General features: G+C 41.5%; 4 protein-coding genes and 1 pseudogene across 5 annotated transcripts; 1 reads left to right on the forward strand and 4 right to left on the reverse strand.

The window, feature by feature from the left end:
- Window positions 1-1,328: 1,328 nt before the first annotated feature.
- Window positions 1,329-3,536, reverse strand: LOC121761151 (probable xyloglucan 6-xylosyltransferase 5). Its single transcript, XM_042156750.1, has 2 exons — window positions 1,890-3,536; window positions 1,329-1,646 (listed from the first exon to the last, which is right to left on the reverse strand). The coding sequence occupies exon 1, from the start codon at window positions 3,274-3,276 to the stop codon at window positions 1,927-1,929; it is 1,350 nt and encodes a 449-aa protein (XP_042012684.1). The 5' UTR covers window positions 3,277-3,536; the 3' UTR covers window positions 1,329-1,646; window positions 1,890-1,926.
- A 1,282-nt stretch (window positions 3,537-4,818) lies between these two features.
- Window positions 4,819-8,276, reverse strand: LOC121760166 (annotated as a pseudogene).
- A 6,167-nt stretch (window positions 8,277-14,443) lies between these two features.
- On the forward strand, window positions 14,444-16,939 carry LOC121762441 (pentatricopeptide repeat-containing protein At5g61400-like). Its single transcript, XM_042158321.1, has one exon. The coding sequence runs from the start codon at window positions 14,673-14,675 to the stop codon at window positions 16,629-16,631; it is 1,959 nt and encodes a 652-aa protein (XP_042014255.1). The 5' UTR covers window positions 14,444-14,672; the 3' UTR covers window positions 16,632-16,939.
- Window positions 16,914-20,583, reverse strand: LOC121762442 (ribulose-phosphate 3-epimerase, chloroplastic-like). Its single transcript, XM_042158322.1, has 10 exons — window positions 20,215-20,583; window positions 19,596-19,710; window positions 19,304-19,444; window positions 19,107-19,220; window positions 18,711-18,789; window positions 18,132-18,241; window positions 17,997-18,053; window positions 17,282-17,351; window positions 17,093-17,188; window positions 16,914-16,995 (listed from the first exon to the last, which is right to left on the reverse strand). The coding sequence occupies exons 1-9, from the start codon at window positions 20,316-20,318 to the stop codon at window positions 17,139-17,141; spliced, it is 840 nt and encodes a 279-aa protein (XP_042014256.1). The 5' UTR covers window positions 20,319-20,583; the 3' UTR covers window positions 16,914-16,995; window positions 17,093-17,138.
- Window positions 20,584-28,422: 7,839 nt separating this feature from the next.
- On the reverse strand, window positions 28,423-29,999 carry LOC121762946 (NAC domain-containing protein 100-like). Of its 2 annotated transcripts, XM_042158975.1 has the most exons (4): window positions 29,903-29,986; window positions 29,559-29,787; window positions 29,201-29,469; window positions 28,423-29,107 (listed from the first exon to the last, which is right to left on the reverse strand). In XM_042158975.1, exons 2-4 carry the CDS (start codon window positions 29,743-29,745, stop codon window positions 28,607-28,609), a joined length of 957 nt encoding a protein of 318 aa, XP_042014909.1. In that variant the 5' UTR covers window positions 29,746-29,787; window positions 29,903-29,986; the 3' UTR covers window positions 28,423-28,606. The 2 variants fall into 2 exon arrangements, with proteins under 2 accessions (XP_042014909.1, XP_042014908.1); XM_042158974.1 differs by having other exon boundaries at window positions 29,559-29,999.
- Window positions 30,000-72,089: the final 42,090 nt, after the last annotated feature.

Raw genomic sequence — 72,089 nt, forward strand, 5'->3', positions numbered from 1 at the left:
CCTTCTGCGCCTGCTTGATCAGCTTAGCCTTGTTGTCTTTGGTCAAGCGGCATTCCTGCACAATTAACACTTGCTTTGCGCGATAAAACTGATCAAGTAGCATACATTTTACTCTTAAACCGATACATGAAATAGGCCTTATCAGTAAAGTAATAAAGAAGAATTAGCAAAGTACGAGAGATGGAGAGAAAAAATTATAAAGTAAAAGAGAAGAAGAGAAAAAGTACTCTCTTCGTTCCATGTTAATAGACATATCTTTTCGACACGGAGATTAAGAAATAGATATTTAATATATGAAGTTGGGTGTATAAAGTAATAGAGATGAAGAGAGAATAAAGTAAGAGAAATAAAAAAGTATGAGAGAGTGTATTGCTTTTTACCAAATATAGAAATGACTCTATTGTGTTGGAACGTCACACAAAGGAATATAACTCTATTAACATGGAACGGATGGAGTAGTAAGTAGTCTTAGTGGATTGTGTGGTCCACTTCCTAAAATAGAAAATTTCTATTTTAACAAACGGACCAAAATAGAAATATTTTCTATTTTTAAGGGACGAGAGTAGTATAATGTAAAGAAAAATGAGTTAGTAGAATGTTGGATTTATTACCAAAATTAATAAAAGTGAAATGGAATCATTAATAAAGGATGGACTAAAATGAAAAATTGGGAGATGACACTACTCCTTCCGTCTCATTATAAGCGAGACATATTCCTTTTTAGGGCGTCTACTATAAGTGACACATTTCTTTTTATAGAAAAAAAAACAACCCTCTATCTCTTTCCCTATTTTTTTCTCATTTGATTTTTTATCTCTATTTTTTTCTCAGTACTACTTAATTATTTTTTTATTTAATCACTAAATACCACTATCTAAGGTTAATAATATGTGCCCAAAAATTATTTGTGTGGTGTGTAATGGGAGGTGGGGTATCATTTACGGATTGAGATCCCCTGCTGCGCAAAATGCCACGGCAGGGGGTGCTGTGGTGATCAACACCATTCATTTTGGGAATGAAAAATAATAATACAAGTATGGGAATTTAATTTGTGGTGTGGATCATCACAGCACCCGTGCTGGCATTTTGCACAGCTGGGGATCTCAATCCATCATTTACTCCTCATTGAATGATTGTATCCTTTTTCTTTTTTTTTAATCTTTATCTAATTGTCATTGTCTAACCGTACAAAGAAAAGTGATAGTACGAGGAAGAAACTTCTCTTTACCAATAAAATATTTGAGGGTTCTCCTTCTTCAAGATTAACATGTCCAGAAATTATCAACAAATAGTTGTCACTTGTCACACATAAAGTGAAGACTGAAGAGTGAAGACCAAATAACATTTAATATATCAAATCTTATCAAGTCCAGCTAACAGAATATATGAGAAGAATGTACATCAGACACGGAGATCATATAAAGATTTGTGCCTGTTATATGTAGTAGTAAAAGTTTCATCTTTATATCATGTAGTATTTCATAATAATGTTAGTAATAGTGAAGCCAACCTTTTATCGCACTACCTATTAGGCTATAATATAACTAATGAAAAAGGCTAAAACTAAAGAACCTCCAATGTTTTCTTGGTTTACATGTCCAAGTCCAATATGAACCGATCCACTCCTTGTGGATGGAAGCAGTAAACTGCAAGACAATATGCAAGTATGCAACTCAGTCAATCATACAGAACAATAATCTTGAACAGTTCCGCAATGTACAGTATTCCATAAAATTAATAGTTGAATGAAATCCAGATCAAGTACAAAAAAACACTTCCAAGATCAGTAAATATAACCAACCTAATCAAGCAAGTAAACAATGATCCAAAGGAAATTGAAACAGAGAATGCCATCAAACTCAAAAGCCAAAAGCCAAGTAGATAGCTACCTGCAAGATGTTCACAAAGGTGACGGTGTGTAGCTATCTAGCTCTGAGGTTCAGCAGTGTGGCGAGCTGCATGCCGAATATCAAACTGATCTACATTCACCAAAGGAGCAACAGTTTCATTCCTGATCCTCTTAATATTTGGGCTCACCAACCCCCTATGCCTAAACCCATACAAGTTCAAAACTTGATTATCCGCAAAGTTAAAAGCTCTCTCCATACTCTTCAAACACCTCTCCACCGGATAATCCCCATAGCTACCGCAGGGCTTGCACCCCACAAAATGTGTCACAAACGGCCACCTCGCATCTCCCAATCCCGGGTGGTACTTCTCAATCACCTCCTCGTACTGATCCACCAACCCCTCCCAAAACCCGTGCAAGTAAAAGCTGTTCTCCACATACACCTTGCTCATCCACCGCTCCTTCTGCGAAAGGAACAGGTATATCAAAGCAGACTGATCATCCGCCTCAAACGCCGGCCGCCCCTTGAGACTGGCGGTCAGGATCTTCCCAGCCTCCTCGCGCAACGGACCCTTGGGCCCCATTGGCGCCCACGCATCCAACAAATCCAACGACCACTGGCAGTTCCGGAACAGGAAACTGCCCGTGTTTAACGCAATCCACGACTTCTGATCGAATAGCAAATCAGGGTAGCCATGGATGACCATGTTGTAATCCTTATACTTGGAAACCGGAATCTCAAACACCATGTCTGTGAACAGAGCATCACTATCCATCCACCAAATCCACTCCACCTCCGGATGCGACAGCATCAGGCGGCGGAGCAGCGGCAATTTAGCCCAATACCCTGCCATTTCCTTATCTAAATGAGCCATGTTATACAAAATCTCAATTCCATGAATCCTGCAGTAATCAATCTTGTTTTTCAGAGCCTTCAATAGATAATGATCACCAATTGCATTGTCACAAGGAGCCGGCTGCGAGCCAGTCACTAGCAAAATCCTAGGTTTTCCCTTAACAAAATTCGGAAATTGGGGGTTTTTCTCAAGCCATACCTTACGATCTTCGTCCCAATTGCTGATCCTCGGCCCCAAACTGAAAGTATCATTCAGGCTCAGAAACCGCTCCGGCCCCTCGTCCGGGTCGCTCGGATCCTTATCGGATCGGATCTCCGCCAGAATCCGATTGGTTTCCTCAATCAGATGCTGATTCTCCGCGTCGGCTTCGGAGGTAACGAGGCTCCCGATCCCAATTGTACCGCGAAGGACCAGAATCGTGACGAAGCTGCAGAGGATAGTGATCTTAATGTTGTGGAGCGTCTTATTGATCTGCCGCCCACGCAGCAGCAGAGGCGCGCCCCGCCCCCGCGCCCCTCCGTGGGTCATCGGAAGCCGTTTCTGAGCGGGGAATGCTCCCCCCGATCCCATCAACTCGGATTGGAGTGAGAAATTGGCAGGGTTTAATGATGAGTAGGAATGTAGGCTTACTGATTCAGAAAATTGACATGCACGCAACCAAAATCAGTCTTCCTTTCACACACTCCTCTCTCTGTATATAATAATAATAATATAAAAAGTGTGAAGAATGTGGAGAAGAGGAAGAATGTCGCAGGCGGTGCGATTCTTCTTTTCCGTTTTTATTTGCTTCTTCGATTAATTAAATGGGAGGATTGGAATTGTTGAATGGAAATTTGAGGGGTCAGTTTGGAATAGAATAGTAATTATGGGAATTAAAAGAATGACGACGAAGAGGAACAATGCAGGCGACAAGGTGGCTGGCTGCTTTATGGAATGGATTTCAAGAGCCATGTTTTTGTTTCTTTTTTATTACTATTAATTAATTTACTGACTCTTCTTCTTAATTATTCATTAATTGCACTCTTTCGTGGATTTTCTTTGCCCACCATTCTCTGTCAAATCCCGAATTCTTTTCTTTCTAAATTATAGAGGCAATCTCCAATAATTTGGGGGGATTCTATACATTTTATTGATTTTGAATTAATTACTAATATCGTTTATAATGTTCTTTAGATTTGTTATGCAAAGACCAGTGATTTAGAGAATCACTGGTATAATGGCAGACATTCTTGAACAACTCATCTTCCTTAAATGGCAACTAATATATTTCAGTTGCACAAAAGCAATCGATATGTGAGGAAATTGAAAAAGTATGAATTTAAAATAACTATATTTGGTAAGCTACCCGAGATTTTAAATATCATACTGTATAATAATCAGCAATATCGTGTGTAATATACATTGATATGAACGTGTTTTCGATGGATAAAATTGTGTTTTAGATAGTGTGCCAAGGCGTGTGATATGGAATTGCGTTAGTATACATTACTACTATCACTATAAGATTGGCATATGAAGGTAATATTGGAAACTATCACTAAATAATAAAGGTAATATTGAAACATTCTTCGTTTTTTAATTAGTGTCTGTAACTGCAAATGACACATTTAAAAATAAATGCATATCTTTTACAATCTTATGTAGTCATAATAAATGCATATAAATAATTTATTACCATTGGGAAATTATTAGTAGTACATGTTAAAAATAGAAAAATATCATAATTATATTCTCAATTAAGGAAATTTGACATTTATATATAGGGGTAAATTGCTAAAAGTACCAAATTTAGTCAATTTTCAATCAATCTCACAATTTTAAAAAAGTACTCCTGCCTATCAAATCGTAATTTGACATTTTATTCAGTTGTATAATACCCAAAAAATTCTGGCATATTGGGTGTCTTTATTATCTTTTTAAATGCTTTGTGACTATTGTAATTTTTTATAGTATATTTTTTCTTTCCCAAAATTTTACGTAATTCTTGACATGTATTATTCCAACTTTTTAATAATATGAGTGACTTTTCAAATGGATTAATTTGCATGGGTCAAATTCGGCTTAATTATTCAAATTTCTCTTGGTCAAATATCTCACCGTCATAATTTTCCATATTGGTATGTCAAATTTACTCAAAATCTGGCATCTTGCTCTTTCTGGAATAGATAAAATGTTATAAATGTAAGAAAGGCTACTCCTCATATCTTACTTCTAAGTTCTAACATTTATACCACTTGTAAGCAGTAGTCTTGATTTCCAACAAATAATTTGTCAGAAAAGTTAATGAGCATAACATGTCTTCATTTACAGCATCAGCCTTTAACTTATCATCAGCTTGGTGAACAATCAGCTTCTTTGCCACTAATCGGATGCCAGCATTTTGCTGAAAATCATAGGCAACCACACAGAAATGGGCATCATCAACGGTACCGGGATTGAACAGAGAATTCAGTTCAGCAACTTCGAATCTACTAAACGTAAGCTTGTGCACGGTTGAAGTTGATCTCTCCTTCTGGTATATCTCTGTTGTCCATCGGTTGATTTCGCCATCAGCTAAAGTGGGAAGGCTGTGTATTTACACAAGTAAATTTAGATCTCGAATTATATCAGTATCAATCACACAAGCAACATCATTCAGATAGCTTATACTATTTGAAAGTATCATTATTCTTTTCTTGATCCAGAAAGAAAGCATATAGGCCTAACAAGTTAAAAAAAAGGGGTAAAGTAAAATAGTGTAAATATATGAATGCGAATCAAAACATAGAATAACTAACTTACTGCAATCTGACAGTGGGAGAATTGAAGAAGCCTTGTTTCCTAGCTACCACATGATGCCACTCAGAGGAGCTACCAGAATCAGTGGAAAGCTTCTGGGCTAGCCTATGAGCTCCGTCTAGAATATTGCACAAATTCTGTGATGCATCCACAACAAAATTCAGACGTGGCCGACCTGCATGATCTACAAACTTCGTGCTGAACCCAAAGCGAACTTTCAGGCTTGCACATTTAAGTTGCAAAGGGGAGTTTTGGTGTAATATATGTATTCTTTGAGTTCCAGGGTAAGAGGGTGCAAGAGTAACAGATATTAAAGGTATTGAAACACCATCAGGCTCCAAGAAGTCATTACAGCTATACAAAGATCCATCCCCTACTGCAGTTGAAGACTCTTGAGATATTATGACAGCTTTCTCTTCTTCCTTATCGTCCTCCGGGAGAGGCTCCTCCGTTACAGCAAGCATCCCACCCAAGTCAAATGGACCAACACTTGCTGCATTGGGTTCAAGTGACCCATTCACTTCACCAGCCGTTTGTGTCATAAGCATATTCACTGAAGATGGAGATAATGTTGATGGAAATTCAATCTTCACTGGTGATAGAGTCGATTTTGATGGATATGCAAACTTGTCACTAGGTGATTGGATAAGTCCATCCTTCCCAATCTGCTCTGTGGATTTTTTTTCCATTACTTCGACTTCTTGTGATCGCATTGGGAGAAACCCAGCTGTTCTCAGTAAATATGTCTGGAAGGCTGGATTCCTGCAGTAAAGTGAAGAGCAAATGTCATAACTGATTCAACAATTCAATTAAACATTTGACAGCATAAGAAAAAAGAATAAAACAAGGTTATGGGTAGAGTAGATGAATTATTCAATAAGAGTTTGCCAAAGGGCAGCAAGTTTCTGTTTCAAGTAACAAAACTCTTGGTTTACGACTATGGTAATCGCCCTCTTGAACGAATAAAATAGTGCACTTTAGCCCTGGCATTATCTCATAAACAAGCTGGCATGGAACAGAATGTGCCTCCTGTAAGAATTCACTTCATAAAAGTAGAGGTTCATTTTTTGGAGGAAATTCCAGTTAGTAGTTGCAAGTTAAACACAGCAACATAATCAAGATTCTAGGTTTGTGGCCATATCTCCAAATGCCAGGATTATGAAGTCATTAACCACATGTTCTTGTATTATTGACATAACCATAAAATACAACCGTTCAACTATTACCATATTTCACCTTTCTACTCTTCAGAAGATTATGACATAATGCCATTGGAATTTGGATAATATCATTTTATGTGTAATAAAGATGCAGTAGGCCAGAGTGGTGTATTAAAAATAGGTGATAAAACTCAAATTCACCGAGCTCTCGACATTCCTCATAGAAGCTACAAATCAGAGAAATTACCAATAACAGAACTGCTGCACAGTACTTAAGGACTTCAAGATTCATGCGTACATCATCCAGGCTCCTGGAGAATAGCATCAAATTGTCAGTAAAGTAAAATTTCATGGATAGAAAGACAACACCACAAGCCTCTTGGATCTTGAAATTTCAAAAAACAAAAACGTGTCCAAAGTTTACTATTTGAGCATCTTAAATTACTAGTATTAGTTAACCATTGGGAAAATAAACTGCAATTAGTTGTATCTTCCTTATATAATTAAAAATGTCCTCATTCATAATCAAATGAGTAGATCAATACCAAGCATGCCACATATTTTAGTAAGACAATGTTGAAAAACATTTTCAGACAAATAAAAGTATTCTAAACTTGGGACGTCCAGATGTATAAAAACCGTGGATCTTAAAAGTAAAAGATAAGAACATAACATTGAAAACAAAGAGATGGCACTCACCTATGTGTTTGCTTCCCAATCCCAAAATAAGTTGCAAGACTTGCCATCTGAAAGCAAATCTCAGCATCATTACTCAATAAACATACGAAGCATCCTCAAAATCATCAAGCAGAGCAAGTCTAATTTTTTAGGAAGGCCAAAAAGAGCTTGACAAGCATAAAAGACGAGCAATGCTTGACTTTTCTACAGATAAGAATTAACCTGATGTGTATTTTAGAACTAGAGCTGTACCAAAAAAAACAAAGATTTCTGTTTTCCAATTGTGATGGAAGCATATAGAAAAAATCAACCTTCATATCACCGGCTCTTCTTCCAAACTTTCGCGTTAACAGTATCAGGGAATCAATAGTCCCTTTAGGCTCCGGCGCTGGCATGTTAATCTCCGCAAATGCCTCTCGTATGCGAGCACAATCAAAGCGCAATATGTTATGGCCAGCCCATATTCTTCCTGAGTGTAGAAATGTGGACCGGATTAACAACTTCATGAGTATAAACATGCAATTGCAGGTGGTGAAAACACAGATGAAACCCTAATTGCGTAGAAAGGGGAAAATTACCGTGCAGCAGGTCGTAAACGATGTCTGCAATGTGAGCGAAAGTGGGAGCAGAAATGACGGCGTCCTTGGTAATGCCGTTGCTGCGGACGGAGAGAGAAGTGATATGGGAGAGGTCGGCGGGTCGAACGAGGGTGGAGTAGCTCTGAAGCTCCACCAGCTTCCTGGGGCAAACGAGGATGGCTCCGAATTCCAATATGGCGAAGCCCTGGCCGGTTCGGGTGGGAACAGCTGTCTCCACGTCGAAGAAGGCTATCTCCGACCTTTCTTCCGCCATTTTTTCAGTAGTAATATGGATTGCTGAAGGTTAATAAATACAGTACGTCAATGGAAACTTGGTGACGAAGAATGATTATGGAGAGAGAATGAGTGTGAACAAATCACACGAAACAAGGATGCTTGTTGTGTTACTGTTTTCCCCCAACACAAGTACTAGAATAAGTTTATTCCCTCCATAGTCATCTATAGTCTCATTTTAACTCAACACGAATTTAATAAATTATTTAATTTTATGAAAATAATGTAAAAATAAGTTAGAGAAATATGAACCTCACTTTTATACATTGATTCTATACTGCAATATGAGTAAGGTGAATGGTGAATTCCATTATCTAAAATAGAAAAAAGCAAATGAGACTTTAAATTACGGACATAAGAGCATCCTCAATAGCGGATGTCCCGGCGGACGTCCGACCTGCGAGCCGGTCGTCCGCCTGGGATGTCCGCTGTTGCGGTGACACGACGGACATCCCGGCGGATGTCCCAATTTCTGTTTTTTTAATTATGTATTTTTTTTGAAATAAAATGATTGCATTTTTCTCGTATTCGTGTTGAAATTTTAAATCTGTAAATTGTATATTTGTGAATTTTTGTTATTGTTCTTGCCCGCCGGGATATCCACTATTGTGCAGCGAGATGTCCTTATGACGTGGCAGGAGGTGCTTTTGGGATGTCCGTCGGGACATCCGTCCCTATTGCGGATGCTCTAAGGGAGGGACATTATTTCACGAACGGAGGGAGTACTTTATTTGGAATTGAATTAATACATTAAATTTTATTTTCCCTAAGTCCCACAATAAGAATCACATTTTGTCATTTCGTTTCATCCCACACTAAGTGTCACATTTCACTTTTATCCACATTCCACTAACTAACTTCACTCACATTCTATTACAAAATCAATATAAAAAATGGATATCATATTCTAATAACTTTCCCAACCCACTATTCTTGGGGCGGTCCATAGTGGACTAGATGTCCGCCCCTGGGGCGGACGAGGAGATGGGGGCGGTAGGCGGCGGACGACGGATAGGCGACGGGAGGGCGAGGACGCGGCGGGTCTCCTTTGCGCCGCACCTATAGCCGCGCCTGCCATAGTTACCGGCGATCGGCGCGCCGGCTGTCAGACGACGAGTTTTAAATTTTTTTTATTTATTTACCTCTATAAATACCACTCTCCACCACCTATTTTTTCACCATTTTCACACAATCCCTTCATTCACTATCTACACTTTCACTCTCTAAAAATGCACGGTCGAGATGACGAATCACCCGGCTCACAGGAATCGGGATATGGCAGCAATCCTTCACAGCCGTCGACGGGCTATCCTTCACAGCCATCGGGAATTGGAACCTATGCTTCTCAGCCGTCGGGCTTTGGCGGGGCTCCGTCCCAGCCTTGGATTTGGAATCAATCTCCCCCGCCGTGGGCATCGAGTCCAAACCTTCCTCCATCTCAGTCGTGGAGGTCTTCTCCAACGCCCACACCTTTTCAGCGGAATCTGAGTCGCTCCGCATTTGAAGATTACAGAGTCCCCTTTCCAATCCAGCCAATCTCCGTTCACCGAAGCAGATCAAGACGCACTGGATACTATGATGGGTTTGCTCAGTTACGGCATCCCAGATATGCCGGCAGCACGGGTGGAAACGACCGTTCCGACCCGAGGCTCTGGCGGCAGTCGGGGCGCGGGTGGCAGTAGGGGCGGAGGCGGCAGTCGTGGCGCGGACAGCGTCGGTGGCGGCTTGGGCAGCGGCGCCGGCGGTGGCTCTGGCGGTAGCGGTGGCTCTGGCTCCAACCGGGGCAAGCTCTACACCAAACATGAGAGCATTGCCGTGGCGAGGGCGTGGGATGCTATCACATCGGACCCCGTGGTGGGCACCGATCAGCCCGAGGGGAGCTTTTGGAGGCGCGTCATGATGGCATACGGGGAATTCAAACCCGACGGCGCCGAGAAGCGCGACCCAGAACAGCTCCGAAAAAAGTGGGGTAGGATTCTGCGGGCTACCAACCGGTTCGTGTCCATATACCAGAACAACCTTCTCCACGCTGAGAGTGGCTGAAGCGAAACAGACGTGAAGGCCATATCGATGGGCCAATACAACACGGAAGGCTGGCCGAAGTTCACACTGTGGGAGGAGTATCTGGTCCTCGCGGATTGTCCGAAATTCAAGGCCATCGTGGCGCAAGAGGTCAACACAGCTCCTGGGCCGAAGCGTACAAGGCACAACCTACCGGGGACTACAACAGCGGAAGTGGCTTGCATAAGTTCGAGCAGCCCGACGAGCAAGTCGAAGAGCCAGCCGCTACACACACTAGGTGACGACTGCCCCCGGGACAACAGGCCTCTATCCGCAGCGCCATAGGGGCAAGAAGTGCCTCCCGCCTATCGGCAGCCGCGTCCGGATCTCACATCCCCCCGCCCGCCCCAATCCCACAGCACATGGTGCAACCCCACGAGGTCTTGAGAAATACCATAGATGTGCAGTTGATGCAACAACTGCAAGACGTATGCAGCAAATACGCAGCGGAATCTGACCCGTACGTCAGGAACGTCTACAAGAGGCTCATCACTCGGATTGAGAGTTGGCTGGAGTTGGTTGATGATGCTCCTAGGGAAACCGCGGCCGACAACAGCGAGGGGGGAGGAGGAGGAGAAGAAGAAGAAGAAGAAGAAGAAGAAGAAGAAGATGATGAGGAAGCCGACTCCGACACCGAGTAGACGGTGTCGGAGTTTTTAGTTGTATTTTATTTTAATTATTCGTTGTATAATTTTACCCGTTTGCAATACAACGAATATTCAACCCCAATTACCTCATTTTCTAATTATTTACACTGCGATGATTTTAATTATACCTGATTAAAACTAAAAACATTTTAAAATGAAAATTGATTATAAAATTTGGGGGCTATTGGAAGTGTCCACCATAGTGGCGGAAATTTTTTTTGGGGCTATGGACAAAAAAACTGGGGCTATGGACAAAAACTGGGGCGGGGCTATTGGGGTGTCGGCCTTATAGTGAACACCCTTAGAGCATCCACTATAGGCGGCCTTCCCCAATAGCCCCGCCCCCTTTTTTTGTCCACAGCCCCCATTTTTTGTCCATAGCCCCAATTTTTTCCTCCACTGCCCCACTATAGGCGGACACTTCTAATAGCCCCGAAATTTAATAACCAATTTTCATTTTAATTTTTTCGTTTCGTTTTTAAATCGGCTGAATTGAAATAATTATAAAACGAGGTAATTGAGACCGAATATTCGTTGTATTGACAAAGGTAAAATTATACAACGAACGTCAAAATAAAATACAAATAAAAACGCCACCACCGTCTAATCGGTGGAGTCGTTCGATTCCTCCGCCGATTCTCCGTCGCCTTCTACGTCTCCCTCGCTGCCGCCGGCCGCCGCTGCCCCAGGACCCTCATCAGCCAAGCACAAACGGTGCTGGATCCGACGTATGAGGTCGGAGTATATATTCTTGATGTACGGGTCGGTTGCGGCCTCGTATATACTGCAGGCATCATTCAATTCGTGCGCTAGCTGCACATATACGTTATCCCTCAAGACATCGCTGGCAAAAGGGGCCCTTGACGACGGTATAGGTGCGGGCTGCAGGGCGCGTGATCCAGACGCTGCCAACGATCGGCGGGAGGAACCGCCAGCTTCTCTAGCGCGTCGGATAGAGGCACGTTGTCCCAGAGGGCGGGCGCGCCTAGAGTGTGTAGCGGAGGGCTCTGCGGCTTGCTCTTCGTTTAGGTCGAACGATTGTGAGCCGCTGCCGCTGCTGTAGTTCCCGACAATGTTGTGTCTTGTCCGCTTCGGCGCCGGAGCCTGCTCTTGGGCACAGATGGCCTTGAATTTCGGGCAGTCCTGGAGAACTAGAAACTCCTCCCACATTGGTAACTTCGGATGGCCGAGTGTGTGGTATTGCTCCATCGAAAGTTCTTTCACGTCAGCCTCGCTTCGGCCATTCTCCACATGGAGCAGGTTGTTCTGGTATATATATGCCCACGAACCGCCGGGTGGCCGGCAGAATTCTGGACCACTTCTTGCGGAACTGTTCCCCGTCACGCGAGTTGGCGTCGCGAGGTTTGAACTCGTTGTACGCCTGCACGACGCGCTTCCAAAAGCTAAACTCGGTCTGATTGGTGCCCACTATGGGGTCTGATGTGGCGGCATCCCACGCCCTCGCCACAGCAACGGACTCCGCTTTGGTATAATGGATGGCCTTTTTTCCGGCTTGAACTGAGCCGCTGGCCGAACCGCCACCACCGGATCTGACGCCGCTGCCCGATCCGTCGGCTCCGCTGACATTGCCCGATCCGCCACCGCCACCGGGTTCGGACCCTCCGAACCTCGTCGCAACTGGCGTATCCGGTACGCCGGAGCTAAGTAGATTGAACATCGTATCCAGTGCGTCTTGATCTGCCTCAGTGAAAGGAGAGCTGCTGGACTGGAAAGGGATCTCCGGACGCGGATGGTGAAGGGCGTCGAGGTTGGGTCTCTAATCTCTAAATGCCGAGCGACTCAGATTCCTCGCCAAAGGTTGGGGCGTGGGAGAAGACCTCCACGGCTGAGATGGTGGAGGAGTTGGACTCGATGCCCATGGCGGGGGAGATTGATTCCAACTCCATGGCTGGGACAGAGAGCCGCCATATCACGGCGGCTGAGAAGGATAGCCGCCATATCCCGACGGCTGGGAAGGATTGCCGCCATATCCCGATTCGTGCGAGCTGGGGGATTCGTCGTCTCCACCGTGCATTTTTTGACAGTGAAAGTGTAGATAGTGAATGAAGGGAAAGTGTGTGAAAATGAAGGATGTGAAAGTGTGTAAAAATAGATGGTGGAGGAGTAGTATTTATAGGGTGATTTTCGAAAAAAAAAATTCAAATGGGGCGGACACCCATCGCCCGTCGCCCCACTATAGGATCGCCCGCCATCGCCCCGTCCTCGCCCCCTAGTCGCCGAAGCCTCTACCGCCCCAACCCCGCCCCCTTTTTTCTGTCCGCCCCGGGGCGGACGTCCGGTCCACTATAGACCGCCCCCTCCTCGCCCCGATTTTCCGTCCGCCCCCTTTGAGCCTATAGTGGATGCTCTTATAGAGTATCATATTTAGAATGATTACCGTCAATAATTGATGCCTGATGGCAGTATTAGTTTTTGCTTAAATCTAGAAATTGCTCTATACTCCGTATTAGTGATAGGTGATTGACAAAATCAAGAAAGCTCTCCTAATCAAGAAGTAATCGCTAATGACAATAATATAAGTGGAATATACATATACTCTAACCGAATAATGATATGTTACATACCTTATATGAGTATCACTCTCGTTTAACGCATGTTTAGCGTTGTTCGTTCCGATTTATATCAAAGTAATACATTAAAAAATATTATTAAAATTTTTAATTTCGTAAAATTCATACAAATCAAAACTCGATTTGCTCATTTTCTCTATAATTTTAAAAAAATAATAAAATAACAATCAAACTTTAATTTTTATGAATTTTGTGAAATTAAAAATCTCAATAACATTTTTTTTAATGTATTAGATACAAACTAAATACTATACTAAATCGAAACGAACTACACTAAACGTCTGTCAAACGAGAATGGTGCTTACATAAGAAGTTCACATAAGTAATGAGGTATAGCTTATTATTACTCTACTCTAACTAACCAATAAAATAAAATCAAAATATAAGTTGTCGCATATAGATCAATCAAAAATGCATCTTAAATCGTTTTCTAAGAATGATACTCTCCATGTCATAGGTATAGCACAAATGAATTTGCGCTCACTCAGTAATTACAAATTACATTAAAGGAGTAATTATTTATTATTAATAACAATTTGTATTGCTGTCGCTGTTTCTTTGATGCAGCCAGTTATCATAATTCATACTATAAGCATTTCAAACAATTTTACTCCAAACTCAAACTCATTTTAGAATAAATGTTACATCAAATATGATTTTACTATAACCATTTATACTAAATTCAAACTTAAAAAATATTATCTATATTATACCTTTCTCACTCATAAAATTTGAAAAAGTTTTTATTTTGATTTAGTATAAACTTAAAAATAGATATTTTTCACCCAAAAACTAAAAATAGGATTACTTTTAGAATACTATTATAATTAATTACTTATTCCATTTTAGGTTTTAATGCATCATAGAAAATGATGTAAATATAATACCGAATGTTATCTAGTTATAACATAAATAAATTTGAATTTATCCCGTTGATCGTCATTAAATCATGTAATCAGGTTAAGTGGGCTCCTTAACCAATTTTTGATTTGGTGGAGGCTAATCATAGTTATCACCGAGTGTTGAGCTTAATCACTTCACCTCGACAACATTAATTCCGACGAATTCCCACCTCCATCACACATTTCTGTCAAATCCGACCCAGATTCATTCAAATTGATGCCGTAACTGGCCGGAAATGTTAATGAGAAACAAGAACTTAGAGCTTCCACCGGAGCAATGTTGAAGTTGAAGTCTTTCCCTCCAAAAATCAACCCTTTCTTCAACCAGCATCCCTCAGCAGCGCTCCTATCTTCTCCCGCAACGCCGTCTTTACCCGCAGAGTCTTCACCACCGTATCTCGCAAATTTGGTCGCTTCGATTCTCAGTTCCTCGACTACAGACCAGGCGCTGAGGATCTTCAACTCGGCCTCACCAAGCATAAACCCGGCCAAGACTCTGAAACTTCATTCCGCCATCGTCCATTTCCTAACCGGGAAGAGATTGTACGTGAAGGCAAGGTGTTTGATAGAAGGCCTCATCGAAATCTTGAGAAAAACTAGGAAACCCCACAAGGTGGTTTCGTCGATTTTCACCGCACTGAATCAGATTCAGCCATCGGGATGCGGCGGCAATGTGTTCGGAGTGCTGATCAACGCTCTGTGCCAGAAGGGTCTCCCCGATGAGGGGCACTGGGTGTACCGGAAGATGGGGAGATTGCCGCCGGTGCAGCCCTGCAACGTGCTTCTCAACGGCATTTTGAAGACGGGCCGTGTTGAGTTGATGTGGGAGGTTTATTACGACATGGTTTCGAATGGTTTATCGCCTAGTGAGGTGACTTATGGGATACTGATCGATGCTAGCTGCGATCGAGGAGATACAGAGAAAGCAAGGTTGTTACTTGAAGAGATGGTTAAAAGGGGATTAAAACCGACGGTTGTGATCTACACGACTCTCATACGAGGCTTATGCGCGGAGAGTAAGATGTTGGAAGCTGAGGCCGCTTTTATGAGAATGATGGAGTGTGGTGTGGCTCCTAACCTCTACACATACAATGTGTTAATGGATGGATATGCTAAGATGGTTTGTGCTGAGAAAGTGAGGAAGTTGTACTATGCAATGTTGGATGGTGGAGTGTTGCCAAATGTTGTTACCTATAGTATTTTGATATACTTGCTTTGCAAGATTGGGGAGCTTGTAGCTTTTAGGAGCTATTTTGTGCATATGGTGAAGTTTAACGTTATTCCCGACATCTATATATATAACTGCTTGATGGATGGTTTGTGTGATGCTGGTGACTTATCTGCTGCTAAGGCTATGCTTGTGGAGATGGAGAAGTTTGGTATTTCTCCGGATGTTGTCACATATGGCATCCTTATGAAGGGGTATTCTAGAGCTGGTAGGGTTGAGGATGCAGAGATTTTGTTCAGTAAGATGAATGAAGCAGGATTGATGAAGAACTCTGTGGTGTATAATACTCTGATTGATGGATATTGCAAGAAAGGAAGCATGGAGAAGGCTGTGGGGATCTGTTCACGAATGATGGAAGCGGGCTTACAGCCCGACATGGTTACTTTTTGCACGCTGATAAACGGCCACTGCAAAGCAGGGAAGCTGGAGGCTGCGATGGGGCTTTACTATGAAATGGGAATCAAGGGTTACAAGCCTGATGTGGTTGCTTATACTTCTTTGATTGACGGGCACTTCAAGAATGGCTATGCCGATGCAGCTCTTCAGCTGCACCGAGAAATGATAGATGCTGGCGTCGCACCCAATGCTTTCACACTTAGCTGTGTGGTTGATGGGCTGTGCAAGGATGGAAGGATCAATAATGCAACCAGTTTTTTCTTGGAACAAACCAAAGTTTCTATGGCTGAAGCAGATGCGTATTGTTTGCCTACTAGAGTAACATATTCAATCCTGATCAGCAGTTTGTGCAGAAATGGTCGAGTGTTTCAAGCCAGCAAGTTTTTCTCGGACATGAGGAGAAGATTGGAACCAGAAGCTGTTGATTATGCTGCATTGGTCGAGGGGCATTTTGGAGCTAAGCGCGTGTTTCCGGTGATGATGCTGCAAGCAGATATGCTGAAGAAGGGCATACTACCGAATGAATTTATGTATAAGATATTGGAGAGGGGATATCAGGAGACTGCATACTTGGCATCGGCTCAAAAGTGTCGCGATGATTTTTGGGCGTAATATTGCATCATCACCGTCACCAAAGCTCATCATCTCAGGTTCAAGTATTTTATCAAGAATGTGTTAAAAGTCTTTGAAAGAATGTGTCTTGTTTTGTTGTTTTAGCAATTTAAACTGAGACAAGCTTGGAGGATAAGAATGAGCTCATTTTTTTTTATCAATGGCGTAATATACATTTTGTAAAGACAAAAAAGCAAGCGTTGGAACAGAGTAGCTGTTGCAGCATGTGTTTCTACAAGTCAAAATAAGATGGTGAACATCATTCAAATTATACTACAAACAGTACTCCCATGATTCTTCTGAATTAACTCTTCTTGTTGTACTTGTTTTGATGTATTCTCCTCCATCTGGTTCCGTGTGTCGTCTGCAAACGAATACAAGTATAAAATCACATTGTTCTGAGATGGCTAGAGCAAATGAGATTGAGACATTTAAAGCAAAAAAGCATAACAAGATCATACCTTGAAATAGAGTTTGGAACCTAAGTACAGATCCAAAATGAGAAGTTTATGCTGGAACTGTTACAGGCCTTTTGCTGGTTTTGATTCCTTTGATAGCTGCAAAAACGAAATAGCAGGAGACAAAATTTAGATTTATGACCAAGTACCGATACTTTGAATAAACTTCGAATGAAGCAATTTTATCCTTGCCTTCAGCATAATCAGGAGCTCCAAAAACAGCAGAGCCAGCAACCAATGCATTGGCTCCAGCCTCAATTACCTGTGTCGATACATGATAATAACAACCCTTAGCAAGGACAACTATGAAAAAGAACTCTGGATAAAATTAAAATAGATAAATCCAAGTGAACAGATAAGCAAGACAGTGGTCACAGGTGTCCTAGGAATCTACAGAGGACCTTGTAAAAACACGAGTTTTCGAGTCAAAGAATCCCAATCAAATAATTGCACACTAGTTCATTCTTCCTTTCGTGATATGACCTCAAGCAAAATCACTGTTTCAATTGGTTAGCCAAATTAGGAAAAACTAAAAGCAGATCATGTCTCTTCTGATTTCTATGCTCCCTTAAGGCCCAAAACTAAAGAATAATACGCCATCACAAATGCATAAAATACATCATAACTATCAAGGATCAACAAGAACGCCACATGGAGAAACAATGGTAAACTGAAAATTTCAAATTTCAAGTTTCAAGACCATATCTAGTCTTAATTTATAGGTGATGGTCAGGATCATATGCTTTTTACCCTTATCCTCCCCCTCAAAGGGGAGAAGATGAAGTGAGTATGTTTATGGAAGTTCGGTCAAGCGAAATTCTAATACTGATGATGTTGAGGACAAAGTCTCACATTGTTTATCCTAATGTTTAGTAACAGATAAACAGAAGAGAGACAAGGTAGTGACCTTGTAAGCATTTTTTGGACCAACTCCACCATCTACCTCGATCCATGGGTTAACTCCCTGTAACGAAATATTTTCAAACAGTAAGGGAAATATACAAGCATTGCATGCAAGAAAGTATACAGACATTAACACTACCTTCTGAGCGCACAAACTTCTCAAATCTGATATTTTCTTTACTTGGCTCTCTATGAAGCTTTGCCCACCAAACCCGGGATTTACAGACATAATCAATACCAAATCAACCACTATAAAAAAACAAAAGGAGAATGCATTAATCCACTGAACTCAACACATGCTGATGGAGATAGCAGCTCAAGTATGAGAGCCATACTATCCATCAAAATGGTTTTCATAAAAATAATGTCACCATTATGCACTCTTCAAACAAAAAATCAATCAGAGAGAAGGTAATTCAGTTGGAATAGTGGCCCCAGAAACTACGTCTCAAATTCACGAATTTAAATTTTGCACTTTCTCTTAGCTTGCCCATGCTACGTAACTTTAAGTGTCAAATTTCAATGATATATTACCATTCCTCTTGATCAAATATGGCATTCTTGCTAATCTAAGTTAGCTCTTAACCAGTCATCGTTTAAGCTGCTACACATACTCTACTGTAAGGAACAAGCATCAACTTGTTAAGAAAGAAATCACGAGCATCCTCGTTGCAACTTGGCAGAGTATATACTCAAGTTAGGACATCTCGAACCTCACCATCAAGAACATACTCTATGGTACTCAATGGAGTTCCAGGGTTCAGGACTACTCCGGCTTTAGCACCCAAGCTCTTAATCTGGAAAAAAGACACCAAGTGAGTGGGTATTATTAGTTCATCTGACATTTCATTTACATGTTATAAACAGAAGTATACAAACTTCATTAACACAATAGATAAAGTAACTCCTAGTGGACATACTTCTAATTCGAATTTCCCAATAATGTCTCATTTACTCTACATATGGTCTACATGTCATTTCCGAAGAATGAACGACATACCAGAGGTTTACCGGACTTTCTATATTAAAAATTCAATGTTAGGGTGAAAATATGTAAACAAGGGAAACAGTTGCACAACATACTGAACATGAGAGCACCATTTCAAAATCTTACTTGATTCACTGTACGATGCAAATGAATGGTTGAAGCAAGTTCGCAATGAACGCTAACTATGTCAGCTCCAGCCTTGATGAAGTCCGGGACTCGTTGCTCAGGCTCCACAATCATCTGCCGAGCTTTGATAATGTTAAGAATAGGTTGATTCAAGACATTGATCAGCTTAAGGCTTAAAAACTCAAATATTGGATTACCAGATGCACATCCAATGGGAGATCAGTGACAGGGCGCAGAGCATCTACTACGAGGGGGCCGATTGTAATGTTTGGCACAAACCGGCCATCCATCACATCTACGTGAATCCAATCGCAACCTGCCACCTCCACTGCTTTGACCTAGTTGTATGATAAAAAGATTTAAGGAATCAGCACCCTTATATAAAAAGCCAAACTGATGCTTGAATTGTTTGGAACAGATGCCATTTGAGTAATTTGTAAGATCTAATAACAGTTTATTAAGATTCAGGCTTGAGAAATGAAGATATACCTGCTCTCCTAATTTGGCAAAATTAGCAGAAAGAATTGATGGAGACACAATGATGTCACTTTTGGAAAACTTATCAACTCGAGCAGTTGCCTTAACTACAGCTCTAGATCTTCTCCTGTATCAAAATGTAAGAAACACATGTAACGATTGAATCACTATTTGTGTAATCAAAGATGAAATTGTATTTGAGAATTGAATCGCGAGAATGAGAAATCTTATTCACTCAATCGAGCTCAAAAATTGTTCACACGAAATCTTATTCACTTAATCTGAAATTGTTCTCATCTTAGCTGCAGTTGAGCTTACCACACAACAAGACATGAAGGGACCTAAACATTTCAAGCCCAATAGCTCATAATTGGCTAAATTTCTCAACAGAAAAAACAAAGGTCAAAGAAGCATATTCACAAACAGGTTATAGATTCCCAAAATTCAAGTTCTTAAAATGAGCATTCTGATTTATACATAACCCCGACCACATCAATCATCAATCCAGTCGAAACATCGGATCGTAAAAATTCAAGAAATTTGAGCAATATACCATCAAAATTTAGTACTATAACTAGGGATTCGCGGATAAAAATAGAGCTGGATCAGAATGTGAAGAAAAATCGCGAACCTTGTAATAGTGAGAGAAGTGGGGGTTGCAAGAGAGAGCTTTTGACCTGTGAGCCCACCTTGAATCAATGCTGACGAACCCAAAGAAACAGCTGCTGATGCCATTTTCTTTAGCACTAATCAAGATTCTTTCTTTTTTTAGCAAATCAATGAGAAATCTTGTACAAGAAAACGGAAGATGGTTGATTTTCCCTCCTTTCCTCTGGGTTTTGAGAAATAAGCAAGAATTATGAAGGAGCTTGGGGTTACACGTGGCAGGAGGGATTTAGAGAAGAGGGGATGGTGGGGTATTTTGTTATCAGCAATGGTTGGCTGCTGGGTAATTTGCGGAGGAGTTGGTGTGTGTAACACAACACTGCTTTTGTTGCTGTTGTCTTCTTCTTGCTATATAAAAGACGAAATCTTGCAACATGGCTCAGGAATCGGATCGGATCATTCCATGCCAGTATTCAAATTTGACTCCATATTATTAAAAGATAATAGTATATCAGATATTAAGTTATGACTTTTGACAAATTAGATTTTACTAAGGACTAGTTGAAAATGATTGACCTTAAAATTGAACGTTATAGCTTAAAAATATAGATCAATTTGATCAGCGTTTCTTGCGTAAATTAGGTGTCACGCCGCCGTCTCGTCTCGGCGTGACAGATTATGGGTCACCCGCGTGACGTGGTGCGAGTGGCCTTCAGGCACCAGCTCCGGAGCCTTTGTTCTCGATCTGCAGAAAGTAATGCACATTTGAGACAGAATTGCATATCAAAAAGCAATCTAACTCGAGAGATCTTTCACAAATATAGGAGTACTATTCAAACAACATCATCTTGGAATGATATAAGTAAATATACAATACTCCTTTACAATAGATTTCACAAAACTTGGTGGAAACAGAAATCAAATACCACTTGTCTTATTTTCTTTTAACACTTAATTAAATCAAGCTGGGGATGATAATTTAACACAATGCCAAATCATCTATGACATACAATCATGTTGCGATTTTACATCAAAACATAGTGTGAGAAACATTCATACATCTTATCTCCAACATCCATGATTACTTCCATTTACATAAGATGCGTGATTACTTCTTATAATCACCAATTCTAAGACTTTTTTAGCTCTTCTACTTCACTCATATAGCTGAGCAATTCTACTTCGTTATATGGGATGATGCAATTCTATTATGTATAAAAATTGTAATGAAACACACAAATATAAGAATAAATATTGAATCGGAACAAGTATTAACACAACAATAGTATGACAGTGTATTGGCATCATCATTATAGTTACATTCATTATTTTTGTGTATATCAAAATGAAATATTTGTACAATTGTTATTCGTAGCTAATACATTCCAAATTTGCAGGCTGCTATGGTCAACTTCCTGCAAATCTGGCAAGTTATTCATACCCAAGTTGTCAACACATTCCCAACATACACTTTAACCGGTTTATTGCTCGTCAATCTCATTTATCCTATGTTTTTAGATCTATCCATTCACTATCAATAAATATAAAGTAACAAGACGTCCATCGATATCGATATTACTGACAAGTATGATTTGTTAGCAACTTTAAGTTTTGAAAATTAAATTATTAATATATTTACTGACATACTAGTTCGTCAGTAAAATCTCCAATGAGTCAATTTATTAGTAAAGTCAACTATAATAATGGTGTGTTTACTTTGCTGCAAGAGCATCTCCATCCATGCAAGAGCATGGATGTGGACCCGCACCGACATTATTAATTTTTTACTCTATGCTCTTCCCCAATAGCATAACACTCACATTCATACTCTTTCGCAAGAACATGCTCAAGGGTCACACCATTCCATTATTTAATTTAAATACTTCAATTACTAAAAACACTTCTACAATATAAAAATACATTAAAAACACTCAAACTACTATTACAAAGTAAAAAAATATAAAAAATACCTACTTAAATCCTAAAAAATAAAAATTACATAATTAAAAACCCACAAATTAAAAATTACATAATTAAACATACGCCCGTGGAAGACTAGTCCTCTGGCCCTATCCCCAATATTTTTCGGAGACCCCGTATCATTGCCAAATGTGAATCAAGTTGCTCGGGAGTCATCCGAGACCTATCGGCTAAATTGAGTTGAGCCAAAAGGGTCCACAACGAGTTGGTAGGGGTTGAGATGGCACAAAGGGAGCGGGAGCGGGGGTGGATGGAGACGCGGCGCGACGACGGTTGGCCGTCGCCTTCTTCCTTCCTTGCGGCTGACGTTGGGAACTGCTCGGACCGGAGTCGGGGCTACCCAAATTAGCTCCGGCAAGCTGGCTAGCCACCTCATCCTCGTCGGCGTCGGATATGGATACCGACCTCGACCGTTTGTTGGAGGAGGATGATACACCTCCCTTATACTTCAGATGCACACGCACCTCCTGCCAAGCGCTGAGGTACTTGAATGGTTTGTAATCTTGGGATTGGTAGGTCGCTAAGGCGGCACTGATGATGTCGAGCTCGCTCCTGCCGCTCCCCGCCGACCGCTCTTCCTGGAGGTATTCCCCTGGAACTTTTGGATTTCTTCGTTGGCTCTGAAGATGGCATTGCGCACCATACTGTCATTGCGCTCGATGGTTCCATCCGGGCGGTTTGCATTGTACCGGTGAGAGACGCGCCACCAAAACCTATCCCCGCTTTGGTTCGTGTCAACCTCCGGATCTTCGGAGATAATCAAATAGGCTTTGAATAAATGATCCATCTCCGCCGGAGTGTACGGGGTGCGGACGTAATGACTGTCGCCACGACCCTGAACACGAACACCAGGAGGAGGAGTAGGAGTAGGAGGAGTTTGAGTGTCGCCGCTCCTTCCCGATCTGGGTTCGGGTGCCCACCCGTATCTCCCGTCGGAGGCATCTTGGTCATCCATCGGGTAAGGCCGGTAGCCACCCGGAATTTATAGATGAAAATGTGAATTTTGGGGGGAAATTTTGAAAAATAAATTAAAAGTGGGGAGAAAACGAATATAATTTATTGGGAAGTGGAAAAATATTTTTTTAATTTAAAAATGATTTTTAAAATTAAATTCGAATTTAAAAAAAATTGAAAATGCCAACGGCTATGCCGTTGGCCAATCCTGATAGCCAAATTGAAAAAAATTGAAAATGCTTGCACGGACGAAAATTTTGTCGATATAACCCATATTGTAGTGATTTTGACGAATAACATAGTTTTTAATCAAAATTTCTCTATTTTTGTCGACTATTGCAATCATCCCCATTTAAATAGAACTAGATTATCAACATAGGCAATAGCGGTAGCTGGAGATGGGCCCTGCGGCCCACAAGCCCATGATTGTTGTGTGCAGCAGCCTACCGTGACGTTAGCAACGAACCTGAACCTCGTGTCCCATGGGCCCCGTTCGCTGACGTGTCATCGTTAGTGGACACCTAACTCTCTCTCTTGCATCACCCGCAGGAGCGGAACACCGCACCACCATCCCCATTACCAAAATGACATAATTGTCCCTTTATTTTTGCTCAATACTGTACATCCGTTTTTCAAAAATAACATCTATTTTCATTGCAGGTCATTCCTTAAAAATAGAAATTTTAAAATCTTTCTATTTTAGACATTAACACCACAATTCACTAACTCTACTTTCACTACTTTTTTTCTTTCTCTCTTACTTTACTCATTTTTCTTTTACTCTCTCTTACTTTACCAATTTAACTCACTTACTTTATTAATTGTACATTAAAACTTATGTCATTTCAAATATTTCTATTTTTTGAATACGGAGGAAGGGAGTACTATTCTCCTCTTTTCTTTTCAGTTGACTTATTTTTTCCATTTTATAAGGTTTTTGTTTATAGTTGAGTTATTTTTTACTCTAGTAATTATTTTTTTTACTTTATTCTTTTTATTTTATTTATTTTTTTACTTTTTACTTTTTTTTATTTACTTTATTATTTTTCTAATTAACATAATAAAACATTCATTTCTTAATTTCTTGGCAAATGGCTCAACTATAAAGGAGTATGAAAGCTCTTTGCCTTTCCAAATTGTTAATAGTAATTTTTATTTTGTTTTTGTTCTAAAAAGGAATTTTGACTTCTCATTCAATTGGAAATGATTTTTTTTCTTTATTATTTAGAACTGAACGTTGGAAATGTGGAGTTTATGGTGGCGGCATTTTCACATTTCGTTGAATTCTACATGTTTTTAATTGTATGTATCTCTAGACTCCACTTTTCTCTATGTATATGCAATTAGTTTTTCTTTCCTTTGTGTGTATATGTCACTATCTCGAAGGCTCAAACTGATAATATTTAGAATTAATAAATAATGACTCAGCTAGTTTGCTTTTGACTTACTCTGAGTTTGATATTTCTTTAGTAATTATATACCTAAATAATATTGATATATATACTTTATAAACAAGGGTCGTTTATATCATCATATCAAGAAAAGGGAGGAGAATTCCAATAGTACTGCGATATCATCCGGTTCCTACAATAAATAGTGTTGAAGATTTAGGGTATGGTTTGTAAGATGAATATTTATATTGCTTCATTAATTCGCATTAAATATTTCATCCAAAATGAGTGCGAATTGTCTTGAGAAACTCCTTATTATCATGTTATATATCTATGTAACTTCTATTTACCTTATTTTTTAGTGGACCTATAATTATAAATTTGACTAAATAGAAAACTAGCAGTTCAGGTAATTAATTACAAAAGGAAGTTTTTTTGGTGGCCGAACTATCTGCAATGAGAGAAAGTAGATTAGGGATAATATGGAGGTTAGCTAATTATGTCATTAATTAATTCATTAATATATCAATTCAAGCAAAGCGACGAAACAAAGATAGATTATGGGGGTTATTAATGGTGGGACTACATCTATTAATGACATTAATATTAATTTAATTCAGGTAAAATCATGACTATTACGTATGAAAGGTATGTAAGTATATGTAATAATTAGGCCCCAAACTCGTACAAATCCCATGTGTAGTTGAGGTCTGAACTTAAAAGAGATTTGTCGTGAGGAATCCAAATTTTCTTTAATTTTCAATATTATGAGAATTTATAGAGTTTAGGAGTTTAATTCTTGTGGGAAATCAAAAGATATGAACAAAGTGTTAGGATTTTTGTTAGTGGCGCAAATGAATGACATCCAAAGAGGTGTGTTACCTAAAATTCACTGTTTCACAAATCACAATTATTCAGTTCACACCCCTTAGATTTTGGATGGATTTTCATATTATCAATTCCATTATGTAAACATGACTTATAAGTAATACTATCAAACGAAACACTCATAAAATAGCCAGGCCTTTAATAATATTATGTGTGTAGGAGCTAAATACTTATTTATGTATGCATTTATAGGCATGTAGTAGTGTAGTTAATATCGACTAAAGAGCTCAATATTTATTACTTATGTATGCTTATATTGGCATGTAGTAGTGCAGTTAATATCTAAGATTAAGGATTTTTTATTTGAATTTACCATCCGATTATTAAAATAATTAGTTAAATATTCATACAAACAATACATATTGATCGCACAGAATGTATCCAAAATCAAACAATTACAGTACATTCCTATTAAATTAAAATATTGCACGGATATCAAAATAGGATGTCTAATATACTATTGTTACCATGTACTTTAATCTTTGGATAGTAAGTACTGTACGTCATTAGCTTCTACCCTTTCCAAAGAAAAATAAAAAGAAGAGAAAATGCATGAGTGTGTTAGTTTAGTGATAAACTTCTTTTCTTTTATCATCAATAAAAAAAGAAAGAGCAGTTAATGCCCGAAGCCAAAATGCTTGAATTCAAGTAGGCATTTAAACTTCTTTTCTTTTATCATCAATAAAAAAAGAAAATTGTGTGTTATGACTTAATATTAACATTATTAAAGCCCTGGTTTTGGGGGAGATCATATGTAGGTATGATAGAGGGGTATACTATAATTTATTGCATTCGGTATACTCAATAATATTCTATGGATTGGATTGGATCATTTGTGCCACCTCATGCATTATTTGCTGAATCGTATATACATTAGCAACAAAGAAGATGAAGAAAATAAATAAATACTACATTAATACATTATATACCTAAATATCACTGTGTGTTGATGTGTATCGATTCCACGTGAGCGTGTGAAGAATTAAAGAAATTGACATACTACCAAAATCAAGACTTGTACCTTTTCTTCTTCAAACATTAGCATTTAAAAGGAGGGTTAGTATTTTTCTAAATCAAACTTTGCCCCACCTTTTTATTATATATATATATATAATATATATATATATATATGCGTCACATTTAATATTGATAAAATAATACTTTATATATTTAAGGCTGTTTTCAAATTAATCTCTTCATCAGACAATTTTTTTCAATGCCGATAACAAAAAAATCTATGCTTTATGAAGTTAAACAAAATGGTTTCTAAATTACTACTCCATAAAACAATTATAAGTCATTTTTTAATATTTGACTAGATTATTAATATTATAGTACAGTTTTTGGTTGGCAATGCGACTATATCCAATGTCAAGAAAAGTGGATCCAGACCATATTTGAAGTAAACTCAAGTTATTAGGTACTAGGAGTACTTGTTATGTCGATATCAAAAGCATGGGTTGTTTATTAACAGTGAACAATGTTTGATGTTGAAAGTGGAATTAAAAGTGGAAGAATTGATGTAAAGATATATATAAAGGCATATGTGATTAAGTTGGGCCAATATTTAGCACTGACTTTTTATTAGTTTGTTTTGAATATATATTCCGTATAGAATATATTTCGACAGTAGAAATTCGAAATTATGTCATCACCATCAAGTTACAAGAGTGTTGTTCGACCAATTCCAAATTGTTTTTTTTTCTTTTCTTGACGACATAACTATATGGCTGCATTTATGATCAAATTCAACGGTGCATTAGATCACTAGTTTTTAGTGCAATTTTGAGGACTAAATCATCCAACCATGATAAAATTCTATATACTACTATTCTAGTTCAAGTGAGTAGTAGAGTGCAATATATTTACATGTGTCTTTAAAGGGCGGACAACCTGGAACGATTAAATACTATGTCGGATTTTGGTGGACGGAGGGAGTATTAAACATCTTTTATCATTTATATTAATTGTAATTTAAGTTTTTTTGTGTATTTATTAATAATCTAAAAGTTGACCGCCTATACTTAAATAATACGTTAAAATGTACTCTTACAAATAGTTACAAACTCACAATATTACTACTACTGATACTCAAACACGATGAAATTTCTTAAACAACATTTTCTAGGTGGTAATATAATTGAGGATTCAGCCACTTGCACTTGATCAATTAGACAATTAGGTGAGGTTATCTAACCTCTTATAATTGAATAAAAGGATTTTCTTAAAAGTGAGACAAGTAGGCACCATTTGAATCTGCACCAGCTCGATGCCAATTCAATGATTTATGCAATTTGTCAATGAATATTTATTCGACGTTAAAATCACGACTTATTTTTATATAAGTATATTCAATTCTTTATCATCATTCTCATTCATACTCTTCAAAATCGGATTAGCTTGTATGAGTAAATGATAGTATTTCACATAATTAAATAAACTGACCATCTTTAAAATCTACAAAGATCTCATGAATACGTATTGGATGATTGAATCTCATAATTATTTATTAGTATTAGAATTCTGTGTATGTCTTTATTTATTCTTTAAGACACGCTAAATGCAACATAATTATCAACTGACTAGGTTGTTTATTATTTTAATCTATATATAACCAACATGTAACAACTTATGTATAGGCCGTACTATCACATCATTTGTGTGCATAGCAATATTAATTAGTCATGACCATTAATTTCACTATATAAAATATGATTTCCAGTAAGAGGCAAACATTTAAAGATCCACCATTTCCTAATTTTGATTTTGAGATTATTTATAAAAAAAGCTATGTACCTATAATAAACAGTATACTAATTACATAATGAAGAAAATACTCAACAGCATTAATTAGTAATTACCAAACAAAAATAGAAAATTTGACCTAAGTGAGGTAGAGCCCCACACAGGGTTTAAGAAACTGACTTTAGCCCCCACACTAAATATTTTTTTAATACATCAATCAAGATTCAATAAAAACAAGAGCAATTAGCTAATTCACCACAAAATCAAGATTATAGTAAACTACAACATAAATAATTATAATTAATAATAATAATAATAAGGTTCAAGTTTTACATTAAAAGTGCATACAACAAAAGGCAGATCACAAAATAAATAGAAGAGAAAATTACCAATCTTCAAATGATGATGAACTCATTGATTACACTTACTGTAATAATCTAATCCAATTCCCATGTAAAATCAGTAGCTCCAAATGCAGTCCAAATCCTGTGGCTCAACTGCATTATCCTGCTCCTGAAAAGGCCTCTTTCCGGTGTCGAGATTCGAGACACCGGAGGAGTTCTCAGTGCTCAAAACAGTCTCCTGTGACATGCTAACAATCTCCTCCTTGCTTTTAAATCCGTATCCCATCATGTTGTTGCCGTAGTCGGCCAGAAACTGCCGGAGAATTGCCGGATCCTGCACCGGAAACTGGACCGGAGCCAGGAACGAATCCATCGGAATCGGCGGGACTGGGAAATTGGCGTTGATCATCGGAGCATGAGCGATATCGGTGTTGGAGAAGCAGTGCACGTGGCCAGATTCCGGCTCCTCGCCGCCGCCGCCGCCGTTGTTGTTGAACAGAGAGGGATCCATCAGCGGCGGAAGCGCGGCGGCGGAGCCCATCCTCATCAGACCGGAGATATGGACCTTTTTCCCTCCAGAGGTCTTTTGAAACACCCTGCTGATCACCCAATCGTTCTGCACACAAATCGAGATAACTGTTGTTTTCAAATTTTCTGTTCAATTTCGAAAATCGATGCGAATTCGCGATGAAATTGAAATTGAACTCACCCTAGCTGCTTTATCCTGAGAGAATTTTCCTTCCAATCTGTATTCATGGCAAACCCAATTCGACTTCTCCCCCTTGGGAGCTCTCCCCCGGTAGAAGACAAGGGTTTTCTTCATACCGACGAGGATTTTCCCGCGGGAAATCTCCTTATCTTTTCCGGTGGCTTTCCAGTAGCCGGCGGCCGTGGCTCTGTTCGTCCTCAGCCCCGTCGGGTATTTCTTATCCCTAACACAGAAAAAGTACCACTCCTTTTCCCCCAATTTCGCTCTCCCTAATTTTCAATCCAAAACGAAATTCAGCACAAAAATTCAACAAGAAGCAACAAAATCAATCCAAAAAAACCGAGAAAGCAAAACTCACATGGCAATTCCCACGGCTCCACCTTGTTCATATCAACCTCGCCAATAGCTATGGCGGAGAAGCTTCCGTCAATAACCTTTCTGCATAAATAATGAGTGATCAGCTCTTCATCAGTAGGATGAAATCGGAATCCCGGAGGTAGCTCCATCAATTCATCCCTCTTCACAATTCCACAATCGTTTTCCATAAAAAAACAGGGGATTCGTTGAGCTGAGCAGAATCAAAGCCTCTGTGATGAAGAAAAAAGGGAGAGGGATGTAACGAAAACAGTTAATGAGTTCTACTTTTGAGAATCAGAGAATCTATTTAAAACAAAACGAAGAAAGCAAAGAGACAAATCGAACCAAAAGGAGAAAAAGAGAGAAACAGAATTCGGGTAGAAAAAGGCTAAGGGGAAGTGAGAGAAGCAGGTGCCATGGAAGGTGAAGTCAGAGAAGTAAGGAAACAGCATGAGGAGCATAAGGCCAATAAATAGGAATGAAAGAAACGTGATTTCTAAGCAACTGCATTTTCACCCTTCTTCTTTTCTCCAAATACACCTATTTTAAAATTTAACCAACCTAAATAACTACATAATTACAATAAATTAATAGGGTCTTATTTTTTATTGTCTCATTAACATATACTCTTACATAGAAGTTGAGATTATGGTCCTATCCCAAAGTAATAATAGATGATAGAAAGAGCTACTACTAGATATTTAAGCTTATTTGTTTTTGCTACAACTTATATGTGTATATCTTAACACGTCTCTTACATGTGAGTCATTTATATTTATTAATATTATCACTCATGTCGTGTTATCTTTGGTGGCACATTTGGCTCGAGCATAGATCTAATCTAGTGATTCCATTTGGGATGAAATACCCCTCACGTATCATAAAGGACCTTCCGGACTAATCCTATAGTGCTACAACAACAAAATTAGCAATGGAAAATTGGATCTTTGTCATGGAGGTAGAGTTAGGATAGATTTGAGGGGGATACTAATAGTATAGATACTATAATTTAATTATTCTAACATTAGACTATACTAACAAAGTCAAATGATGGGGTAAAATGATACACATTCAACTTTCTATCATGGTTAGGGGATTATTTTTATTTTAAGTTTTGATATCACTTCAACCTTTTCTTTAAAAGGAGAGCTTTAGATCTTGTCAATATTTTGATATGGAGCTTTTGTGAAATAATGAGCACATTATATTTATTGGGGTTGAGATTTTCGACAATGATAAAACGTATCAAAAATTCGAAAATTTCACAACTTGATAAAGTCGACTCTAAAAATCATAATTATACAACTTGAATTTGCCAGAATTAGTAATAATTCAAAACTAATGCACGTCTAGCAAAAATATATATTTAACTATAGGAGATTATTTTAGTTGGAAAGGAAGGACTATGATTAATTATCATAAGACTATGCATCTAGAATTAAGTTGTTGGATTCAATCTTATGAACCAAACAAATATATATTCAACTATAGGATATAATCTTACAAACTAAACAACGCCTAATTATATATTTTTATCTCCTTATTGCAATAAATATATTAATCTATTTATTTTAATTTTGAACCATTAACAATGAAAACCAGTTAGCCCTCTGTTCCATAAAATCGTGCGTAATGCATGCCAATGTCCCTCAAATTATACACTACTACAATTCTCAACTTTTGATTTTTGGACACAATTCCTTCACTCTTTATTCTCATTTTGCACTAATGTCACGACCTTTCAAATTGTTGCAAAATTGTCCCTCCAATTTTCTTCAATGAATTTTGCCCTGAGACTTTTGACATTTGAGAATTTTTAAACCTCAGTAGTTTGGGACTTGGGTGATGCTCACGAGCTATCAAGTCTAGTATACTAGATATTTGGAATTGCTACTCTAACCATCGAAAAATCTAGATATTTGGAATTGTTACTCTAACCATCGAAAAAATCTTACTTTTTACGGCAAATACCAGCTCAATTACTCAAATATATTAGACGTTCAATGATAAAATTAATAACAATACAAAAGGACAATTCAAATAATGAAACTTGGTCTTAAATCAATTTAGAGCTTTAGTCTTGCAACAAATTGAAAAACGATAAATTTGCCCCAAAATAATAGCTATTTTTATTTCAAAATAAAATTTTATAGCTATCCAATCATACATGTATGATGTATATATGTATAATTTGAATTAAATTATCAGATTAACTTGAGCTTTAAAATCGGGTTGATTAGACCCATAACCACTCTAGTCAAATTCTAGTAATCTTTAATCTATTTAATCTCTTTTGACTTTTCTTACTCAAACATTACTACTCCCAAAACTTGTAAGATTTTTTGAATAATAAATATTTCTCCCAAAAGCTTATTTAAATAAACATTAATCTCGTTTTTATTTGAACACAGCTGTCTGCATGAAAGCTAAAGTAGATCCAAAGAGAAATGTATTCACATCAATTACCTGAAATTAGATTGCATCCCATTAATTTTGTTTTTCCCAAAAGTCAAAAAGACTAAATTAACCTTTTTCATGGCTTGTGGAAGTGAAGTGGTGTTGAGTTTAAATTCTTACACGTGGATGTCACACACGCTTGATTTGGACCTTAAATATGTCCTTTAGCATCATTTCTCAAGTTCATTTAGGCGACATTTAAGATTTGGGATCCACAATAAGTTAATCCCTATGATAAGTCACACTCATCATGTATAAATTGTTTAATACATTGAACTTAAATAAGTCTACAATGTGTGACTTGATGATATGCCAACTTTTAGAGAATGTTTTATTTCATTTTGAGAACCTCGGTTTGATTAGATTTGATTTCTAATTAGGCGTAATGTTTGAGAAAACACACGTTTCAGCCTTTAAGGCATGTTAACTATCATTAAATGATAACCTTTGTATTATTTCATTATTTGCATTAGTTTGGACGAAACATATATATCAAGAATTAGAGTTTCGATTTGTTTGCATTGAGTACAATTATTAATATTTTAAGGTCTTATCAAAATACAATCACTGTCACAACGATTTGATTCTTTTACATGTATTCGTGTAAGATTATACTTATATATGAAAATTTTTATGTTGCATAACTACTACTAATATTTTGGTGCCAAATTAAAATTTATTGAAGTGAAAGTCGATCCAAGGAGGAAAATTTATTAATGAGATAGAAAGCTCTGAATCTTGCGGAACTTTTGCAAACCCTAGCATGGCCATTGACAGGCCGCCGCCGTTGCCTAAGCCGGGGGAATTTCGAGCGACAAAAAGGTGAGACATAGAGAGGAAGAAGCCAGCCCGCCGTCTGACTATCGGGATCGTTTGCTTGCCAGTTCGGAGAGACCAGTTACCATGGATGATCTGGGTCAAAGCAAAGGAGTTCAAGTTGATGTGGGTGATATACAGGTTGATAAATCATCGCCGATTCCGGCGGTTACTCTTTCGCCGGGGTTGAAGGAACGCTTAGCCTCCAATATGCGACAATCCATAGTGGTGAACTTGCTAGGAAGATCTATTAGATACACGATTCTTTGTGCAAAACTACGTCAGTTATGGGATATGCGTGGGGCTAAGGTTGTGGACATGGGAGAGGGATTCTTCCTAGTTCAGTTTGCATCCTCCGAGGCATATAATGAGGCAATGCTTGAAGGGCCATGGACGGTTTTAGGAAGCTATCTCCAGGTGCAGTCATGGTCGACAGCCTTCCGTGTCCAGAAGGCATCGCCTCTATCCACGGCGGTGGTCTGGATACGGATTTCAGATTTGCCCCTCCACTTGTACCCTTCCAATGTCATTAGCGCGATTGGCGGAGCAGTGGGAAAGGTGATGAAAGTTGATTACAACACGAGTGGTATGCAACGTGGTAAGTTTGCGAGACTTGCAGTGAACATTGATCTCTCCACACCTTTAGTCTCGAAGCTCACTATTGATGGAGAGGAGTTTAAAGTTGAATATGAGAATCTGTAAGAGCTTTGTTTTTATTGTGGAATGTATGGTCATATTCGAGAGGCTTGCATCCATCGGCCAAAGGTGAATGAGGGAGATGGAAGTACTGGGGATGTAACGGGCGAATGATCATCTAGGAAGGTGAATGCTATAGCAGAAACTTATGGCTCGTGGATGGTGGTGGAGAAAAAGAGGAAGTCGTCAGGAGACGGAGGGATGAGAATGAGCGAAATGAGGCAGCTCAAGGGGGGTCGAGTTTTCACATTCTTAGAGAAGATGATGAGGTGGGTAGAGACAATGGGGTGCATGCGACTACAGTGGATTTCGATACATGGTTTTCTAGAGTGGAAAGAGCTGATGAGACTATACATAAGAGCAAAAATGGTACCCCAGCTGCTGGAAGCACATCCTATGATAGCCTTTTGAATAGTGAGGGTTTTAGGAGTTTTAAATTGGGCAAGAACAAGTCAGTCAGTGGGAGCTCAAGGAACACAAGATCAACTAAGACTACTTTTGGAGATTTCTTTGACTACACAAGAAAGACACAATTAGAGAAGGTGGTAGTGCCAAAGGACTCTACTCTTGATTCGAGTAAGCATTTAGTGGTTCGCGTGGAAAGAATACAACAAATGGGAGAAGAAAGTGCATTTTTAATTTCGAAGCCGACAATGAATATGGTAGAAGCATGATCAGGGGTGAAATGGATTTGGAGCGCTAGATGCCACAATGATGGAGCCGGTGGTTGTGAGCCGGGAAACGACGACCCTAGGAAGACCACCTGATGAGAAAGTTGATGCTGCGATGAGCACTGCAGCTTTTGGGGGAAATGAAAGCATGAATTTGGATGCAACGGATAATCGCAGTCTGTGCGAAAGTCAGAGATGTTGAGGGGGTTGTCTGTATTTGTCTTTTTAATGATTTTAAGCTGGAATTGCCAAGGGGCGAAAAGCGTCCTGTTCATAGGAGCTTTGAAAACGTTGATTGGAATGTATAATGTGCATGCTGTTGCTTTGCTTGAACCACACATCAGTGGAGAACAAGCAGATAGGACGATTAGGAGGATTGGATTTCCTAACTCTCACAGGGTAGAAGCGCATGGGTTTTCTGGGGGTATCTAGCTCTTATGGGATGATTTTTGGCATGTGGAGATTCTTGCTACGGCTTCTCAATACATCCACTGTCGTATTTGGGATGATTTGGATATGAATTTTTTGTTTTCTGTTGTTTATGGGCATCCTGCACCCAATCTGCGTGATATGCTTTGGCGATAATTGCTAGAAATTCAAACGTCAAACTTGTTCTTGTTGGGAGATTTCAATGCTATTTCTCAGACTTCGAAGCGGATGGGCGGATCTGTGAGGAGGAATGAAATTAATCATGCATTTATCAACTTTCTTAACACATCGAGGTTACTTGACCTTGGATTTCTAGGCCCGCAATTTACTTGGAAACGTGGTAATCTCTTTGAAAGGCTAGACAGGGGACTCTGTAGCTCAGACTGGAGAATGGACTTCCCGAAAGCTTCTGTGACTCATCTTGCTCGTTACCAATCAGATCACCGGCCTCTTTTATTGAATCTTTGCAGTTTTAACTCAACAAATCATTCAAGACCTTTTCAATTCATTAGAGCATGGATGTCTCATGCTCAATATAATGAGTTTGTAGGTGTCTCTTAGATTCGCAATCAGGGTTTTATGGACTCCATTCAAGCTTTCACGGAAAAAATCCAAGTATGGAATAGAGAGTTTTTGGCAACATATTCCGTCAGAAAAAGAGACTTCTCTCTAGACTTGCTGGGGTGCAGAAGATCTTGGAGTTTCGTGGATCACATAGACTTTTGGCTCTAGAGGCAGAGTTGGAACGAGATTTGGACTTGGTGCTACAACAAGAGGAGTCCTTATGGCACCAGAAATCCTGGAGTGATTGGATCCAGTTAGGAGATCGCAATACGTCATTCTTTCATATGCGAACAATCCGACGGCGTAAGAAAAATAGAATTGAAATGTTACAGAATGGTTCTGGTAAGTGGGTGAGTGAGTCGAGCTTGCTTCAGAGGATATCTATTTCCTTTTATGAAGGTCTTTTATCGAGAAGATGAGCTGCATAGACTTCTTTATTCTCACAAAGACTGATTTCCAGTGGTTGATTCTAGAATTGTTGAAGTGATTGGTCAACTATTTAATCATGCTGAGATCAAGAAAGCTTTATTTGCTATGAAACCTTGGAAAGCGCCAGGAGTGGATGGGATTCAAGCAGGTTTCTATCAACAACATTGGGATGTGGTGGGAGAAGATATATGTGTTGAGGTCCTTGGCATTCTGACGGGTGGTGTGCTGGATAGAAGAATGAATAGGACCATGCTTTGCTTAATTCCTAAGGTAGATGCGCCTAAGAACATGGCCCAATTTCATCCTATAGCTTTGTGCAGCGTGATCTATAAGCTAGTTACAAAAGCTATTGCAAACAGATTAAAGCAGTTGATGCCTCTTATTATTGGACCCACCCAATTCATTCTATGCAGAGGAAGACCGGTAAAAAAAGTGTTATGGATTTGAAAGTGGATTTAGAGAAGGCGTATGACCGGGTTAGTTGGGCTTTTTTTATTTGATACTCTAAACGAAGCAAAGTTACCGGCTGCACTTGTGGACGTGATTATGACGTGTGTTTCGACAAGTTCAATGCAAATTCTTTGGAATGGGAGTTTAACTGGTGAATTTACACCATCTAGAGGATTACGCCAAAGATGCCCGCTTTCTCCATATTTGTTTGTTTTATGCATGGAAAGGTTAGGCCATGGTATCGAGTATGCAGTTCGGGAGGGAGAATGGAAACCGTTTCGTTTGTGCAAGAATGGCCCTCCTTTGACTCATCTCTTCTTTGCAGATGATCTTTTACTTTTTGGGCAAACGGGTCTTCAGACTGCTGAAGCTTTTTCGAATATCTTGGAAGAGTTTTGTGCTAGCTCGGGCATGAAAGTTAGCATTATGAAGACCTCACTGTTCTTGTCTAAAAATGTTTGCACGGAGGAGCGTCGACAAATTAAAGAGCGTTAAGTGTGTGTGTGGTGGACAACTTAGGCCGGTATTTGGGTGTGCCACTTCTGCATCAGATGATAGGCAAAGGTACTTATACCTATATCTTGGATAGGATGAAGGAAAAGATAGCAAGCTGGAGCTCGAATCAGATATCTTTCGCAGGAAGAATTACTTTGGCTCAAGCTGTGCTAAACTCTATGCCACTATACGCGATGCATACATCTAGTATCCCTTTGAGCACATGTGAAGAGATAGAAAAGGCTATTAGAGGATTTGTGTGGGGGAGCAATCAAGCAACCAAATGTTTGAGTAAAGTAGCATGGAGTAAGATTAAACAACGAAAAGAGAAAGACGGCCTGGGGTTCCGAGACTTACACTTACTCAATGTTGCTTTTGGCATGAAGGCTTGTTGGGAAATACTTAAAAAACCAGAGTCATTTTGGGATAGATTGTTATGTGCAAAGTACAAGTTTGAGCCTTCATTGGGTTTTGATCTGTATACCAATACCTCTTGCACGTCTTTTTGGAGGCTTGTTTGCAGCTCTTGGACGTTAATGTAGAGGAACTTGGTATGGGCATTGGGGACAGGGAAGAGGGTCCAATTTTGGAATCATTGATGGGTCCCAATGTTAAGTGGACCGTTGTCTGAATCAGCTACTCAGCTTATCCCCGAGCATCTGCTTTACAAGACAATAGATTTTTTTGTTGAAAACTTAGCTTGGAATTAGTCTAGATTTCAACATTTAGTGCCAAGAGACGTTGCCGAAATCATAGCTGCTATTATGCCACCAGAGAAGTCACAAGGGGATGATGTTGTCGTTTGGGGCCCATCATCGTCTGGAGTTTTTTCTATTCAATCGGCATATGATGGACTAAGAGAGGACCAGAGCCCGACGGTTTTCCTGCCATGGAGGAGAGTTTGGAGCTGGTATGGTCCTCAACGAATAAAAATGTTTTTTGGTTGTTGCTCAATAATGGTGTTTTGGTTAATGATGAGAGAGCTCGAGGACAGTTATCTACATCGACGGTATGTAGCATGTGTGGTCATGACTCAGAAAGTGGATTACATATGCTACGCGATTGTCTTATTGCGAGACAGACATGGGAAGGCTTGCTAAGATATGGTGAGATTGATGTTTTTTTGATAGTAGTCTAAGTCTGGCAGAATGGATTATTAGAAATATAAGCTCTAAGCTTTTGTTGGGTAGTGGTATTAGGTGGTGCACATTATTTGGCGTTGGATGTTGGCAAATTTGGAAGAACAAATGCGACTTCATTTTTAAGGGGGACAAATTGAGTCTAATAAGTGTTATGGCACAGATTATGACCATGGTTTGGAGTGTGGAAGAAGCTAAATCAATAGAGTGTATAGGAGTTAGAGTAAATAGAAAGCCAATATTGGTACGTTGGTGCCCCCTTCACTTGATTCTATCAAATTAAATACAGATGCGTCTTTGGAAGGGAGCTCGAGTTGTGCTTTTGGGGGTGGACTATTCTGCAACGCTACAGGAAGTTGGAAAGGTGGATTTGTTACCAATATTGGAGTTTGTTCCATTTTGACTGCAGAAATTTGGTGTATGTATTATGGGGTACACGTCGCTAAAACTTTGGGTTTTCGGAAGTTGGAGGTAGAGAGTGATAGTTTTTTCGGAGTTTCTATGATTATGGGGCTCCTCGAGGTATCCATCTGTTGTCGGGCAATTGTGCACAAGGTGCAAGAGTTATTAAAGGATTTTTATTAAGTGGTGGTACAACATGTGCACAGAGAAGGGAATTTTGCTGCTGACTTTATGTCACATTATGCTTGTAGGTTTCATAGAGGATTGCATGTGTTAGAAACAGTCCCTATGGAGCTCCGTAGTTGGCTGTTGCATGATAGAATAGACGTTTCTTATATTCGGTAGTTTTGTTTTGTTTTCAAGCTCTACAAACTTCTAATTCTTCTAATTTTTTTACGACGTTGAGGGATAAAACTTACACTAATAAAACGTCCAATAGCATCGTTTGCCTAAGTAAGAAATAATATGGTTTAAACAAGAACTAATTATTGATAAAATCACGATGAAACACTGAATTGCTTGAGAGCCATATTTTCCAAAGTTACTGGAATTGGAGGACTGCCGATTGGTTGCCTTTGTGGCAAGGGATGGTTGTGGGCTGAGATTTAGGCAAATCCAACATTCCTTCATTGTCAATCTCAGATTAGCAGTATCGGCGGCCACCTACCTTTTCGAATTCTTGACAAATGAGTGCGATACAAAAAGGTGGAAGATTTTGCTAAAGTGAAAGATGAGACAATGAACTGGAAGACGTTAATTAGGCATATCTTTTCGTATTAATGCAAGTAAGAGCCATCTCAGGTCCGATTAAATTAGAAATCTTTGTTGTTAGAAAAAATATACAATTCGTGGTGTGATGGTGTTATTCAGATTTTGATCCAAAAGTTATGATTTTAGTGCCAATTATCCTTATCCTTAGGACAAAACACTAATATTTAGGTATAGAATTGAAGATGCATGCATATGTCTACAATTATATTCGTAATTAATTTTATTCATGTGGGACTTATCCTTTTCTAGGTTAGGCGTAGGAAATTTTGACTACTTTCACTCGCTACATGGAAATGGAAACAAAAAAATAATGCGTTGTACATTCTTTCAATAAATGTAATGGCTAAATTAGTAAATTTATTCGTGTATATGTGTATATTATATTGCGAGTCATCCGTTTGAGAATATTAACATGATTCATTCGAATATTGTTTGGTTTAGTGCACTCGTCTCATAATATCTAATATTGGGCAAATATAATGTAGAAATAGTCATTGCTTATAAATTTTAGTCTTTTTCCATGAACAAAAAATCCCGGTTATATCAATAATCAAATAATTAATCTCATATCAATTTACTCTCAAAAAATAACTGAACACCCCTGTAATGTATTTGGTTGCTCAATATTAATTTGCCCTATCATTTTTTTGAGATTAAATTAATTCAAATTAGTTTTGTGAAAAAGGCCAAAACTCATAAATTAACATTAATCCTACTTTACCATCATACACCATTTTTTACTATAAATATAAGGACTTATTTTCTTTTCACCTAAATATAGTAATGATAAGCCTGTGAGTCGGCTGTGACACATGCTATTGCTAGATACGATCATATCAAAATATTACTCTTAATAACTACTATTCACATTTAGCTAAACCAAGTCAAAATTCCAAATCAGCTACTTATCTGAAAAATTGACACTGCCGCCATATTTAATCAAAAAAGGGAATATTTCACCGCCTAATGCGTGTAATTATTGGACTTAACAACCAAATTAAATCTAATTTAAGTATTTAACCAAGGGTAGAGTAGACCCCCTTAATAATTTAATTAAGCCAAACTAAGTAGGTCCTGTTTGTTTTGTTCCAGCATGTACAACGAAAAGCGACATCTCCATGTGGCATCTCGTGATTCGCTGAGAAGCCGCAAACTATGGTGAATTCATGCTAAAATTAGGCATTGGTCAACATGGAGGAAATTCTTCTTTGATTCGCTTAGCATATCCTTTTTTTAATAGGAATTTGATTAATTATTGAATATTTTATAATTATGCCTAACTTTGGGTAACAAACTTTGTGATAATCTTTTCATTTTTTTTTCTGTATGTTGTCAATTTTAGTGACCAATTATTAAAGGGCATAGGTGTATTATAGTCCTCCTATACGTGGCTTATTGAGTGTATTAGCTTAGAATAAGGTCCTTTTTTTGTTCTTATTTAATCTGTGTGGATGATACAAAACCACATTGATGGGGTACGAACTAAACCCTAATGGCAAGCCCAATAACAGTGACGGCCCATCAGCCCAGAGCCCAAGAAAGAGTATCTGTTCGGCACCAAAGAGTTCGGACTCAGCCTACAGCTCGGTAAAAGCCGACCAGTCAAGCTCTCCTCTCAGATCGGCAAGAGCTGATCGGTAAAGTCCAGCAGTTCGGTCTCAGCATTCGACCGAACTAGGAGTTAGTGGACTCATGAAAGGCCTCCACGACCTCCACTATACCCACGATCTATTTAGTGGTACGAAGCAGTTATTGAGCAGTTATTGCTCACCCACGATCTTGTTAGTGGGGCTGCAAACCACGATCCTAGTTCAATGTATAAATAGGACTTAGATCAGATAGACAGGGTTAAGCTCTCCAGAGATAAAATATCATATAGCAAGTCTGTGTTGTAAGCTGTAATCCCAGATCAAGCAATACAATCTTGCCCTCCCTTCTTCCCGTGGACGTAGATTTACTTCAGTAAATCGAACCACGTAAATTCTTTGTGTCGTAGTCTTTATTCTCGACCAGCATTTACTAACATCAGAAATTCGCGGATCCATCACTGGCGCCGTCTGTGGGAAACAGAGAACAAAATTTGTGATAAAGCAAATTTTTGATCCATTTTTTCCACCCAAAAAATGCTGATGGAGTACGGACTAAACAAGCCCAACAGCAGTGACGGCCCATCAGCCCAAAGCCCAAGGAAGAGTATCAGATCGGCATTACCAAAGAGTTCGGCCCCAGCCTACAGCTCGGTAAAAGCCGACCAATCAAGCTCTACTCTCAGACCGGCAAAAGCTGCTCGGCAATAGTTCAGCAGTTCGGTCTCAGTATTTGACCGAACTGGGAGATAGTCAACTCATGTCAGAACCTCCACGATCTCCACTACACCCACGATCTATTTAGTGGTGTCAAGCAGTCATTAACTCATGCAGGATAGTGGGCCCATGCAGGATCGCATGACCTCCACGACATCCACAACCATCATTAGTGGTGATGCAAGCCACGATCTTAGTTCAATGTATAAATAGAACTTAGATCAGATAGATTAGGGGGACTCTCTCTCTCGCTCTCTAGAGATAAAAATATCAAATAGCAAGTTTGTATTTGTAAGCTGTAGAAAACAGATCAAGCAATACAACTCTGCCCTCTTTTCTTCCCGTGGACGTAGATTTACTTCAGTAAATCGAACCACGTAAATTCTTTGTGTCGTGATCTGTATTTTCCTGCATTCACTAACATCAGAAATTCGCGGATTCATCACTGGCGCCGTCTGTGGGAAACAGAGAACCAAATTTGTGATAAAGCGAGTTTTTGATCCTCTTCTACCAAAAAAATGCATACCAGATCACATAACACCCGTGCCTCCGTCCGTGATAACCATGAGGAAGCTAATCCAGCAGCCCATAGGCCTGGAAAGCAGCCTCGTGAAAAATCTACTTCCAGTTCTCACGGAGAAGGAACAAGCCGCTCAAAAGGTCCACACACCGAGTCTTCCCAGCAGCCTGATTTGAATGAAGCTGTCAAGCTGTTCTTGGCTGAGAAGCAGGATGAGTTCTTAGCCTTCCTGCAAAAGAGCCAAGAGCCGAAGACGAAAAGGGTGGATTCTCCTTCCTCCTCCAGACATGAAAGTCACTACCGCAGTAGTGCCGTGTCTTCCGGAAAGAAGAATCCTCAACCCCGACATGTTCCTGTTCCTCCTCGGTACCGGAACCACAGGAGAACTCCATCTCCTCCGTACCGAAGAGATGTCAGTTCGTCTGAAACGAACTGCAATAAGCCAACGATTGTGAAGTCCAAGCTTCTAAAGAGGATACAAGACCACAATTCAGCTTAAACAAGCAGTTCGTCTAAAACGAACTGCAATAAGCCAACGATTGTGAAGTCCAAGCTTCTAAAGAGGATACAAGACCACAATTCAGCTTAAGAATCAAGCACGTCGTCTGAAACGAACTGCAAACAAAAGTCCGATTCACGCGATAAAACTTGCCTGAATTAGGACAAGGGAAAGTCCGATCCACGCGATAAAACTCGCCGAATTAGGACAAGGGAAAGTCCGATCCCCGAATTAGGACAAGGGAAAGTCCGATCCAAGCGATAAAACTCGCCAAATTAGGACACAAGCTTAGTCCGGTCAAAGATGTTTATTTCATCAGACCAAAGACGAGTCCGGTCAAAGATGTTTATTTCATCAGACCAAAGACGAGTCCGGTCAAAGATGTTTATTTCATCAGACCAAAGACGAGTCCGGTCAAAGATGTTTATTTCATCAGACCAAAGACGAGTCCGGTCAAAGATGTTTATTTCATCCGACCAAAGACGAGTCCGGTCAAAGATGTTTATTTCATCAGACCAAAGACGAGTCCGGTCAAAGATGTTTATTTCATCAGACCAAAGACGAGTCCGGTCAAAGATGTTTATTTCATCCGACCAAAGACGAGTCCGGTCAAAGATGTTTATTTCATCAGACCAAAGACGAGTCCGGTCAAAGATGTTTATTTCATCAGACCAAAGACGAGTCCGGTCAAAGATGTTTATTTCATCAGACCAAAGACGAGTCCGGTCAAAGATGTTTATTTCATCCGACCAAAGACGAGTCCGGTCAAAGATGTTTATTTCATCAGACCAAAGACGAGTCCGGTCAAAGATGTTTATTTCATCAGACCAAAGACGAGTCCGGTCAAAGATGTTTATTTCATCCGACCAAAGACGAGTCCGGTCAAAGATGTTTATTTCATCAGACCAAAGACGAGTCCGGTCAAAGATGTTTATTTCATCAGACCAAAGACGAGTCCGGTCAAAGATGTTTATTTCATCAGACCAAAGACGAGTCCGGTCAAAGATGTTTATTTCATCCGACCAAAGACGAGTCCGGTCAAAGATGTTTATTTCATCCGACCAAAGACGAGTCCGGTCAAAGATGTTTATTTCATCAGACCAAAGACGAGTCCGGTCAAAGATGTTTATTCATCAGACCAAAGACGAGTCCGGTCAAAGATGTTTATTTCATCAGACCAAAGACGAGTCCGGTCAAAGATGTTTATTTCATCAGACCAAAGACGAGTCCGGTCAAAGATGTTTATTTCATCAGACCAAAGACGAGTCCGGTCAAAGATGTTTATTTCATCAGACCAAAGACGAGTCCGGTCAAAGATGTTTATTTCATCAGACCAAAGACAAACATCAACTTACCCCGTACCTTTATCCAGAATGCCGAAGTGACTCGCTTCGCCGAAGTAATTCACTTCGCTTTTCGGGGGGGGGTAGTGATGGAGTACGGACTAAACAAGCCCAACAGCAGTGACGGCCCATCAGCCCAAAGCCCAAGGAAGAGTATCAGATCGGCATTACCAAAGAGTTCGGCCCCAGCCTACAGCTCGGTAAAAGCCGACCAATCAAGCTCTACTCTCAGACCGGCAAAAGCTGCTCGGCAATAGTTCAGCAGTTCGGTCTCAGTATTTGACCGAACTGGGAGATAGTCAACTCATGTCAGAACCTCCACGATCTCCACTACACCCACGATCTATTTAGTGGTGTCAAGCAGTCATTAATTCATGCAGGATAGTGGGCCCATGCAGGATCGCATGACCTCCACGACATCCACAACCATCATTAGTGGTGATGCAAGCCACGATCTTAGTTCAATGTATAAATAGAACTTAGATCAGATAGATTAGGGGGACTCTCTCTCTCGCTCTCTAGAGATAAAAATATCAAATAGCAAGTTTGTATTTGTAAGCTGTAGAAAACAGATCAAGCAATACAACTCTGCCCTCTTTTCTTCCCGTGGACGTAGATTTACTTCAGTAAATCGAACCACGTAAATTCTTTGTGTCGTGATCTGTATTTTCCTGCATTCACTAACATCAGAAATTCGCGGATTCATCAAATGCATACCAGATCGCAGAGTACCCGTATTCCTGCCCGTGAGAACCAGGAGGAAGCCAATCCATCCCATAGATCTGGAAAACAGCCTAGGGATAAATCCACCACCAGTTCTCATGGCGAAGGAACAAGCCGCTCCAAAAATCGTCCCACTGAGTCTTCCCAGCAGCCCGATTTGAATGAGGCTGTCAAGCAGTTTTTGGCGGCGAAGCAGGAGGAATTCTTAACCTTCCTGCGAAAAAGCCAAAAGCAGCCGGAGACGAAAACGACGGATTCTCCTTCTCCCTCCGCACAAGAAAGTCACTACCGCAGTAGTGTCGCATCTCCCAGGAGAAAGAATCCCCGTCCCCAACATGTTCCAGTTCCTCCTCGGTACCGGAATCACAGGAGAACTCAATCTCCTCCATACCGACGAGATATCGGATTCGCCGTGTACGGAGCACTGAAGACTCCGTTCTCGGACGACATCACCCGAACTCCCCTACCACAGAACTACCGAACTCCGTCGATGACTTACGACGGGCTCGTGGACCCTCACGATTTCTTGGGGCGCTATCAATATAACATGGCGAACCAGGGTCTCAACGAGGTCCACATGTGCAAGCTGTTTCCCGAGCTGCTCATCGGGAACGCGAGAAGGTGGTTCGATAGCCTCCCCCAGGGCAGCATCAGATCTTACCGAGATCTAATGGATGCCTTCCACAGGAGGTTCTTTCAGAAAGCGGAAGCCCGAATCACTTCGGCTCAGCTGCTTTCCATCCGTCAGGGTCGCGACGAAAAAATCAGCGACTTTATGACAAGATTCCACAAGGAATGCCTGCAAGTAGACGATCTCAACGATCTGCTTGTCATCTCGGCATTCCAAAATGGAATCCTGCCCGGAGCTCTCTACAGGAAGCTCGTTGAGTGCGGTCCGCAGACAGCTCAGGAAATGTGGGACATTGCGGACCAGTACTCCCGGGCCGATGAGGCAGACCGTCGCAAACGGTCGTTAGACAGCTCATCGACCCGAGGAGACAGAAGGAAGCCCGGTCATAGCGATCAGGGGCATCCTCGCCGGACTCCATTTGAAAGAATTCAAAGGGCTCCGGTGCAAGACAGATTGGGACCCCGTCTCAATCCCGAGAAGCCGCCCGCTCAGTTCGTACCGCTGAACAAGCCGAGAGCGGAAATTTTCGAACTGCACTCTGACCTATTCGAAAAGCCAAAGCGGATGACGAAATCAGCCGCGCGCCGACCACAGGATAGCTACTGCTCCTACCATCAAGACCACGGTCACGATAGTGAGGAGTGCAGAAACTTGGCTGCAGGTATCGATGTTCTTGTGAAGGCAGGGACATTGAAAAAATACCAAAGCAAGCAGCCAAAGAAGAATAAGAAGCAGAGTGGTGCGAACTGCGCTCCTCAGGATCCGAAAAGGCAGCCGGATCCCGAAGACGACGACGAGCCGCAATATGATGGAGTAATCCAGACTATTGACGCTCTCCCTGCCGGGAAGACCAAGTCGTCCCTAAAGTCAGAGCGCAGAGGCTCCAATCGAGAGGAGCCAACGCATAAAAGGCTGAAGCAGGACGAAGTGATTACGTTCTCGGATGCTGATCCCGTCCCGGCCATCTCTCCTCACCAAGACGCCATTGTCATCCAAGCCGGAGTGGCAAACAAACTGATCCACAGGGTGTTTGTGGATACAGGAGCGTCGGTTAGCATTCTTTTTAAAGAGTGCTTTGACAAACTAGAAGTGGACCCAGCTCGGCTCAGTCCGGCTCCGCTTCCCCTGAAGAGCTTCGCCCAGGAGGACACCCGCCCTGAAGGTATTATCAGCCTTCCGATCACGGTGGGGAAAGCGCCTACTAGCTCCAGTACGATGATTGAGTTTTTCGTGGTGAAAGCTCGGTCCCCGTACAACATCATCCTGGGAAGAGACTGGCTCAACACAGTTCGGGCCGTTTGCTCCACTTATCACCTCACCATCAAGATCCCTACTAAATGAGGGATAGCGGTCATCCGAGGTGACCAAAAGAGAGCAAAGGAATGTCTGCAAATTGCGCTTAGAAGTGCCGAGCAGTCAGATCGGCACCACCAAGCATAGCAATCACAGCAGCCGGAGTCAGAGGCGATGACCGAAGTCATACCGGAGCCGAACTCGATGACAGTTCAGCTGTACGAAGACGATCCATCCAGAACGGTTAAGATCGGCTTCGCGGGAACGCCCCTACTTCGGGAAAAAACCATCCAGCTCCTCAAGGAGTATAAAGACGTCTTTGCATGGTCTCCGTTGGACATGACCGGAGTGCCCCCCGAGGTAATCACTCATCGGTTAAATATTGATCCTTCAGTCCGGCCGATAAAACAGAAGCAAAGACTCTTTGCGGCAGAACGAAGTCAAGTCATCCATGACGAAGTCCGTCAATTATTGAAGGCGGATGTGTTATTCGAAGTGAAGTATCCTTCGTGGGTGGCCAATCCTGTCATGATCAAGAAAAAGGAAGGAGGATGGCGGATGTGCATAGATTTCACCGATCTAAATAAGCACTGTCCCAAAGATTGCTATCCCCTTCCGAACATAGATAAAAAAGTAGAAGCTTTGATAGGCTTTGAAATTTTTTGTTTTCTTGATCTGTACAAAGGATACCATCAAGTTTTAATGGATGAGATTGACGCTTCAAAAACGGCCTTCATTACTGATTTCGGCATTTTCGCTTATAAAAAGATGCCATTCGGTTTAAAGAATGCCGGAGCCACTTATCAAAGGATGGTAGACAAGCTTTTTCGGCACCTGATTGGAAAGGAGGTCGAAGTGTATGTTGACGATATAGTCGTCAAAAGCAAAAGCACTTCGGAGTACGAGCACAACCTCAAGTCCACTCTCAACGTGCTCAAGAAAGCCAACCTCAAACTTAATCCCCAAAAGTGTACCTTTTTGGTAGATTCGGGAAAGTTTCTGGGTTGTTGGGTTTCAAAGGACGGACTCAAGGCAAACCCCTCAAAAGTTCAAGTCGTTCAGAACATGGCAATGCCGAAGTCCATACATGACGTGCAAAGGCTAACCGGATGTCTAGCCGCACTGAATCGATTCCTTTCCCAAGCAGCCGAAAAGCAACTGCCGTTCTTCAAGGTGTTGAAAAAGGCACCAAAGTTCGAGTGGGGAGCCGAGCAGAAAAAGGCCTTTGACGAGCTCAAAAGTTATCTAGCCGAGCTTCCTATTCTCTCTGCTCCAACCGAAGCCGAAGTAATATTCTTATACTTAGCGGCATCGGATCAAACCATCAGCGCGGTGCTTGTACGAGAAGAAGGCCTAAAGCAGCTTCCCATCTATTTTACAAGCCGAGCATTACGAGGTCCAGAAACCAGGTATCAACCTCTGGAAAAGATTGCTCTAGCATTAGTAAATGCAGCAAGGAGACTGCGGCCATACTTCTATGCTCACAAGGTATGCGTCTTAACTGATCTGCCACTTCGGCAAGTGTTGACCAAACCAGAAGCATCAGGCAGAATCGCCAAGTGGGCTATAGAGTTGGGAGAGCACACAATTGAATATCTACCTCGGAAAGCCATCAAGGGACAAGCCTTGGCAGATTTTCTTGCAGAAGCAAAGTTCGATCAAGCAATTCCTGTTATTGCCGAACAGAAGAATTCTGCCAATGCCGAACTAGCACAGCCCTTGGAATCCGAAGTAGAGCCGCCGGACTGCTGGAGCGGATTCGTAGATGGAGCTTCAAACAAGATGGGAAGTGGAGCTGGTATTCTACTTGTCGCTCCCGACGGACACGAGGTAACCTACTCACTTCGGTTCCTATTCCCCACTACTAATAATGAAGCCGAGTACGAAGCCCTCCTGGCCGGACTCCAGTTAGCGCAAAGTCTGCTCGTCAAATCTCTCAAAGTCCATTGTGATTCACAAGTCATAGTAAATCACATGTTGGGTACAAGTGAAGCTCGTGACGAGAGAATGAAGAAGTATTTGGACAAAGCGCAAAGCATCAGCCGAAGTTTCTCCTATTTTCGGATAATCCGCATTCCCAGAGCGGAAAATAGCCGAGCAGATACCTTGAGTAAGTTGGCCTCAGATCCGAGCTCAAAGGCGGAAGAATTAATGCATCGAAGCATTGATGAAGCCGAGGTACATTCAGTATCCAGCTCGCCGAACTGGATGACGCCGATCTTGCAGTATCTGGATCAAGGACAATTGCCCGAGGATAAGAGAGAAGCTCGGAAGATCACGTGCCGAGCACTTCGGTACGAACTTCATGAAGGAGTCCTCTTTAGAAAGTCTTACCTCCAGCCGTTATTGCGGTGCGTAGGACCAGAAGAGACGGACTACATCCTCAGAGAAGTCCATGAAGGATCGTGCGGTAGCCACATCGGAGCCAGAGCTTTAGCTAAAAAAGTTCTGAGATGGGGATATTATTGGCCAACCATGGTACAAGAGGCAGTGCAGCTCGTCAAGAAGTGTACGAAGTGCCAAATTCATGCAAATGTCCCAAGGATGCCGCAGACCGATCTATACACTATGCAAAGCCCTTGGCCTTTCATGCAATGGGGCATAGACATAGTGGGACCGCTTCCTCAAGCTCCTCGGCAAATGAAATTCCTTATCGTTGCCGTGGACTACTTCACGAAGTGGGTGGAGGCTGAACCATTAGCTACGATAACGAGCTCAAAGGCATTGGACTTCGTCTGGAAGAACATAGTGTGCCGATTTGGCATACCCCACATCCTCATCTCGGATAATGGGACTCAGTTCACCGACAAGACGTTCAAGAATTGGTGCCAAGAGCTGAACATTCAACAGCGGTTCACTTCGGTCTCCCATCCCCAAGCAAACGGACAAACGGAAGTGACGAACCGGATTCTGGTGAAAGGGTTAAAAGCTCGGTTAGAACAAGCCAAAGGACAATGGGTAGAAAATCTCCCTCAAGTCCTGTGGTCCTACCGAACTACACCCAAAACCTCCAACGGTGAAACTCCGTATAGTCTGGTGTACGGCACTGAAGCCGTAATTCCGGTGGAGATCGGCGTACCCAGTCCCCGAACTCTAAATTTCTCCTCAGAAATGAATGACGACGGACTGAGAGCAGAACTAGATCTCGCCGAAGAAAGAAGAGAATTGGCGTGCATAAAAGCAGCCAAGTATAAGGAGCAAGTAGCCCGGTATTATAACCAAAGGGTGAAAAAGCTTCAATTTCAAGTGGGAGATCTCGTCTTGAGAAACAACGAAGTAAGCCGAGCAGAAAAGCTGGGCAAACTCGAACCCACATGGGAGGGTCCATATCGGGTGTCAGAAGTCCTCGGCAAAGGGTCTTATAAATTGACTCACATGTCAGGAGAACAAGTACCCCGAACATGGCACGTCTCCAACCTCAAGAAGTTCCACTTGTAAGAGACAAAAGTCCGGTCAGTCCGTCTCGTGTCTAGTTCGGTCATAGGGGTATATGTTTTTATTTGTTTGTTTCTTACTTGTACCTTTTACTTGTCGTTTTTTAAAAAAAATGTTTAAAGTTTTTTTCCTTCATCTTTTTCATTTTTTCTCTATGTGTTTTGTCTCTATGTGCTTGTCGTCTCTTACAAATGGTACCAAGGTATATCGTTCTTTAAAGACTGATCCCCTTTTTAGATCGATTATTAAAGACTATTGTGAGTCCAAGCTTCTAAGGAGGATATAAGACCACAATTCAGCTTAACAAGCAGTCCGTCTGAAACGAACTGCAATAAGCCAACGATTGTGAGTCCAAGCTTCCAAGGAGGATACAAGACCGCAATTCAGCTTAACAAGCACTTCGTCTGAAACGAACTGCAATAAGCCAACGATTGTGAGTCCAAGCTTCTCAGGAAGATACAAGACCACAATTCGGCTTAAGAAATAAGCACTTCGTCTGAAACGAACTGCAATAAGGGAAAGTCCGATCCACGCGATAAACCTCGCCGAATCAGGACGACCAAGTTCGGTCAAAGAAGTTTACCTCATAAGACCGGGGACGACCATGTCTAGTCAAAGAGGTTTACTGCATAAGACCACTTCGGTTAACTGGGAAAGTCCGATCCACGCGATAAAACTCGCCGAATTAGGACAAGGGAAAGTTCGATCCCGGCGACAAAAATCGCCAAATTAGAACACAAACCAAGTCCGGTCAAAGATGTTTATTTCATCAGACCAAAGACGAGTCCGGTCAAAGATGTTTATTTCATCAGACCAAAGACGAGTCCGGTCATAGATGTTTATTTCATCAGACCAAAGACGAGTCCGGTCAAAGATGTTTATTTCATCAGACCAAAGACGAGTCCGGTCAAAGATGTTTATTTCATCAGACCAAAGACGAGTCCGGTCAAAGATGTTTATTTCATCAGACCAAGGACCAAGTCCGGTCAAAGAAGTTTACTTCATAAGACCAAGGACCAAGTCCGGTCAAAGAAGTTTACTTCATAAGACCGAGGACAAGTACCATGAAATTTTTTCGCTAAGCTGTAAATACAGTGTTAGAAGCGAAAACAAAATTTCATTTTTCAAATCTTGTTCGGCATACAACTCCGCTACCCTACCAAATGGCGTTACGCTATTACAAAGGACTATTCTACTGTCCAGGGTTGCTGAAGTTAAGCCACCTATCTGCAAAATCCTCTGGAAGCCGAGTTCGGTTGTTCCGAGCAGATGAAGAATAAGCAGGTCGACGAGATGCTATCCTCGACCCAACACCTCTTCCGCGAGCCCCAGAAGCTCTAACCCCTCGGCGATGAAGAGTCTCTGCAATAAGCATCTGCTGATCTTGCTCGCTCATAGTCACAACTCCTCGGCGAATTTCAGTCCGTCCCTGTCTTGACGATTCCGGTTGCTCCTGAGCCCGTTCTCGTCTTGACGTTTCCGGCTGTTCCGGAGTTCGTTGTTGACTGGGAGTAGGATTTTGAACAAGGGAACCAGAGGCTTGATCTGGAGTGCGAGCATCTGTTGGCGGGAAATGCCTAAGGAATCTCCCGATTGAGGGACGCCGGGAAAGAATGATGTCGTACCGAGAAGCCCAGCGCCGCAATGATTTCACAACTTGTTGGCAAGCCGAGCTCTCCAGCGCATTGTTCCTCCGGAGTACATGATATTCCTCCCACAGTTCGTCAACTCGACTCTGAACATCTGATATGGTCACTCCCCCGCGCACACGGATGTAATCCTCGTACGCAGTCCTCTCAGCAATGGTCGTATTCAGCTCGGCCTCCAGATCCTTCTTATCGGACTCTAAGTCCTTATTATCGGCCTCCACCTTCACTAAACGAGCCAGAAGCTCGTCATTCTTCGTCTGATCGGCTATAGCTCTTTTCTCAGCTTCGTCTAAAGCCGAAGAGTACAGCCGTTTCCAGTGAAGTATCTCCATCTCCTTGAGTACAAAGCAGCTATATTAGTTCGGCAGCTGTACCGAGCAGATAGTAAAATACAACAGGAATAAAGGCGAGTACGAAAAGCTATACGAAGACAAGTGTAGAGAATTTTTCATTCACAAGGAAAATTTTTACACTAGGAGGGCTTCAAGGCCATTTTACAAGGAAGAAACTAGACTAAGAGAAGGGAGACGAAATCATACTCCGCCAGCTTCGTCTCCGGCTCCTTGGTCTGGTTCAGCTTCTTTCTCCTGAGCTACCTCAGCCTCGGCCTCGCATCCTGCCGGCCTCGCCTCCGCCTCCTGATCGGCTTCCTTCTCCGGATGCCCGGCCCGCTCGACTTCGGGCTCCAGCTCCAGCGACTCGGCCTCACCCTCTCCGTTGTAAGTCGAAGCGGGTGAAACGGGTCCCACGGAGGCAAAGATAGCCTCCAGGTTCTCGTCCCGATCAGCTCGACAACTCCGGACTCGGTCTGCAGAAAGCAGGACCGAGGATGAAGCGAGCTCCTCAAGGAGCGGCAGATTCTGAAGCCGAGCTGCTATCTCTCGGCCGTACAGAGGCAGCACGACGTCGGCCCCCTGCTCGCCCTTATCGGTAATTAGCCTTACCAGACTACCGACAAAGGCCGAGAACTGGCTGCTCAAAAAGAGTTTCTCCGTGTAAACACGGAGAGCCTCCCCCTGGGCAGCCACGGCGGCAGCCTCCTTCTGAGCCTCCCGGTGCTTCGTCTGCTCTTGCAGGATGATGAGCTGGTTTTTGGCTGACCGGGCTTCATCCTGAGCCGAGATCCTAGCAGCTCGGGCCCTCTCAAATTTGGCCTCAGCCTGTTCGGCCAGACTACGAGCAAGATGCAACTTCTTCTGCATCTCCTCGTAGTCGTGGGATGCTTTGGAGAGCTCCACGGAGACGAGCTTGGCTCTCTGAAGATGAACAAGGAAAAAACTCAACAGAATGGCCATCAAAAAATGTGGAAAAGAAGCCAAGTCAGAAAGCTTACCTCCACAAAATTCGTCGGCCATTGAAAAGGCTCAGGGACGTGTTCCGGGATGTCTGCAACCACCTCGGAGATGACCAGGTCTGTCCCCGGCACTCTTGGGGACTCATGAAATTTCCCCTTCCCTTTAGCCGAACACGACTCCGGCACTTTCGGATCCGAAGAAGAGGTTTTTTGCCTCTTCGGATTCTTCTCGGCTTCAGACGCCGAGCGAGGGGCTCTCTGCCTCTCCGGCTCCACAAGCTCGGAGGACTTTCGAATAGCCTTATTCAGCATGTACACTGCCAAAAAGCAAGAAAGCAAAGTCAGATTTTCTTCGTTAAAGCAGTAGAGCATAAAGATAAAGAGAAATCCTCACCCTCGGCCTCTTCGTCCGAAGACGAGATGTCGAACACGACGTCGCCCTTGACGAGCTCAGACTCCGTGTATTGTTTCCTAACTATGGGAATCTTGTTGAGCTCGCCATCGAGCTCGTCCAACGGTTCAGGCCGAGGATGACGGATAACGGACTTCAGCCCTCTCCAGGGAAAACTAGGAGCCGCGGTCCTATCATAATAGAAGAAGCGGTTTTGCCACTTCGGCCACTTCGTTTTACAAAAGGCCCTAAAGGGCTGTACAGGGATCAAGTAAAACCAAGACCCCTTCCTCTTAAATTGAAAGAATTTAAGGATCGCCTTCAAAGACAAATCCCTTCCTAACTTACGGAGTTCGGCAGCGAAGGCCGACAAGTGCCTCCAAGAGTTCGGAGTCACCTGGCCTAAAGGAAGCTGAAAAAAATCTAGTAAATCTATAAAGGCAGAAGGGAGGGGGAAACGAAGCCCGCATTCTAAGCAGGCCTCGTACACGGTGGCGTAACCCTCCGGCGGGGAGTCAGCCCTATGATCACCGTCAGGTACCACCGCCTTCCCCCCAGGAAAAAAGTATTTTTCGGGTAGGGATATCACAGTATCCTTACTCAAAATACTATGGAAATACTCTACGGTCTTCTCCCCGGACTCTTTCCGGACAGAAGACCCCTTACCGCCTCTCCTACCGCTACCCGACTCCGAAGAAGAAATAGAAGCCATTTTCCTTACTTTTTGAAGGTGAAGAAAGTCTGAAGAAGCTCTTGAAAGCGGAAGAAAATTTCTCGAGAAAGAGAGAGTATAGAAGACGCAACAGCAAAAGTGTTCAAATGAGGAAGAAAGAGCATATTTATCAGATTCGGGAAAGATTTCGAGATCGTTGCGCTGTTTCGAATCCCACCTTTTCAGGATTCAACGGCCGGATTTTACTGTCGCATTTAATGCAGGCACGCGCAAGGCACGTCCCCTGACGTCAGCCTCCCCCTTACCGTTATCCAGAATGCCGAAGTGACTCACCTCGCCGAAGTGATTCACTTCGCTTTTCGGGGGGGGTAGTGATGGGGTACGAACTAAACCCTAATGGCAAGCCCAATAACAGTGACGGCCCATCAGCCCAGAGCCCAAGAAAGAGTATCTGTTCGGCACCAAAGAGTTCGGACTCAGCCTACAGCTCGGTAAAAGCCGACCAGTCAAGCTCTCCTCTCAGATCGGCAAGAGCTGATCGGTAAAGTCCAGCAGTTCGGTCTCAGCATTCGACCGAACTAGGAGTTAGTGGACTCATGAAAGGCCTCCACGACCTCCACTATACCCACGATCTATTTAGTGGTACGAAGCAGTTATTGAGCAGTTATTGCTCACCCACGATCTTGTTAGTGGGGCTGCAAACCACGATCCTAGTTCAATGTATAAATAGGACTTAGATCAGATAGACAGGGTTAAGCTCTCCAGAGATAAAATATCATATAGCAAGTCTGTGTTGTAAGCTGTAATCCCAGATCAAGCAATACAATCTTGCCCTCCCTTCTTCCCGTGGACGTAGATTTACTTCAGTAAATCGAACCACGTAAATTCTTTGTGTCGTAGTCTTTATTCTCGACCAGCATTTACTAACATCAGAAATTCGCGGATCCATCACACCTTTTGCAGCTAATACGTATTTTCCTTTAACAAAAAAATGACCTAATTTGGTATTAATAAATTAAGATTTATGCCATTGCCAATCGCCTACTATCAATTTAAGGAATTTTGTAATTGTCGTAATTATTTAATTTAAAGTGGTATTCGTGTACAGATGTCAGACATGTATATGACTTACTGTGATTTATCTTATTTTGTTGTGGCTAAGCAACTAAGCAAGGCAGCATGTTTAACTCACTCTAGAAGAATATTGATTTATACTATACATAGTATGTAATAATAATAATAATAATAATAATAGTAGTAATTATTATACACTATACTTTATTACTTTATATGCATTAGCGAATAATATTAGAACACATTGTTATGTGCTTATGTAAAAGTAGGGGAGCACTAGTCTCCTTTCATCCTTAGGCCATCCACAACGCTGTCTCTATACCGTCTCTTAAACCGTCTCTTAACTACTATTTGAGCACTATTTGAGGGCCCCACTGTCCTTTTTTCCTCCATCTCTTAACTAAGAGACGGAGGCTGCAACGCTCCGTCTCTTAACCGTCTCTATACCGTCTCTTAATTACTATTCATTCAATTTAATTTATAATTTTTTTTAAAACCCAATTCAATTTAAACAAACACACTTTATTAAAATTAAAACAATATTACAACTTAACATTAAAAAAGCGAAGACATAATTAAAATTCTAAAAAAATAAAAATGACATAATTTAATATTCTCCGCCAAAGTTTTCCCAAATGTGCTCAATTAGATCCTCTTGGAGTTGGGTGTGGGCGCTAGAGTCGCGTGTCCTTGCCCGAATAGCCAACCGTTCTTGTATAGATGGATGCGCTCCACTTCGCGGCGGACTACTTGCAGTTGAGCTTCCGGGGGATTCGGGGTCGAACCAATTTCCGGCATCGGGTCCTTCGTCTCGGACAATCATGTTGTGCAAGATTATGCACGTATACATGATGTCGACCATGCTCTCCATGAACCACGAACGAGTCGGGGCTTTGATGATGTTGAAGCGCGCTTGGAGAACCCCGAACGCCCTCTCCACATCCTTGCGCGCAGCCTCCTGCTTCTGCGCAAAAAGAGCCTGCTTTGGGTTCGCTGGCCTGCCGCACGTCTTCACGAAGGTCGGCCACTTCGGGTAGATGCCGTCGGCGAGATAGTACCCCATTTTATACCGTCGGTTGTTGGCCACGAAGTTGATGGCCGGCGCTTTACCATCCAAAACTTCGGTAAAGAGGTCGGACTGTTGGAGCACGTTTACGTCGTTGTTCGAGCCAGGGACCCCGAAGTACGCGTGCCAGATCCAAAGTCGGTAGTCGGCAACGGCCTCGAGTACAACGGTTGGGTGGGTGCCTTTGTGGCCGCTCGTGTAGGAACCCCTCCAAGCCACCGGGCAATTCTTCCATTGCCAGTGCATGCAATCGACACTGCCAAGCATCCCGGGGAATCCGTGCACTTGTTCGTGCAGGTTGAGGAGGAACTGACAATCCTCCGTGGTTGGCCTCCGGAGAAATTCGTCACTAAAGGCTGCCCGGACGCCTCTGCAGAAGTTGAGCAAGCACAAGCGCCCAGTACTGTCTCCGATGTGCAGGTATTCGTCGAATATGTCGGCCGTTTGTCCAGTCGCAAGCTGCCGGATGGCTGCAGTACATTTCTGCAGCGTCGTGTGGCTGGGACGACCGACCGCGTCGAACCCTTCTCGGAAGAACTCCTCCCTGGCCGCCAAAGTATTCGCTATGTGGAGAAATAGCGGTTTCCGCATGCGGAAACGGCGACGGAAATAGGTATCTCCCCAAATCTGGTTATCGCAGAAGTAGTCGCGTACTAACCGTGCGGCGGCTTCCTCCCGGTTCCGATTGATGTACTTCCGGGAGCGTCGTGGGGGTGGTGCGGCTTCCTCCGCCTCTCGTCGTCGATCTTCTTCGAGTGATTGTTCCATTAATTGGCGCATTTGCTCAAAAGGATCAATTTGTTTGAGTTGATTGAAGATGGAAATTGGAGTGATAGAGAGGATTTGAGAGGAATAGATGTGTGTTTGTGTTTGAAATGAGTATGGAATAGAATTATTTATAGAGTAAAAAAATTAAAAATTTAAAAAATGAAAATAAATATTTAACGGTAATATTACCGTTTGAAAAAAAAAAAATTTTTTTATTAAAAATCGATTTTTTTTTAAAAAAATGAATTATTGCGTCATCAGTGACGACGCCCACTCGCGGGCCAGCGAGTGGGCGTCACGCACGCATGGGGACGTGCCACGTGTCTCGGGCGCGTGGCGAGACAGCTCGTCTCGTGTCTCTCCGAGACGAGCTACGCGACGAGACGGTCGCGAGCTGGAGACGAGATGGCCGCTGCAATGCGTCTCGCGGGGGTCTCGTCTCTCCGAGACGAGACGCGAGCCCGGCGCGAGACTCGTTGTGGATGGTCTTAGGGCACCCGCAACGCGTGCCGCCGGCGTTCCGCGTGCCGTTCCGCCAGAACGGTTTCGCCGCGGAACGCGTTGCGGCGCACCGTTCCGCTCCCATTCCGTTCCCATTCCGTTCCGCGTGCCGAGGCACGGAACGCGGCACGGCTTGTGCCGCCACGCGCTCGGGCGACGTGGCGCTCCCCGCTTCGTGCGTGCTTCCCACTCGCCGGCCCGCGAGTGGGACACGTCAGCGATGACACAATAATTAATTTTTTTAAAAAAATATATATTTTTATAAATTTTTTTTAAACGGTCATATTACCGTTTTTTTAACTTTTTTTTACTTTTTTTTAATTTTTTTATTTTTATTTTCTTATTCTATAAATACACCTAATTTATTACATTTCACACACAACTACACATCTACTCTTCCTAAACCAACATCAATTCCTCTCCAATTTTCTATTTCAATCTCCTTCACAAAATGTCCAGCGACGGGAATTACGGCGGTGGCGGCTCCGGTGGGTGGGATCTCAACGCGTTCGGCGATTGGGAGACCATGTACAACACACTAGGTGGTTCCGGGTCGTCGACGCCGGGCACCCAGGGGTCGGCGACGCCGGGTGGGTACCAACCACCCACTTTCGATGTGGATGCCTACGCTCGACCACCCGGCTCGCGGCTTTCTCAGGGTTTGTCCCAGATTCGGGAGGATATCCCCGTAGAACCCACCCAGGGAGGAAGCCGAGGCGGTGGAAGCTCTAGGGCTGCGTCTGAGGCACCCGAGGAGGAGGAGGAGGAGGAACTGGAGGATCTGGGCCGGCATCCGTACAACAACGAAGAAACTAAGGCGGTGTACACCGCCTGGCTCACCGTCTCGTACGATCCCATCGTCGGGAACCAACAAGCCGCCAAGTGCTTCTGGGAAAAGGTCCGTGATGTCTACCACCAGACTAAGCCGAAAGGGGCCCGGAAGCGCAAATATACAATGCTCCGTGCTCACTTTGGCCGAGTCGACGCACAGGTCAAAAAATTTTGCGGCATCTACGCGGCCGAAGCGGCGAACTACCAAAGCGGAGCTTCGGGCGCCGACATTCTGAGGGCGGCTTTGCGCGTCTTCTACCAGGACACCGGCCTACAGTTCAAATATGTTGATATTTGGCAGCTCGTCAAGGACGAGGAAAGGTGGGCCGGCGGTGTCCGCTCGAGCTCGGGCTCAACCTCAAAGCGCACGAAGCACACGGCGAGCGGCCGCTACTCGTCTGGTGACACCGGTGAGGCCAGCGAGGGTACACCGCAGGTGTTTGGGGGTACGGGGGATCCAATGCCCGACGAATACGGGGGATCCAGCCGTGGGCGCCGTCGGCCGCAAGGGACGAAGGCGGCGAAGACGGCTAGAGCGAGGAAGGGCCGAGGCGAATCAAGCCAGTCGGCCTCGGGATCGGGCTCGCGGGGAGGCTCGGACACACTTATGGTGGCGTACATGACCGCCACAATGGCGGACACTTCCCGCTTCTCGTACGCCCAATTCACGGCCTGGTGGAACGGAATTGTGTATATGGCCTCACAACTTGGCCTTCCGACTCCCCCTCAACCTCGACCGCCTCCGGAGGATGATTCGCCGGCGGAGTAGTTTTTTTATTTTCCCACGTTTAATTGTGTGTTTTTTATTTTGTGTTTTTTATGTTTTTAGGATTTTAATTGTGTGCTTTTTTTATTTTTTTAAAGTTTAAGTTGAATTTTTTTTTAATGTTGTGTGTTTTTTAATAAAGTGTGTTTGTTTTTTATTAAAGTGTGTTTATTTAAATTGAATTGGGTTGGAAATAAAAAAAAATGAAATTGAATGAATAGTAATTTAAGGAACGGTTAAGGAACGAAGGGTTGCAGGTTCCGTTCCTTAGTTAAGGAATGGAGTAAAAAAGTACAGTGGGGCCCTCAAATAGTGGTTTAAGGAACGGTATAAGAACGGTATAGGAACAGCGTTGTGGATGGCGTTAGAGTCACAATATCCTTCCAACCGCGTGCTGCCACGTGGTAGGTATAAGCAACATAATAACGATATTAAGCAACAAATGATGACACATAAGAATGACCTCGTATTGCATAAAAGACAATTTATGTTGCATTAAATGCAATTTACTTTGCATTTTGGTCTATAATGCAAAATAAATTGCATTTAATGCAACATAAACAATTTTTTATGCAATTCGCTCATCTAAGTCATCTATTAAGTTAGTTGCTTAATAACGTTGTTTTATTACTTATATATGTCACGTGGCAGCATATGATTTGAAGGATGTTGTGAATATATACAAATAGGTGTATTTGTTGTATGTGGTACACATAAATCAGTACATATTGAAACTAATTGTTACACACGTACCTGTGTCTTATCTCGAAATATATAATTTAAACAGTGATGCCACACTATTGAAACTTGGAAGCAATAAAATAGGGTAGGATTAAATTAATAGTCATTAAAATTATCTAATTTCGGTCAAATTCTTGTAAATCTCGACATACTTGAAATTAGACTATTACTAAATTATTTCTTTAAAATAATATTCCCTTTGTCCCATAATAATTGTCACTCTTATTGTGAGCACGAGTTTTAAGAAAAGTAAAGAAAAGTTGATTGGAAAAGTTAGTGGAATAAGAGACCTACTTTTTTATATTGATTTTATAATAAAATGTGAGTGAAGTGAGTTAGTGGAATGCGAGACATACTTATCATTTATGGTAAAAATGAAGTGTGACAATTATTGTGGGATAGACCGAAATGGAAAATAGTGACAATTATTGTGTGATGGAAGGAATAATAGGAAAAAGAAAGAAAATCGTTTGAACATTATCAAATAATAATATTTCATTATGGATGAGACAATTAAAGCTTGATGATTTAATATTTTAAAAATTATTAAATTAACCAGAATTTAACTAAAATTTATTACTTAAATGACTATTACACAAAATGATAATACCGATATGAATGGTTGAGTACGCCCAACCGCACTCACTATCATTTCGATAAATTATACAGTACTTCTCATTACAATAAGGAAAAATAATTAAATTTGATTCATTTTTTCTGGATGAATAAATTTATATGTACACTTTGAGATGCGCACCGAAACTTTAATGATATTGTTCTCTTTAAGTTAAACTCTCACTGATTTTTTTTGTCACTCTTAAAATTCCTCATACTAATGAGAGTTAGAGAAATACTAATATACCTACTATATATTGTTTCCAATTTTTATTAACCTTAATAAATGATAAAATGATACTATCTATGACCGAGCTAAGATACACGTTTTTCTTAAAAGTATATCTCATATAAAATGACATATTTCTGTTTTTTTATTATAATAATGCATCTTTTTCTTTCCAATTAATACATCAAACCATTTTTTTCTCTCTCCACGTAATATTTATACTCACTTTTTCTACCTCCAATTATACACTTTCACCAATACTAATACATAAAATCATGGACCGACTAAGAAATGTGTCATCTTAACCAAGACGAAAGGAGTAGATACAAATTTACATAGGTAAACCGTCGGGTAAAAATGATTTTTCTCTGGTCGAACTCTCACTTTTCAACTTGGATGCATCACATAATAATGGTGGAATATATATTATCAGGATTCGAGATTGAAAGGCGATGTGAGAACTTCTAACTCTTTGATTATGGAGATGTTGCAATCACAAAACAAAAAGGCTAAAAATAATGTTGGAATTGTGAAATTTTATAGAATATGTTAAGTGATGAATCCGCGAATTTTTGATGGTGATGAATGCAGGAAGATGCAGATCACGACACAGAGATTTTACGTGGTTCGATTTACTGAGGTAAATCTACGTCCACGGGAAGAAATGAGGGCAGAGTTGTATTGCTTGATCTGTTTTCTTACAGCTTACAATACAGACTTGCTATTTTGTATTTGATCTCTAGAAAGCGAGAGAGTCTAACCCTATCTATCTGATCTAGGTTCTATTTATACAAAGGACCAAGATCGTGGCATGCAGCACCATTTACTAGGTAGTGGATGTCGTGGAGATCGTGGCGATCTTGCATGGGTCCACTATCCTGCATGAGTTAACGACTGCTTGACACCACTAAATAGATCGTGGGTGTAGTGGAGGTGGAAATCCTGCATGAGTCCACTATCTCCTAGTTCGGTCGAATACTGAGACCGAACTGCTGAATTATTGTCGAGCAGCTTTTGCCGATCTGAGAGTAGAGCTTGATGCCGACCTGAGAGCAGAGTTTGATTGGTTGGCTTTTACCGAGCTGTAGGCTGGGGCCGAACTCTTTGATTGTGCCGAACTGAACTCTTTAGTCATGCCGGACTGATACTCTTTAGTCATGCCGAACTGATACTCTTTCTTGGGCTTTAGGCTGATGGGCTTTGCTGCTGTTGGGCTTGTTTAGTACGTAACTCTTTGATTGTGCCGAACTGAACTCTTTAGTCATGCCGGACTGATACTCTTTAGTCATGCCGAACTGATACTCTTTCTTGGGCTTTAGGCTGATGGGCTTTGCTGCTGTTGGGCTTGTTTAGTACGTACTCCATCACTACCCCCCCCGAAAAGTGAAGTGAATCACTTCGGCATTCTGGATAAAGGTACGGGGTAAGTTGATGTTTGTCCTCGGTCTGATGAAGTGAACTCTTCTTTGACCGGACTTGGTTTGCGTCCTAATTTGGCGAGTTTTATCGCTCGGATCGAACTTTCCGTTGTCCTAATTTGGGGATCGGACTTTCCCTTGTCCTAATTCGGCGAGTTTTATCGCGTGGATCGGACTTTCCCTTGTCCTAATTCAGGCAAGTTTTATCGCGTGAATCGGACTTTTGTTGCAGTTCGTTTCAGACGAAGTGCTTGATTTTTAAGCCGAATTGTGGTCTTGTATCCTCTTTAGAAGCTTGGACTTCACAATCGTTGGCTTATTGCAGTTCGTTTCAGACGAACTGCTTGTTTAAGCTGAATTGTGGTCTTGTATCTTCTGTAGAAGCTTTGACTCACAATCGTTGGCTTGTATATGTTCTAAGAAGGGGATCAGCCTTCGAAGAACAAGATACCTCAGTAACATTTGTAAGAGACGACACGCACAGAGACAGACAAAACACACAGACAAAACGCACAGAGACAAATAAAGACCAAGTAAACCAAATAAAGCACATTGACTGAACAGGACTCAAGACTGACTGACCGGACTGTCTCTTACAAATGGAACTTTTTGAGGTTGGAAATGTGCCATGTTCGGGGTACCTGTTCTCCTGACATGTGAGCCAATTTGTAAGACCCTTTGCCGAGGACTTCTGACACCCGATACGGACCTTCCCATGTGGGTTCGAGCTTGCCCAGCTTTTCTGCTCGGCTTACTTCGTTGTTTCTCAAGACGAGATCTCCCACTTGAAATTGCAGCTTCTTCACCCTTTGGTTGTAATACCGGGCTACTTGCTCCTTGTACTTGGCTGCTTTTATGCATGCCAATTCTCTTCTTTCTTCGGCAAGATCTAGCTCGGCTCTCAGTCCGTCGTCATTCATTTCTGAGGAGAAATTTAGAGTTCGGGGACTGGGTACGCCGATCTCCACCGGAATTACGGCTTCAGTGCCGTACACCAGACTGTACGGAGTTTCACCGTTGGAGGTTGTGGGTGTAGTTCGGTAGGACCATAGGACTTGAGGGAGATTTTCTACCCATTGTCCTTTGGCTTGTTCTAACCGAGCTTTTAACCCTTTCACCAGGATACGATTTGTTACCTCCGTTTGTCCGTTTGCTTGTGGATGAGAGACCGAAGTGAACCGCTGTTGAATATTCAGCTCTTGGCACCAATTCTTGAACGTCTTGTCGGTGAACTGAGTCCCGTTATCCGAGATGAGGATGTGGGGTATGCCAAATCGGCACACTATGTTCTTCCAGACGAAGTCCAATGCCTTTGAGCTCGTTATCGCAGCTAATGGTTCAGCTTCCACCCACTTCGTGAAGTAGTCCACGGCAACGATAAGGAATTTCATTTGCCGAGGAGCTTGAGGAAGTGGTCCCACTATGTCTATGCCCCATTGCATAAAAGGCCAAGGGCTTTGCATAGTGGATAGATCGGTCTGCGGCATCCTTGGGATATTTGCATGGATTTGGCACTTCGGGCATGTCTTGACGAGCTGCACTGCTTCTTGTACCATGGTTGGCCAATAATATCCCCATCTCAGAACTTTTTTAGCTAAAGCTCTGGCTCCGATGTGGCTACCGCACGATCCTTCATGAACTTCTCTGAGGATGTAGTCCGTCTCTTCTGGTCCTACGCACCGCAATAACGGCTGGAGGTAAGACTTTCTAAAGAGGACTCCTTCATGAAGTTCGTACCGAAGTGCTCGGCACGTGATCTTCCGAGCTTCTCTCTTATCCTCGGGCAATTGTCCTTGATCCAGATACTGTAAGATCGGCGTCATCCAGTTCGGCGAGCTGGATATTGAATGTACCTCGGCTTCATCAATGCTTTGATGCATTAATTCTTCCGCCTTTGAGCTCGGATCTGAGGCCAACTTACTTAAGGTATCTGCTCGGCTATTTTCCGCTCTGGGAATGCGGATTATCCGAAAATAGGAGAAACTTCGGCTGATGCTTTGCGCTTTGTCCAAATACTTCTTCATTCTCTCGTCACGAGCTTCACTTGTACCCAACATGTGATTTACTATGACTTGTGAATCACAATGGACTTTGAGAGATTTGACGAGCAGACTTTGCGCTAACTGGAGTCCGGCCAGGAGGGCTTCGTACTCGGCTTCATTATTAGTAGTGGGGAATAGGAACCGAAGTGAGTAGGTTACCTCGTGTCCGTCGGGAGCGACAAGTAAAATACCAGCTCCACTTCCCATCTTGTTTGAAGCTCCATCTACGAATCCGCTCCAGCAGTCCGGCGGCTCTACTTCGGATTCCAAGGGCTGTGCTAGTTCGTCATTGGCGGAATTTTTCTGTTCGGCAATGACAGGGATTGCTTGATCGAACTTGGCCTCTGCAAGAAAATCTGCCAAGGCTTGTCCCTTGATGGCTTTCCGAGGTAGGTACTCGATTGAGTGTTCTCCCAGCTCTATGGCCCATTTGGCGATTCTGCCTGATGCTTCTGGCTTGGTCAAAACTTGCCGAAGAGGCAGGTCGGTTAAGACGCATACCTTGTGAGCATAGAAGTATGGCCGCAGTCTCCTTGCTGCATTTACTAACGCCAGAGCAATTTTTTCCAGAGGTTGATACCTGGTTTCTGGACCTCTTAATGCTCGGCTTGTAAAGTAGATGGGAAACTGCTTTAGGCCTTCTTCTCGTACAAGCACCGCGCTAATGGTTTGATCGGATGCCGCTAAGTATAAGAAAATTACTTCGGCTTCGGTTGGAGCAGAGAGAATAGGAAGCTCGGCTAGATAACTTTTGAGCTCGTCAAAGGCCTTTTTCTGCTCGGCTCCCCACTCGAACTTTGGTGCCTTTTTCAACACCTTGAAGAACGGCAGTTGCTTTTCGGCTGCTTGGGAAAGGAATCGATTCAGTGCGGCTAGACATCCGGTTAGCCTTTGCACGTCATGTATGGACTTCGGCATTGCCATGTTCTGAACGACTTGAACTTTTGAGGGGTTTGCCTTGAGTCCGTCCTTTGAAACCAAACAACCCAGAAACTTTCCCGAATCTACCAAAAAGGTACATTTTTGGGGGTTGAGTTTGAGGTTGGCTTTTCGGAGCACGTTGAGAGTGGATTTGAGGTTGTCTTCGTACTCCGAAGTGCTTTTGCTTTTGACAACTATGTCGCCGACATACACTTCAACCTGTTTTCCGATTAGGTGCCGAAAAAGCTTGTCTACCATCCTTTGATAAGTGGCTCCGGCATTCTTTAAACCGAATGGCATCTTTTTATAAGCGAAAATGCCGAAATCGGTAATGAAAGCTGTTTTCGGAGCGTCACTCTCATCCATCAACACTTGGTGATATCCTTTGTATAAATCAAGAAAACAGAAAATTTCGAAGCCGATCAAAGCTTCTACTTTTTTATCTATATTCGGAAGGGGATAGCAATCTTTAGGACAGTGCTTGTTTAGATCGGTAAAATCTATGCACATCCGCCATCCTCCTTCTTTTTTCTTGATCATCACAGGATTGGCCACCCAAGAAGGATATTTCACCTCGTATAGTACATCCGCTTTTAGTAATTGGCGGACTTCGTCATGGATGACTTGGCTTCTTTCTGCCGCAAAGAGTCTTTGCTTCTGTTTTACTGGCCGGATTGAAGGATCAATATTTAACCGATGAGTGATTACCTCGGGGGGCACTCCGGTCATGTCCAACGGAGACCATGCAAAGACATCTTTGTACTCCTTGAGGAGCTGAATGGTCTTTTCCCGGAGTAGAGGCGTTCCTGCGAAGCCGATCTTGACCGTTCTGGATGGATCATCTTCGTATAACTGAACGGTCATTGAGTTCGGCTCTGAAGTGACTTCGGTTATCTTGCTTGCCTCTGACTCCGGTTGCTGTGATTGCTATGCTTGATGGTGCCGAACTGATTACTCGGCACTTTTAAGCGCAATCTGCAGACATTCTTTTGCTCTCTTTTGATCACCTCGGATGACCGCTATCCCACCTTTAGTGGGGATCTTGATGGTGAGGTGATAAGTAGAGCAAACGGCCCGAACTGTGTTGAGCCAGTCTCTCCCCAGGATGATGTTGTACGGGGACCGAGCTTTCACCACAAAGAACTCGATCATCGTATTGGAGCTTGTAGGCGCTTTTCCCACCGTGATCGGAAGGCTGATAATACCTTCAGGGCGGGTGTCCTCCTGGGCGAAACTTTTCAGAGGAAGTGGAGCCGGACTGAGCCGAGCTGGATCCACTTCCATTTTATCGAAACATTCTTTAAAAAGAATGCTGACTGACGCTCCTGTATCCACAAATACTCTGTGGATCAGTTTGTTTGCCACTCCGGCTTGAATGACAATAGCGTCTTGGTGAGGAGAGATGGCTGGGACGGGATCGGCATCTGAAAATGTAATCACTTCGTCTTTCTTCAGCCTTTTATGTGTTGGCTCCTCTTGATTGGAACCTCTGCGTTCTGCTTTTAGGGACGACTTAGTCTTCCCGGCAGGGAGAGCATCAATAGTCTGGATTACTCCATCATATTGCGGCTCGTCGTCGTCTTCGGGATCCTCATGCCTTTTCGGATCCTGAGGATTGCAGTTTGCACCTCTCTGCCTTTTGTTCTTTTTCGGCTGCTTGCTTTGGTATTTTTTTAACGTTCCTGTTTTCACAAGAACATCAATACCTGCAGCCAAATTTCGGCACTCCTCGGTATCGTGACCGTGGGTTTGATGGAAGGAGCAATATTGATCCTGAGGTCGCCGCACGGCTGATTTCGTCATCCGCTTTGGTCTTTCGAACATATCGGAATGTAGTTCGAAAATTTCCGCTCTTGACTTGTTCAGCGGTACGAACTGAGCGGGCGGCTTCTCGGGATTGAGACGGGGTCCCAATCTGTCTTGCACCGGAGCCCTTTGAATTCTTTCAAATGGAGTCCGGCGAGGATGCCCCTGATCGCTATGATCGGGCTTCCTTCTGTCTCCTCGGGACGATGAGCTGTCTAACGACCGTTTGCGACGGTCTGCCTCATCGGCCCGGGAGTACTGGTCCACAATGTCCCACATTTCCTGAGCTGTCTGCGGACCGCACTCAACGAGCTTCCTGTAGAGAGCTCCGGGCAGGATTCCATTTTGGAATGCCGAGATGACAAGCAGATCGTTGAGATCGTCTACTTGCAGGCATTCCTTGTGGAATCTTGTCATAAAGTCGCTGATTTTTTCGTCGCGACCTTGACGAATAGAAAGCAGCTGAGCCGAAGTGATCCGGGCTTCCGCTTTCTGAAAGAACCTCCTGTGGAAAGCATCCATTAGATCTCGGTAGGATCTAATGCTGCCTTGAGGAAGGCTGTCGAACCACCTTCTGGCGTTCCCGATGAGCAGCTCGGGGAACAGCTTGCACATATGGACCTCATTGAGACCCTGGTTCGCCATATTATACTGATAGCGTCCCAAGAAGTCATGAGGATCCACTAGCCCGTCATAAGTCATTGACGGTGTCCGGTAGTTTCGCGGCAAAGGAGTTCGGGTGATATCGTCCGAGAACGGAGTCTTTAATGCTCCGTACATGGCGAACCCGATATTTCTTCGGTACGGAGGAGATGGAGTTCTCCTGTGGTTCCGGTACCGAGGAGGAACAGGAACATGTCGGGGTTGAGGATTCTTTCTCCTGGAAGACACGTCACTACTGCGGTAGTGACTTTCATGTCTGGATGAGGAGGGAGAATCCGCCGTTGTCTTCTCCGGCTGTTGGCTCTTCTGCAGGAAGGTTAAGAACTCCTCCTGCTTCTCGGCCAAGAACAGCTTGACAGCTTCAGTTAAATCGGGCTGCTGGGAAGACTCGGTGCGATGACTCCTGGAGTGGCTTGTTCCTCCTTCGTGAGAACCGGAGGTAGATGTCTCCCGAGGCCGTTTTTCAGACCTGCGAGCTGGACTAGCTTCCTCACGGTGATCACGAACGGTATTACGGGTGGTATGTGATCTGGTATGCATTTTTTTGGGGTGGAAAAAGGGTCAAAAATTCGCTTTATCACAAATTTGGTTCTCTGTTTCCCACAGACGGCGCCAGTGATGAATCCGCGAATTTTTGATGGTGATGAATGCAGGAAGATGCAGATCACGACACAGAGATTTTACGTGGTTCGATTTACTGAGGTAAATCTACGTCCACGGGAAGAAATGAGGGCAGAGTTGTATTGCTTGATCTGTTTTCTTACAGCTTACAATACAGACTTGCTATTTTGTATTTGATCTCTAGAAAGCGAGAGAGTCTAACCCTATCTATCTGATCTAGGTTCTATTTATACAAAGGACCAAGATCGTGGCATGCAGCACCATTTACTAGGTAGTGGATGTCGTGGAGATCGTGGCGATCTTGCATGGGTCCACTATCCTGCATGAGTTAACGACTGCTTGACACCACTAAATAGATCGTGGGTGTAGTGGAGGTGGAAATCCTGCATGAGTCCACTATCTCCTAGTTCGGTCGAATACTGAGACCGAACTGCTGAATTATTGCCGAGCAGCTTTTGCCGATCTGAGAGTAGAGCTTGATGCCGACCTGAGAGCAGAGTTTGATTGGTTGGCTTTTACCGAGCTGTAGGCTGGGGCCGAACTCTTTGATTGTGCCGAACTGAACTCTTTAGTCATGCCGGACTGATACTCTTTAGTCATGCCGAACTGATACTCTTTCTTGGGCTTTAGGCTGATGGGCTTTGCTGCTGTTGGGCTTGTTTAGTACGTACTCCATCATTAAGGTTGCAAAACGATGCAAGTTCTTTGGTTTTTAAGGCAATCTACTCAAAAATTAATTTACTTCCGTTTTGTTTGCTAGGTTTGATATTATTAGCCTATTAGGTAGGAAATTATATATACTTCTATTAAAAGAATATGATAAGCATGTGTGGTAATAGCCTACTAATAGATATACCATGCTACAAGTATATATTAATGAATATGGTGTGCTTCAACCCGAGTGGTTAACTTATCATTAATTAAACTTTAATGTTACTATGTGTGGCCTATATATACTTGGTTTTTCAAATTGAAATTAATGCTCCAATTACAATGAGTAAAAATATAGTAATCTAGATACATTGTCACGTGGTGTGTTTGATCAATTTTCTTTTTAAAAGAAAGAAAAAATGTATTAACTCATGACCGTGTATCCGCACCACCACAATTTTAATCCCAACTATATATAAGGCATCATTTTTCCTTCTTAATATTACGCGTTAGATCTAAGGCATCAACGGATCAGATTGATTCTATAAAACTGGTTCCGTGTTGCATTATAGAAGGTGATTGTATGCATTACAGGGTTATTATTGCCATTTGACGGAAAAGTAACTGCCACATTTTGGTATCTGCGAATAATGCACCACATGGTCACGAGTAATGCATATAATTGACTATATAATGCACAATATGTGAACTGCAATGCATACGAATAAGATGTACCATGTTATGATGTTTGGACACACGTTTCTTGTTTCCCCTAAGGGTTTAATAAGCTTAGGGGCTAGGGTATAGTACGTAGACACGTATGTAATCTTCACATGGTAACGAGTAATGGATATAATTGACTATATAATGCACAATTTGTGAACTGCAATGCATACGAACAAGATGTGCTGTGTTATGATGTTTGACACACGTTTCTTGTTTCCCCTAAGGGTTTAATAAGCTTAGGGGCTAGGGTATAGTATGTACGCATTAATAACAAATTATAAAACGATACGAATAATTCACCAAATTGTCACGAGTAATGGATGTTATTAACTATATAATGCACAATATGTGAACTGCAATGCATACGAATAAGATGTACCTTGTTATGATGTTTGACACACGTTTCTTGTTTCCCCTAAGGGTTTAATAAGCTTAGGGGCTAGGGTATAGTACGTAGACATTACTAACAAATTGTTGTTATTGGAATATACATATGTGCATTATTTGGTTTAGGTAGTGCATTATGTAGCTGTTAATTGTCATTATCTCAGTATATTATGCATTATTAGAGGTATTGTGTATATGGGCTAATCAACGGATTGAAGATTACATACGTGCATTTAGTAATGTCTACGTACTATACCCTAGCCCCTAAGCTTATTAAACCCTTAGGGGAAACAAGAAACGTGTGTCAAACATCATAACATGGTACATCTTATTCGTATGCATTGTTGTTCACATATTGTGCATTATATAGTTAATAACATCCATTACTCGTGACAATTTGGTGAATTATTCGTATCGTTTTATAATTTGTTATTAATGCGTACGTACTATACCCTAGCCCCTAAGCTTATTAAACCCTTAGGGGAAACAAGAAACGTGTGTCAAACATCATAACACAACACATCTTGTTCGTATGCATTGCAGTTCACAAATTGTGCATTATATAGTCAATTATATCCATTACTCGTTACCATGTGAAGATTACATACGTGTCTACGTACTATACCCTAGCCCCTAAGCTTATTAAACCCTTAGGGGAAACAAGAAACGTGTGTCCAAACATCATAACATGGTACATCTTATTCGTATGCATTGCAGTTCACATATTGTGCATTATATAGTCAATTATATGCATTACTCGTGACCATGTGGTGCATTATTCGTAGCGGTTTCCAGCCATTATTAGATTACTATTGTACCCTCATAATGCACAAAATAGGACAAATAATGCAACACGGGATTAATTACCCAATGTTGATTTTGACCGTCCATTTCTCTAATCTAATGGCTGATATTAAGAAGGAAAAATGAGGAAATATAGGAAAAGGAAATGAATACATCCCTATATTATTAGGGTTGTGATCAATTAAGATTTTTTAGCCTAATTGAGAATTGAGATGCATTATCAGCCACTCATTTCTATTAAATGAGTGGTCCAGAATTGCCACATGGAAAATATTTTTAGATTAATTAATTATGAAAGGGTAGAATGGTAGTTTCATGGTACATTTTATTCAATAAATTTTTTTAATTTAAAAAAAAATAATTTTTTTTGTCAACTACATATACAATTCATGTCAACTACACACATATAATGTCAACTACATATACAATTTATGTCAACTACACACATATAATGTCAACTATGTGTACAATCCATGTCAATTACATATACAATTCATGTCAAAATACACACATATAATGTCAACTACATATACAATTCATGTCAACCATACATATAACATAAAACTGCATTTCACCATAAAATATATAAATATATAATATTGGTGGAATAATTCTCCTATATTATATTGCGATTTCTAATGTACTTATAAATTATGGTTTTGCCATCGCGTTGAAGAATTGAAGGTGGTGATAAAATATTTAGATAGAATTTAAAGTTTTAAGTTGACAAATGAGTCGGGTAACAGTTGCATGATGTAAAATGATTAAACAATCAAATTATTTAACATATACACGCATTTAAGCCAAACTTCTAAATTGGTTCAATAGTTTCTTCAGAATTCTCAACTGAAACATCAGATTACAAAAGCCTCATATAAATATAATCAGTGGCGGATCCAGGGGCAGGTGGGGGGGTCGGCCCTACCCGACCGTCCGGAGAGCCTAAATTTTTCATTGAATCAAGCCGAAAATAGCATATCCGCCCCTCCGTAGAGTGTAGAAATATTTTTGTTTTCAATAAATGTCATATAAAATGTAGTAGTTCAATGGTTTGATTGTTGGATTTTTAACTAAGATGTCTAGGGTTCAATCCTCAACAAAAACATATTTTTTTTCATTTTTCATTTTTTATTTTATCCATTCATATTTCTTCTTATTATCAAAATAATACCTTTAAATACTTTATGTAATCTAAACTTTTACTAAGTTGCATATATTATGTTGTTATATTTATTCTTTAGTTAAAATCATTTTTAATCTTGTGTTAAAGTCTTTTTTATCCTATAGTACTTATAATTTGATCCATGCATCTTAATTATTCTCTATGTAACAAAATAAACATTTTAAATATTTTTGAAATATAAATATTTAGTGCTCTACTTATATCACTTTTGTATATAATATTTACAGTGATTTAAAATGTACATATATTTACAATAATTTTATATTTTAAAATGAATAATACATATTTGCAAGCTAAAGCATGTTTATATTTATATATATTTTTATTTTAAAATGAATAATACATATTTGCAAGCTGAAGCATGTTTATATTTTATTAATGAAGCTAGTGCTACTTAAATATTAATATAATATTTATTTATTTTATTATTAAAAATAATATTAAATTAAATATTTAATATTTAAATATAAGTTCCGCCCCCGCCATTTTCGGGTCCTGGATCCGCCACTGAATATAATGGATAAAATATTTTTCAATTTGATTACTTATTATTTGTGTTTTTTGAAGCTTTCTTCATCCTTATTATGGTGAGTTTATATAAACTTATAATTTCTGTTAGAATTCTTGAAATGGACATTTATGAGTT

Source organism: Salvia splendens, chromosome 13 (assembly GCF_004379255.2).
Source record: "Salvia splendens isolate huo1 chromosome 13, SspV2, whole genome shotgun sequence".
Lineage (NCBI taxonomy): Eukaryota > Viridiplantae > Streptophyta > Magnoliopsida > Lamiales > Lamiaceae > Salvia > Salvia splendens.

Bases quoted from the DNA above. Each gene is read 5' to 3' on its own strand.
- LOC121761151 (XM_042156750.1), bottom strand. From the start codon at position 3,276: ATGGGATCGGGGGGAGCATTCCCCGCTCAGAAACGGCTTCCGATGACC.
- LOC121762441 (XM_042158321.1), top strand. From the start codon at position 14,673: ATGTTGAAGTTGAAGTCTTTCCCTCCAAAAATCAACCCTTTCTTCAAC.
- LOC121762442 (XM_042158322.1), bottom strand. From the start codon at position 20,318: ATGGCATCAGCAGCTGTTTCTTTGGGTTCGTCAGCATTGATTCAAGGT. The intron at 18,054-18,131 runs GTAGTGTTAATG...ATTTCGTTACAG, and splicing joins GAAGTTTGTGCGCTCAGAAG to GGAGTTAACCCATGGATCGA. The intron at 17,189-17,281 runs GCAAGGATAAAA...TCGTTTTTGCAG, and splicing joins AGCTCCTGATTATGCTGAAG to CTATCAAAGGAATCAAAACC.
- LOC121762946 (XM_042158974.1), bottom strand. From the start codon at position 29,745: ATGGAAAACGATTGTGGAATTGTGAAGAGGGATGAATTGATGGAGCTA. The intron at 29,470-29,558 runs GTGAGTTTTGCT...ATTGAAAATTAG, and splicing joins GGAGCCGTGGGAATTGCCAT to GGAGAGCGAAATTGGGGGAA. The intron at 29,108-29,200 runs GTGAGTTCAATT...ATTTGTGTGCAG, and splicing joins CTCAGGATAAAGCAGCTAGG to AACGATTGGGTGATCAGCAG.